Source organism: Panthera leo, chromosome B1, assembly GCF_018350215.1.
Source record: "Panthera leo isolate Ple1 chromosome B1, P.leo_Ple1_pat1.1, whole genome shotgun sequence".
In the NCBI taxonomy this organism is placed as follows: domain Eukaryota; kingdom Metazoa; phylum Chordata; class Mammalia; order Carnivora; family Felidae; genus Panthera; species Panthera leo.
This window is the reverse complement of record NC_056682.1, coordinates 25,815,346-25,886,540: the sequence shown is the minus strand read 5'-3', so window position 1 is coordinate 25,886,540 and position 71,195 is coordinate 25,815,346. Positions and strand designations below refer to the sequence as shown.

Genomic DNA, 71,195 nt, shown 5'->3' with positions numbered 1-71,195 from the left:
TCCAAATTCACACCAATAAATATCCTGATCCTGCAAGAGCATGAAATGAAACACAACAGAACAGATACCCTTTCCCACATCCCGCTTCCGTGTCATGCTTCACTCTCCAAGTGGTCACCCGCCATCCTTGCAACCTCAGCCACAATATGAGTCATCAGGAAGACCTCATTAACTCTCTGGGAAGTGGAGTCCCCTGCTCTGTGACCTAATAAAGTATTGCCCTTCAGAACACCTGTCACAATTTGCCATCAAGAACGCATGGTCCCTAGGGGCGCCTCGGTGGCTCAGTCAGTTAAGCATCCAACTCTTGATTTCTGCTCAGGTCATGAGCTTGCAGTTTCATGAGTCCGAGCCCCACGTCTGGCTCTGCATTGACAGTGTAGAGCCTGCCTGGGATTCTTTCTCTCTTCCTCTGTCTCTGCCCCTCCCCTGCTCATACTGTCTCTGTCTTTCTCAAAATAAATAAATAAAACTTAAAAAAAAAAAAAAAGAATGCATGGTCCCTATACCTGAAACTAATAAATACTGTATGTTAATTATACTTCAATAAAAAAAAAATTTAGGGGCGCCTGGGTGATTCAGTCGGTTAAGCATCTGACTTCGGCTCAGGTCATGATCTCACAGTTTATGGGTTCAAGCCCTGTGTTGGGCTCTGTGCTGACAGCTCAGAGCCTGGAGCCTATGCTTCAGATTCTGTGTCTCCTTCTCTCTCTGCCCCTCCCACGCTCGTGCTCTCTCTCTCTCTCTCTCTCTCTCTCGAAAGTAAATAAACAAAATTTTTTAAAGAAGGGTATATAATATTAAAAAAATGCATGGTTCTGTTTGGCTGTGTCATTGCCTCCCAGCCACTCCCACTATCCTGCCCAGTTCAGAAAGTCAGGAAGCATATCTGTTTAGCTCATCACTGTATCACTAGGCCTTGCTTAGAGCCTGGCACAGGGTGTGTCCTCAATAAAAATGTGCTGAATGAGTGAATGAATAGATTTAACTTTCTGATGAATGCTCTAACAACATCCATCCTTTATTGAGTGTAATGTATTCCAGGTACTATAGACTAATGGTTTGGGTCACCCCAAAGTTTATATATTGAAACCTCCCCCAAGGTAATGGTATTAGGAGGTGGGATCTTTGGAAGCTGATTAGGTCCTAAGAGTGGAACACTCCTGAATGGGATGAGTGTCTTTATAAAATAGACCCCAGAGAGCTCCTTCACCCCTTCCACCATATGAAGACACAGCAAAAAGACAGTCTTCTGTGAACCAGGAAGTGGGCTCTCACCAGACACTGAGTCTGCTGGTGCCTTGATCATAGACCTCCCAGCCTCCAGAACTGTGAGAAATAAATGTCTGTTGTTTATGGCACTCTGTTATAATAGCCCAAATGTAGTAAGACCGAAGACACCAGGTTCTGAAGTAGGCATTTTACATAACTTAGCTTGCTTAATTTTTAAAGCAACCGCTTGAGGAAGGTATCACTAACTGTATTTTACAGACAAGGAAATTGAGGCCAGTGAAAGCGCTAAGTAGGAACATCCAATCCTGCTTCCAGAATCATGGTGGCAATGATGACTTTCCAAAGGTGGCAATGATGATACTCCATTTAATTCCTTTCAAGTCTGGCTAAAACCAAATTTAAATGGCTGACCTTCTTGGGCAAGTTAGTATCTCAATAGGGAGAGTTAGATATCAGATAGATAGATCTATGGATCATATCTATCTGTCTGTCTAATCACACAATTGGTTTTTATCAAGGAAGGCTTTATTAATTATAGGAAATATCAGTAGATATGAAACATAACCATCTGGTATAGAGCTGGGCTAAGCTGGTTGACTCTGGAAGGTATGGGGATTTTGTCCCTTTGCTCCTTCACCCCCACCACACTCAGAACAGCCCCTTGGAAATCAGGAACTGTCCCCTTCTGGCTTTCTTAAGATACTGATGCCAATCTGTCAAGTACAGGTGTTGCTTTATTGCAGCCCAAAAGATGTGGATGTCTTCATTATCTCCCCTGTCATACAATAACATTGTAATGCCTGTTCTTTAATTGAATTACAAACAAAGCAACACTATGCCCTGATTTGAAAAGTCACATTTATTTTCATTCTGGACACTAGCTCTGTGGGATCATGCAAGTGAATGCTGCTGTCATCCCCACTCGGACTCAGTCAGCTGAGTTGGAAGAGATTTTGTGTTTGTGGTTTTCTTTCTTTCTTTCTTTCTTTCTTGTCTTTCTCTCTCTCTCTCTCTCTCTCTTTTTTTTTTTTTAAGAAAAGAGATTAGTGAATGCATGTCTGTTTGAAAGCAAATTCCTTTTTGAGGAAAACACCAGCACAGTGCCCTGGTGATGAGCCCTTTCTCCTCATCTTGTGAGCCTTGACCTACTGATGAGAATATTAGATAATAAAAGGTTTCTTTAGAGAAGAATCAGGGATAAAACTCTACAATTCCCTCATCTCACAAATGCACATTTTTTCTTTTTCCTTTTATGCTCTTGTGTTACATCTTTTTGGAAGCTGTTTTCTCATTCAAACAACCCCTACTGGGCAAGCAAGTCTAGAAGAGCTGCAGGTGTCCCCTGGCCACTGCTTAAAAAGCCTACTTGTTAATCAGCCCCATCACGTGTCTTTTGACCCCTTTCCTGCCCTGCTCTCTCCATGGCTCTCTCTGCCAGCCACCACTGCCACTTCTAAAAGGGGAAAAAACTGAACAGTCAAAAGAGCTATTATCCTAAAGCCTCCTTAACAAGGCCTGGGGCTTTCCAGTAAATTAGTTGGAGGTTTTCTCCCCTCCCCCTTTCTAGACACGGGATGGTCGGTGGTCCCCTTCCCCCATTCATTGGTCACTGCAAAGCTTGGTGACTCTGCTACCTTCTGTGACCACAGGACATTCTACCAAGCATCCTTCTGGGAGCCTCTCAGCCACCATTTCTAGATGTCAGAAACCAGTTAGGGCTGTAAATCCACAAGCAGGTTACCCTGACTCCACAAAGTACAGCAAGGGTGATATTGTGGGCAATGCTGTCTGGGAGTTTAAACAGGGCATCCGAAAAATAAATAAGCCACTCCCTGCCCCCCACCCCCAGTCTTCTATACTTGATTATTGACTGTTCTGACTATGCAAGTCTTCCCCACGTGAAAATGCTAATTCTACGACATTATGACTTGGGGAGAAGTAATTTGCTAATAAGAGCCAGTGTTTGTAGGACGCCCTGGGGTTGGATAGTTAAGTTATAGATAATCCACATCAATTACATATCACGGGCCTGAAATTGAAGGAAGGGGGCACGTATCTACAGGTCCTAGATGAGAAGGTTTATTTGCTCCCCCTTGTCATCCGGTCCCACCCCACCCAGCACAGAAATCACGCACCATCTGTCCTGTCACTCAATTCATGCTCTCAGAAACATGAAAGGAGGAAGTGGGTAAAAGTATTTTTGGTCTCACAACACGGTAGAATATGGAGAGAAATAAGATGTCCTCAGAGTTACATCTTATACAGTTGTGCTGTATCCAAATGGGATTTTACTCCTAGAAAGGGCCAATGCTGGTTATTAGTAAAATGCTTTAAGAGTCCAAAAAATTGGCTTTCAATCCTCTTAGGGTATGTTTCCTATGAGAACCATAAAAAAAAGGGGGGAAGAGAAAAGACCACTTTACTTTAAGGGGAATAGGCAAAGGAAACATTTTGTTTTTCAACATGCTTATAAAACTTTACAGCAGGTGGCAAATGACGCGTCCTTTTTAGATAAATAGAAGCCTTTTTTTTTTCCTTCCATTGAACATTCCTCAGGCAAACTTGATTCAGAGCACTGGCTTACCTTTGCAAGTGACAGCCCCTAAGATACGATCCGTGTAATGACATTCACATGGCTGGGTTTGGAGAATGATTACTGGGTCCCAGAGGTAATGTCACAAAAACAACGCAGAGGTCAGGACATTCACAAGCCTACTGACCTAGTAAAAGGCAAACCCGAAGCTGCCTTGGGCGAGGCAAGGGGAGAAGGATGTCCAACGGTGAGATGGTTGAACAGGAAAGCATGTGATGTTTTCTCATCCATGATTTATCAGGCAGCAATAGGCCTGGAGTTTCTGTGACTTCATAGAATTATGAATCGATCTCTTTCCTACAGGAGTTTAAAAACTGATGGTCTTCTGAATGACTAAGGCTCAGTGACTTAAAGATAACATGAGATGTTTCAGACCTGTTTCATCTTTCAGAAACAGGCAGTTTGCTTACAGAGACATAGGCGTTTCTCTCAATCTCTCTCTCAATTGTATAAAATATACACAACATAAAAGGTGCCATTTTAACTTTTTTAAAATGTGCAGTTCCCTGGCACTAAGCACATTCACATTATGAATCCATCACACCATCCATTTCCAGAACTTTTTCATCTTCCCAAAGGGAAACTGCACCCTCTAAACAATACTTCCCCACTCGCACCACTCCCCTCCTCGGCAACCACCATTCTGCTTGCTGTCTCTATGGATTTGACTACTCTAGGGACCTCAGCTAAAGTGGAATCCAGCAATTTTCCTTTTGTGACTGGCTTATTCCACTTGGCATAAAGTCCTGAAGGTTCATCCGTGGTGTAGCAGGTGTTAGACTTGCCATCACTTTTAAGGCTCAATGATACTCCGTTCTTTCTCTTTTCATGAACAGCTTCATTGAGGTATAGTTTACATACCATAAAGTTCAACCATTTTAAGCATGTAATTCAACAATTTTTACTCAGTGTTTCAAGTTGTGCAATCATGATTTACAGTTTAGTTTCAGAACACTTCCGTCATTGGAGTAAGATCCCCCCATACCCATTGACAGTGATCCCTCGCTCCCATACCCCATTCCCACCCCCCACCCCAGGCAGCCGCTAGTCTACTTTCTGTCTCTATCAAGTTATTTCTTCTGGATATTTCATATAAATGGAATCACACAGTAAGTAATCTTTTGTCTGGCTTCTTTCAGTTAGCATAACCTTTCTGAGCTCCATCCGTGTTGCCACATGTATCAGCATTTAATCTTTTTATTACTGAATAGTATTTCAGCATATGGACAGACTGCATATTTATTCATTCACCAGTTGATGGACATCTGGGTTGTTTCTACTCTTTAGCTGTTATGCAGTGTGAACATTTGTGCACCAGTTTTCGTGTGTACCTAGTTCTACTTCGAGGTAGATATCTAAGAGTGGAATTCCTGGGCCACGTGACAAATTTATGGTTAACTTTGTAGGAAACCGTTAACCTGTTTTCCATAGTAGCTGTATCATTAGGAGGTTTTAACTAAGCAGGTCTTTCAAATGGGCTTGTTTTTTTCTTTGTGACCCTTCCTAATGTAGAATATTCTGCTTCTTTCTAACCCTGGCTCCAGCTCAGTCAGAAAGAGAAGCAGTGGGAGTTATGAATTAATTCCTCAAATAGTTCTCATTTTCACATCCTTAACTCACAATCCACATTAAAACCAAACAACCTAGGGGCGCCTGGGTGGCTCAGTTGGTTAAGCGTCCGACTTCGGCTCAGGTCATGATCTCACAGTCTGTGGGTTCGAGCCCCACGTCGGGCTCTGTGCTGACAGCTCAGATCCTGGAGCCTGTTTCGGATTCTGTGTCTCCCTCTTTCTCTGACCCTTCCTGTTCATGTTCTCTCTCTCTCTGTCTCAAAAATAAATAAAAGTTAAAAAAAAATTTTTTTAAACCAAACAACCTTGAAAGCTCAGAACAGTATTTTGAAATGTCTTAGGAGACCTTGGGCAAGTCATGTTAGTCATTTAGGACCTCTGTGTCTCCATTTATCCTTGAAGGATTAGACATGGATTATCTCTCCTGTCCATTAATGACATCTCTGGAAGTGTATGTGGACCCAGAACACCCCCCTGATGGGCTTTGAGGTACATCTTCATTCACACTCCCTGGGTGCAGAGGTAACGAGTTTCTTAACCATGCAAACGCCAGCTCGGGTAAGGAACCAGGACTTTCTCCTAACCATAGAACCTGAAACCGGAGAAAGAGGGAGCCATCAATGAAAGAATGACCATTCTCTTCACAGGGCAGGTTGAACGAAAGGACACTGACCTTAATACAGAGAACTGTCTGGCATTACATATGTAGGGGGCATTAATTACCATGTCTCCTGTGTGTCATGCTCTCTGGAGCTGATTTTTGAAAAATCTTTCTCTTCCGTCTGGAAGCAGTAGTGTCTATCGTTCGTTCAGGGGAACGTTTTCATTTTGGTAACCGTATTATTTTCCTCAGGCTGTTGTAACAAAGTACCAAAAACCTGGAGGCTTAAAACAACGCAAGTTTATTGCCTAGAGGCTAGAAGTCTGAGATCAAGGTGGAGGCAAGAGCCAGTCTCTCTCTGACGGCTCTGGGGAAAAACCTTCCCTTGTCTCTTTTAGCTTCTGTTGTATGCTGCCAGTTCTTGGCCTCCCTCAGCTTCCAGATTCATCAACGTGGTCACATGGTCTCTTCTCCCATTGTGTTTTCACACTATATTCCTTTTTTGGGAGCCTGTCTCTTTCCTCCTTTTTGTAAGGACATCGGTTACTTTGGGTTGGGAACCACCCTAATGACCTCACTTTGACTTGGTTACCTCTTTACGGACCCTACTTCCAAATAAGGTCACATTCTGAGAAACTGGGGTTAGGACTTCAATACATCTTTTTTGGGGGTGTGGGGGAACACAGTTCAATCTGTAAGTGACATTTTGAAAAACTGAGGCTTGCAATAAGGTATCCGTCAATGGATGCACATCTAACTGTATTTATGTTAAAAAAGGCAAACAATAAAGTGTTTTCCTACTTCAACACCTGACATCTGAGCTCTGTGGCACTTGGGCACAAAGGAAGATCATAACAGTCTTGCACCCTTGGCTCCCAGTCCCATGTGGTTTGAGATTCTGACATCCTGCAGTTATTTAAATAATAGCTTTCAATTTGGGGGGGGGGGGGGAATCTATTCAGTGCTTGGAATATGATACTGTAAATTATTTAGAATGTTTTATCCTGTGAAGAGTTGCCTAGGACATTAGTCGGGGGAGAATGGGCTGTTGGAAAAGGTTTTTTGAAAAAGCTGGGACACAAGGATGTGATGCCATAATCACAGGACAGGGGTTAACTGGTAAGATTACTTGGATTTCCACACTTCAGAGAAGAAAGAGGTTAAGCTGGGATGGCAACCCAAAGAGCTAATTGTAAGTCAGGGAGAACCAAGGGGTGGAATGGGGTTGTGTATGCTTGCTAAACCAACCTTTGACTGGCTTGCTGAGAACATCATTTTCCAGCAGGATGGAGAGAACTCAGATGAGCTCCTCACAGCAAATTTCCAGAAGACCTTTTCCTTGCCTCCTTACCTTCCCAGTCTCCTCCGTGGCGGTTTTGGGACCCCAGATGCCACCGAGGCAGGCCCAGCACGTGCCCATGGTTCCCAGGGATTCCACCCTACCTCATCTGCGGCCACCTTCTTCCCCCCAGTCCAATGCCCTTTTCCCTACTCACAGCCCTCTCAAGCCCACCTTTCCCATCTCATTTTCCTCACACCCGATTTTCTCCTTCCATGGGGCCCACTGGAAACTCCTGCTGTTGTGAACAGAGTGACTAAGAGTTTAAGCTGGTCTCAGACACTCTCCAGCTCACACAATTTCCCGCAACCTGAATTCCTTTCATGTCATCTCCCTGGCTGTTCTCTCCAGGAGACATCTCTTCACACTGCCCTGGGTTTAAGAAAGTCTCTAAGAGAGGGTCCTTACTCCTTTTCTCCACAGCCTCTTCTAGATTACTGTGTTTGCCCACCCTTCACCTTTTCTTTTCTTTTTCTTTTTTTTTTTTCTTTTTAACATTTATTCATTTTTTGAGAGACAGAGAGAGACAGAGCACGAGCAGGGGGAGGGGCAGAGAGAGAGGGAGACACAGATTCCGAAGCAGGCGCCAGGCTCTGAGCTGTCAGCACAGAGCCCGACGCGGGGCTTGAACTCACCAACTGAGAGATCGTGACCTGAGCCAAAGTCAGACGCTTAACCGACCGAGCCAGCCAGGCGCCCCAGCCCTTCACCTTTTCAGATCATCTCTTCATATTCCCCAACCTCCTTCAATTCTCCTATGGCTCCAAACACCACAGCTGGCAGGATACCTTCTTTCCCTGGATGGCTGCCACACGTGCCAGGGTCAAGAGACCGCAAACTCAATGTCCTGACTTCCCTAGCTGTCCTAGCGCTACCATTGGTCTACCAGTCTCTGGAGGCTACAGTTCTGCTGCTTATCTTTGATTCCTTCCTCTCCCTTATAGCAACTCCTACCTGGGAGTTTCTGTGAGGTTTACACAAGAGAAGGCATGTAAACCATTTAGCACCCAGCGCCTGACATAGAATGAGTACTCCACAGTGTAGGCTATTATTATCAGTTAATATCTTATTATTCACAGTGAATCAATAAGTAACCAGCTCCTGTATCTCCTTCTTCATGTCTTTCAGAACTGTCCACCCCACATCCCTGCTTTCCATTCTCACTGCTGCCTCCCTTATCCAGGCCCCTTACCTCCCATCTGGACCAGAGATGGAAACTCCAAGCCAGTCTCCTCGTCTCCAGCCTCTAGTCCCACTTCCTAATTTATCTGGGATAGAAGATCCAGGTAGAGCTAATGAAAAGCTAACTTGGATGATATCATCCGGTTCCTCAGAAAAGTCAATGCTCTCCTCCCGGCTGGCTTGCAGGCCAAGCCTTCCTGCCGGCCCCACCCTGCGTTTCCAGCCTTGTCTCCCATAACCGTAACCGTGCTCCAGCCAGACTGGATAGGAGATCTCTGCAAAGTCTCCCGCCTCTCCCATGACCATCCCTTTGTGGATACCATTCTCTCAGTCTGGGAAGTCCCCACTGGCCACACATGGAAATCCTGCTCATCCTCCTAAGCCCCCTTCTTCCCTGAAGCCACTTTTTTTGTTTCTGTCTTTTCCTTCTTTGAGCCCCCACTGCCCCTGCATTATCTCCCTCTCATAGACCTTGTATTTTCCTCATAGGACCTCATCCGGTGCTAAGTAGAGGGCGCTCAATAAATGTTTGTTGAACACCTTTCTGAACACCTTTGTCCCGTTAAGGGGAGAGACACCTCTCTGTTGTGTGGGGCCTATTCTCTGGCAGGGGAGAGATCAGGCACAGGATTACTTCGGTCCAATCTTCACACTGTCTCACCCCTTAAATTCCCCAGCTAGCATCTTCTCAGTATAATTTGATGGTGTGCACTTCCTCATTCTGCCTTTTTCCTTCTCTAATTCCAAGCGACTTTCGCTTACCTACCCCAAAGCACTACCTGTCCCCGCCTTTGTCATTTCCCCAAATTTAACTGCTCTCTTGTACAGAACGGTGCTCCTGGACTAAAACCTTGAAGGGAATTGCTCTTCTTCAAGGTCTGATGTGTCTCAGGGCACACAAGCAAGCCCTGCAGTTAAAAATGTCATGAAATGGACTGATAAGTAGCCAGAAGCAGAATGCTGTGTATACACAAATGGCCCTGCATTGCAGGATGCAGTTTGGAAGTTCGAGCAAGAATTGTTTATTAAAATGCATGAGCTTACCGCAGCTTTACCGAGGAGATAACATACTTAACAGTCACTGGTAGAGCACTGCATCAGAGAATAGGAATTTTATGTGGATCTAAGTGAGTCTTTTGAAGTATTTTTTGATTCTTTTCATTAGGCAGGATGAAGCCATCTTTAAGGCCGTGTCGCTGGCATTAAAAGATGCACATTATATGTCAGCAACTACAGCGTAATGCATTCATTTTGTGTGAGCACAGCGAAAACACTTTGGAACACAGTTTATTTTGCAGAAAGACTGAATTAACCCTTCAACTGCTGTCCCATGCCACAGAACCGCCAATCCCGTCTCACGTCGTTGCGTTTGCTTATCATTATGTTCTTCCGCCTGTTTATGTACTAAGGATAAATTAAGTAAACAGAAGAAAATAAAGTGGGAAAGCAAGTGGCTTCTATGTGCACTCAAGCCTGTGAGGTGGGTGTCCCCACCCAGGCCTTACAGAGGAAGAAGGGAAATATCTAGCCTGAATCATGGGATCCAGAAGCTTCTCAAACCCCAGGGGTGTGCCATCTCCCTCTGTAACTGAATTGCTTGGACGGCCTTGTGCTATTTTTGTATTTCTCCAGTGTAGACCACTTTGTACCTGTCTGCTTATCAACACCCCGCCCACGTCTTGGTCAAGAGAGGCCTGGACCCTTCCGTTTTGTTGACTGCTGCTGGAGGCTAACCAGAGTTTTCCTTCCCTGTCTGTTCCAGTGGTTTCCCCTCACTTTGGGAAGAAAGAAAAATAGGGCTGGACTACCTGTACTTGGGGACAAGGAGGTAGCATGGCAGCATGGATTCGTCCATCAGCGGGGCCAGACAGCCTTTGCTTCGGCTCCCAGCATTACCACTTTTCAGCAAATGGGCCCCAGGCAAGTTATGTGGTACTTCGTGGGTCGGTTTTCTTCTCTATGAAATAGCAGTGATGTCCCCGTCCTGGGGTGGCATGGCGCAGGGTAGGTACTTAACCAGTGTTGGTTCCGTCCCACTACACCTTCCCCCAAATGCTATTCACACTCAGGAGAAATCCAGACATTTGAGCACGAGGAAGCGTTCCCTATATCCCTCTACCTTTCTCCTTTCCTCACCCCCGAGCCAAGCCTCACAAACGTGTCTTCTCCCTCTCTCCTTTCTGCCAACCTCCTCACCCTCTCAGGGCTAGATCTCAAGAAAGCCCAGGAATCTCCAGGGGAACCAGTCTTCCTCCTCTCAGCCGGTGGAGGCTCACAGGCTCATCCCTGTGGGCTGAGGGCAGAGGACCCAACTGGAGTTACAATACATTATTACCTCTCTGGAGAGCAGGAGGGGCAGAGAGAGGAGCCCACAGGTGTTTTTCCCGGGTCTTCTCCCTATTCCATTTCACCACATTGCCCCCACCCAGGCATTCTCAAGGTGGTGACCCGGGCGCTAACGTCTTGAGGAACCACCCAGGTCAAGGTGCAGAGCCTGTCAGAGGCAGGTGGGGGAAGGGACTGACTAGGTGTGGGCTGTGTGGTACTCTTTGTTAAAAGATATTTATTTAGCCCGAGGACTATCTCGAACTCGGTCTATCTCAGTGAGTGAGTCACTTACTGGAAACTGTAAACACAGGTGTAATATTGGCCTGCGTAAGACCTGGATGTCCGAGGGAGGTGGGAGACCAGCTCTGTCCAGTCCAACCATTCATTCTATATCCAGAACACCGAAGTTCCTAGAGGTTAAGCCATTGGCCTGAGTGAGGCTCAGTCCAGGGACTGAGGGGATCTGGAATCCGAGGTCGGGATTCCCAGCCCGGCTCCCTCGCGCCCCACCCTCCTCCCGCCCGCTACAGCGATGGACAGTCCCGGTGCCCACGCAGCTTTCAGGACCGGTGTGGGATCCCGACCTCATTATTCCCCTCCTGACCCCTGGCTTTCTCGTCTCCCCCACGCCGGCTCTCGTGCCTTCCCCGCCCCCCGACTCTGGCAGAGCCGGCTGGATGAAGGGATGCCGGACACCTATGATACCTCTACAGACATTGTAGTAAGAGCCAGGCTGCCGGCACCGAGAGTCGCCGTGGCAGAGGCGCGCACCGCGGTCTCCGGGGAGGGGGCAAGCCGGGGCCCCGCTCGCGGGTCGGACGGCGCCCAGTCCCGGGCCAGGGGCGGGGCCTCGCGGCCGGGAGCGGGCGGGCGGGTGGGCGCGGGTGGGAGGGGCGGGGCGGGGAGAGTTTGGACGACTCGGGGCTGAGAGCCTCAGCCCGCCGGCGGGGAGCCGGAGGCGCGCGGGCCCGGGTAGGGGGTGGGGGCGCGGGGAGGCGGCGGGGACTGCGGAGGTGCGGCGGGAGCCTGGGCGGGCGGCGTAACCGGAGGCGGAGGGGGCGGAGCCGCGCTCGCAGCTGCCACCCGGCCTCCGGGCCCAGGCAGAGGACACCCGCCCGCGGCCGGGCACGCACTGCGCGCGCTCACTCTCCAAACAATGCTCCGAGGCGCCCGGCCGGGCGGCTGGCTTCTCGGCGACCGACGGCGAGACCGGGGGAGCGCGGCCCCGAGGTGAGCCCGCGACGCTTTCTCCAAATCCGGCCCCTTTTTGTCTGGCAAACGTGGCCGTAGAGGGGAGCTCCGGGGGAGCGCTGCGGTCGCCGAGAGGGCGATCCCCTGTCGGCGTCCCCCGGGGTGACAGGCGGCCGCTCGGGGAGGGTGGAGCGTCCGGACCGCGTGCGCCCGGGCTTGTGCTCCAGGTGCAGGCACGGAGCCCGGAGCACACGGGAGCCGGAGGGCTGTTTTCGATTCATTCGAGCATCGCGCTTTTTAAAACGGGGAAACTTTCCTTCGAGTTCGGGGAGGGGACACCGACTGTTGTGCTGGTCTTGCTGGTCTTGCTGTTCTGTCTGGGGCAGGGGACCCGAGCGCTTTGCGAGTTGCTAGTGGGGACACTTCATTTCCGTGGCAGCCGTATTGTCAAAGGAGCAGAGGGAGAGGCCGTTCAGGGATCCCGGGGGTGATGGTTTGGGGCCGCAGGGTAGCGGCCGCTGGCGCTGCCCCGGGTTAGATGCCAGCCTCCGAGTCTCCGGAGGGAAGGAGATGATGCCTCTCTCCCGAGCCTTCTGAAAGAGGGCGTACCGTGGGCACGTTCTTAACCTTTGCGTGTGCTGCTCGTGTTCCCAGCCGGACACACACACACACACACACACACACGCACACGCAAGCACACCAGGAGAAAATAGAACCTCTCCACCTCTCCGCTTTCAGGTCCTGTAAATGGGAATGGAGGCAGGGCCCGCTGTGTTTATTTTTCTCAGGTAAAGCTCAGCCAGCAAGGACATGGCTTTGCAGAACTGGATAAGAAAGCCCAAAGGTCTCGGGGCCAGGAATTTTGCAATGCCATCAGTGCAGAGTCAGGTTCCACGGACCTTACTGATCACTGGCCTGATCCGTGGTAGCAACCTTTTCCCGTTTTGAGAGGGACATTTGACAGGAAGCCCTGGGGAATTGTGCGGTGACTTTGCCATCGCGTTGTCCTGTGGAATACGGCCATCCTCCGTACTGGTTTCGACTGTGGTAGGTCTAACCCATGAAAATCACATTCCTACTGCTGAGATGAGATTGCGTACATAGCATTGGAGACGGAAAAAATAAAATGAAAAGTTGGGCGAATATCACGACTTACCCTCTGAGGGGTGGGGGAAGGAGGTGTGTTAAGATTGTCACTTTGTTCTTTCTGCCTGGGCAACCCTTGCCAGTGGAATATTGAAAACCAGACACTTTCCGTACCTACTTTTCTTTTCCAGTGTTGCATTAATTTAACGGTATGTATACATTTATCAGGTGAGTGTTTTTTGGAATTCTGTCACTTCGGGGTGAGGCATGAACAGCCTTTGATGCAAGCGTGAAGGGGTATTTGGAGCCAAAAGGTTTAATTTTACAGATCTGGCCGTCATTCTTCAGATTCTTTTGGAAATGGGATGGGAGTGTGTCTGACAACTTCAGTCTTGCAAATTGCAGCCACAAATCTAGTGCAGAAGTTTGCAGAGGCAAAGATGTTTTATCACGACTTGGATCAGAAAGAATGCTGGGATCTTTTTCTAATCTTGCCCTGCTACCTCCCACTGAACTGGGGGAATTTGCATAATTCTGGGGGCCGCCTCCCTTCGGAGGTAAGGAACGTGGGCAGGAAGGTACCATTCCCAGGCTGTGGAGAGTTGGCACTGGGAGGCGAAGCGACGTTCCTGGTTTGTGAGCGCCACCTGAGTTTTTCACCATCTTTCACAGAAAACAAATAGGGGATAATTCCAGGCATGGAGCTCCCCAGACAGAACTGGGAAAGCATCTTTTCTGGCTTGACAGGATGGTAAATTCTGTTTGCTGTGACTGAGAAACCAGTTTTAACAGGATGCAGTGAGTCAGTGATAGTGGAAGGCTAGCACTTCATTCTGTTTTCTTCTTCAAAGACTGCCCCTAAAAACCTTTGCATCTCTGAGCAGTCGTGTCGGTGAGAGTTGTGCCCACATCAGAGAATTTCAGAGCTGGGCCTGGGAGCGAAGAGAGGGTGCATAGGCTGTGGCCAGGGTTCTGAGGGAAGCTTCCCACTCATCAGTAATCCAGAGCCTACCCGAAGTCCCAGGGCGGTGGTGGGCCATCGGTGACAAGGAGTGGGGACCTCTGGCACCAAGCAGACATGACAAGTTTGTGCTCCCAGTTGCCTGTTGGGGAGGAAATGAAATGTGACCTCCCCGGACTGCCTCTTTGTGAATCTGTGGTAGCCCCGAGGAAGTGGTTGGACACCCACCTCCACAGTTAGCTCAGCCTTATAAGGAGCTGCAGGAACGCAGAAGGGACCACAGAGAACTGGTCTTTAAGCTTTCTTCCCTACTGTCATCAGGGTGTGGGTGTGGGGGGGGGGCGGGGCTCGGGAGCCTCTGACTGCAGTAAACGGGAGACTGTTTTTCTCTTGGCCAGGAAGCCTGTCGGCTCCCTAAGAAAGGACCAGCTCCTCACCTTGGGGCAGGGATCTGGAGACTTGCTCTCCGAACACCACTGTGCTTCCTCCCCTTTTTCCTCCTTGCAAGATTTAGCAGCTGAGCCTAAAGCTCTCGGTGGCTCAAAATTATGGGAGGGAGAAAAATCCTTGCTATCCTCCTCTGCTTGTTGAAGCTTAGTGACCTCTTCTGGGGAACTTGGTGAGGAATGAACCTGCTACTGGGGTGTATTTAGGGGAGGAGAAGAACCTAACCACAATCATCTTAAAGAGAGGGATGCATAGGACCCACCAACAGTTGCTGAAAGACAAATACTTGTGTATTTCAGAGTGTTCATTTAGCTTAGTGAGGCAGTGGCTTTGCGGGGAACTTTGGAGGGAAAGGAGGTGAATTTAGTGCCAGTGCTTGCTGAATAAACACCCCTGTCTGTGAGTGCGTGTGGGACAACAGAAAGAGAGCACTTTCCAAAAGGATTCAGGAGTGGGCTCCTGGCTCAGTCTACCTGGTTAGTCCTGTTGGTAGTTTAAGTTTGTTTGTTTGTTTATTTATTTATTTATTTATTTATTTATTTATTTTTGAGAGAGAGAGAGAGCATGCGAGAGAGCGCACAAGCAGGGAAGAGGCAGAGGGAGAGGGAGACAGAATCTGAAGCCGGCTCTAGGCTCTGAGCCATCAGCCCAGAGCCTGACGCAGGGCTCAGACTCACAAAGCATGAGATCATGACCTGAGGCGAAATCAAGAGTCGGATGCTTAATCAACTGAGCCACCCAGGTGCCCCTAAAGCTTTTTTTATTAAAAAGAATTTTTTTGTTGTTTTTAATGTTTATTTATTTTTGAGTAAGAGAGACAGAGGGTGAGCAGGGGAGGGGCAGAGAGAGAGGGAGACACAGAATCCGAAGCAGGCTCCAGGCTCTGAACTGTCAGCACAGAGCCCGACGCAGGGCTTGAACCCACAAACCACGGGATCATGACCTGAGCCGAAGTCAGACACCTAACTGACTGAGCCACTCAGGCACCCCTGTCCTGGTAGTTTAGAAGGTATCAGCCTCAAAGCAAGTTCTCACTGGAGGACAGTGGAGAGCAAACCCTAGGGCAAAACTCCCTATTGGATGAGAATCTGTTCACCTTCGATTTATGAGGATTATTTTCTCATGAACACCCTCCTTATGAGGAGCTCAGTTCATTTAAGTGAGCAGAGAAGAGCAATGAGCAGCAAACAGATAATGGCCAGCAACTCTGTCTGATGAAGGACATGATGAGGTGAGGGGTTGCCCACACAGTTGGCCTCGCTTTCTGAAACCACCAAACCCCCTATGTCTATGGATGAGTCTTAGTTTATGCCATTGCCATTGTTTTTTCCATCTGTGAGTTTTTTTTTACTTATTTACTTAAGTAATCTCTACACCCAATGTGGGGCTTGAACTCACAACCCTGAGATCAGGAGTCGAATGCTCTTCCGGCTGAGCCAGCCAGGCTCCCCTCTATCCGTAAATGGGGATAACAGCTACCTGCGGGGTGTTATTCAAGCTAATTGGTTAATATCTGCAAACTTCTGAGCTCATCTTGAATGGGCGAATTTGCTAGGTGCTAGGGGCAAACTCTCTGTGCTCAGTTTGACTGTCAGAGACACCTCTCTCAACAAGCTGACTGCCTTACCTCCAGGGCTATCATAGGCAAAAATAACTGTGATAATCTCTTCCCTCTGTTCTGTTCTATCAGCCACCCTTAGACCACAGGGCTGTGGTGGTCAGGCATTTCTTTTTCTGTTTTCCCTCCTTGACCTGCAGCCCCTGCTCTGTTGACCTCACTGAGCACTGGGTTGAATAACTTATATTTAGTAAGGAGAGGAGGGCAGATTCCCCAGATGCCAGACCTCCTGACACAGTTCCCCCGAGGGGCAGGCCGGCACCACACCTCTCCCCTTTCTCCTGCATTTAGTCTCCACCTGCCCAGAAGTACCATTAGAGCACTGGTCTCCGGGCGCAGGCCTGCCTGCCTGCTCAGTCCTTGGTTACAGATTGTGGCCTGTCCTCCGGAAGCCACTGTTTTTACTTGCAGAATTACTTTGTAGTTCTTGTCCCAAGCTCTAGACACCCCAGCAGCAGGGAATGCATGGAAGACAGGGCAGTTCCTCATCTAAAACCCTATGTGATTTCTTCCTGCCACAGTCCCCAAACCTCAGCGCTCGGGACTTCAGGGGACTGAAATGTCCACTATGCTCTGTACTCCTGTATCAGAGTTGCATTTAGTTTTTACAGCTTCCGATAAGGCCGCACCACCGCAGAGTGACTACGAGCCTTAGGACAAATAGGTGAGGGTCTCAGAAGAAATGGAATGCTAATTTTGACCTTTTCCTCTCCCTTTTTCCTCTTCCCTCCCCTTCCTACTCCCCATTCAAATAATTAGACTCTAGGGTAATGCAGCCATCCTCTGGCCGCGTGGATCTCTGATCAGGCAGATCCCTGCCATTCCCGGGAGCCGCTCCGTGCCCCGCGTCTGCCTCCCATAAGACCACGCCAGAGAGCTGGGCACAAGATGAGCCAGCACACTGTCTGCTCAAGATGCACCAGACCGTCCGACTGAGCCCCGCGAGCCCAAAAATGTCTGCGTGCAGTGACTTTGTGGAGCACATCTGGAAGCCCGGGTCCTGCAAGAACTGCTTCTGCCTGAGGAGTGACCACCAGCTGGCACCCGGCCATCCCCAGCCGCGAGCAGGCAGCCTGCCCCCTCCACCTCGCCTGCCCCCCAGGGCGGAGACCTGCCGCCAGGAAGATGACGCTGTGAACAGCTCCCCCTACTCCAAGCCCACCATCGCCGTGAAGCCCACCATGATGAGCTCAGACGCCTCTGACGTGTGGACAGAGGCGAACCTGAGCGCCGAAGTCTCGCAGGTGAGGCTGACGAACCCGTGTGGTATTTTTACAGGGGCCACTCTTGTTGTAACGCTTGGTGACTGGCTGGCAGCCAGGGAGGGCTGTTGGAGCAAGACTTCTGCAGGACAGGATGGCTTCCCGTCAGCTCACCCCATGACTGCCCCGTCCTGGCTGCTGCCCACCTTTCCAGCTGTCCCTTTAGGCCAAGAACCATCAATCCAGTCCCTCAAGTTTAAATGCAGACTGGGTTAATTATTTATCTGGGGACACACCAAAATGAAGCTTTTTTTTTTTTTTAAGTTAAAAAATGTTTTAATTGATAATTAAAAATATATACGCAAGTAGCGGTAATTGTATAACAAACGCCCTGCATCCCACTGTCCTTCACCATGAGTGTCAACAGACCAACTCATGACCCGGTCTGGTCTTGCTTCCTCTTCACCCCCACCTCCACCCTGCCTTCCCTGTGATTTTGAAGCAAATCCCAGATATCACATCATTTCCGTACATGTCTTAAAAGATAAAGCCTTCTTAAAAAATAGAACTGCAATACCAAGATCGCCCTTAAAATATTAGCAGTAGTTCTTTCATATCCAGTTCCCAGCCGGCCTTCACATTTCCAGCTTTGAACGTTGGATTTTAGCAACTTTGACCTGGGATAACTAAAGACGGTCACATGCTTAGAGATTAGACTGTTCTGCTCATCCCACAGGTCACCCTTACAAAGGTGTAGTTATTTAGAGGCCGTGCAGAGCCCGCTGCCTCTAGACGTGTCTAAGATGCTGTCAGTCAGTCTAGGACATTCTCAAACTGCTTGGGACTTGTTTGACCTTTCTGTCTAGTCTAGTTTTCCTAAACCATCATGGTGGGTGGATCAGGAAAGGTGCGCGAGCCTATGTAAAATCAGAGATCAGTTTTATATCGGAGGTGGCTTAACTGAAGAGAGGCACTTCCTGTGGTTGCACGTAGCTCCATGTCCCTGCTCTATTTGTCGTAAGCCAGTCACACCCACTCGCCAGGCTACGTTCACTACCTTCAGCCTTCACAGACGTAAGCCAAGGACTCTTTCAGTTCAGAATCATCTTGGAAAGGAAGCAAATGCAAGCCCTACTTTGAGGCTGCTTCTAAAAGTTTGGGGGCAGGGGGAGACTTTTTTTTTTTAAGTTTATTTTTATTTATTTTTTTGAGAAACAGGTAGAAAGCAAGCAGGGGAGGGGCAGAGAGAGAAGGAGACAGGATCCCAAGCAGGCTCCACACTGTCAGCACAGAGTCCGATGTGGGGCTTGAACTCACGAACGTGAGATCATGACCTGAGCCTTAACCGACCGAGCCACCCAGGCACCCCAGGGCAGGGGGAGACTTTAGAAGGGAAGGACGAGGGGACCGTGACTTCAGGGATGGGAACGAGCAGTCCACATCTCTGTCTCCTAGTTCAACTAGTCCGGCCACTTACGTAGGCTTGGGCCGAGGTCACTGGCAGAGCCCAGAGAGCAGCGAGGGGGCTGGGACCCAGCTCAGAAACCACCCCTCACTCTCTTGCCCCACCGCCCAGCCAAGGTATTTTAAAAAGCCTTAAGACTTCGGTTTCTTCGGGAATGTACTGTGGCATGGTTATCAAAAAACTAACAAACACGGAGCGAAAATTAAACTCAAAACTCTCTTTTCAAAGCTCTTAGGAGAACTTACCTCATCAGGCAGTTTTGAGGGAGAAGGCAGAATTTTCCTTTTCAGGGTTTTTCCTTCCCCTACCTCACAGACTTAAGCCAAAAGAATGACAGCCCCCGGGGAGGGAAGCACGGCTGGGTGTCTGGCAAGGCCAGTGGCTTCGTGGCTGTGACAAGGAGGAGAGGCTGTGGGGCGATCAGAGGGGGAGGCGTGCTGGAGAGCTTCCTCGCTGCAGCACGGAAGACCGTTCACCATGTCATGGCACTTCCCTCTCACTTTTTCTCTCTTCCTTTTCTCTCTGACAAGGTCTAATGTAAGTCTTTTAACCTTGGGGCTGTGTAGGTCATCTGGAGACGAGCCCCCGGCAAGCTCCCCCTCCCGAAGCAGGACGACGTGCCGATAGTTTACCTGGGCAGCTTCCGTGGCGTCCAGAAGCCTGCCGGGCCCTCCGTCTCCGCAGATGGCCACTCTCGCTGCCCCCCTGCATATGCCATGGTTGGTCCGCACAGCCTCGAGGCCCGGGGGGAGCGGAGCACTGCCTTCCACCCAGTGAGTTTCCCCAATGAGAAGGGGGGGCGAGAAGATAAACCCATGTTTCCCTACCAGGAGCTGACCTCCACTCAGGAGAGCTTCCGCCAGAAAGTGGCTGCCTTTGCCGGGATGACATCTGGCTGTCACAAGGGCGCCGGGCCCTGCCCCTCTCCACAGCCGCTGCGGGAGTCCCTGGCCTCGGAGGATGACAGCGATCAAAGGTGCTCGCCTTCAGGGGACAGCGAGGGGGGAGAATACTGCTCCATCCTGGATTGTTGCCCCGGGAGCCCCACGGCCACGGCCACCTCACAGGCTGCGAGTTCTCGGTGTAGGCCTGGCGGAGGGGACCGCCCAGCAGTGTGCTGGGGGCAGGCAGTGTGTGCGGGGTCCACTGAGGAACAGAAGCGGGTTGTGAGCTTCCCGAGGGAGTGCTGCAGCCAGGGCCCCGCGGAGAACCCTCCCCGCCTGGGTCCCAAGAAGCTGTCCCTGCCCTCAGAGGCGGCCGGTTCTTCAGACGGCCTCTCCTGTGGGAGTCCCAGCAGCGGGGCCAGCAGCCCCTTCGCCCCCCATCTTGAGAGTGATTACTGCTCCCTCATGAAGGAACCTGTGCCAGGGAAGCAGCAGGACGCTGGCTCGAACAGGTGCCTCGGACTGACTGGGGAGCCCCAGCCTCCAGCCCACCCCAGGGAGGCTGTACAGCCTGAACCCATCTATGCTGAGAGCACCAAGAGGAAGAAGGCGGTTCCAGCGCCTTCTAAGCCACAGGCCACAGCGGAACACGCAGCAGCAGCTGCTCGGGGCCAGGGCCAGGTACGGACAGCTAATGCCTGGGCTCCGAAAGCGCCATCTGGCTGGGGCCGGGACAGGGAAGGCCCAGATAAGGTTCCCCAGGTGGCAGCCACCATCACGGTCATGGCAGCCCATCCAGAAGAGGACCGCCGGACGATCTACCTGAGCAGCCCCGACTCTGCAGTGGGGGTGCAGTGGCCACGCGGGCCCCTGAGCCAGGACTCAGAGGCAGGTGAAGAGGAGACTTCAGCTGGCCAGGGGCTGAGCTCCAGAGAAAGCCACCGCTCCGACGCGAGTGAGAACACACCCAAGGGGAAGCCTGCCATTCCCCCCAAGCTGTCCAAGAGTAGCCCCGGTGGGTCCCCAGTGTCGCCATCTGCCTCCCCACTCTCTGACCTCAGCGAGGGGAGCGCTGGGGGTGGTCTTGGACCCCAGGCTTTATCCGGGGGCCCCACTGACTCTGCGTCCTCCTGCCGGGCCAATGGCGTCGCCACCAATGACTCTGTCTGGTGCCACCCACCTGCCGCCACTGCCTCAGCCTTGGACCAGCGGCGGCCCCGGTACCAGACTGGGGCCTGGAGTCGTCAGTGCCGGATAGAGGAAGAGGAGGAGGTGGAGCAGGAGTTGTTGAGTCAAAGCTGGGGACGAGAGATGGAAAACGGTGCCACAGACCCCTCAAACTCCTCTGCCTGGCACCGTCTCCGCCCCACAGACGGCTCCTCTGGGCAGAGCAGCAAAGTCGGGACCGGGATGAGCAAATCGGCCTCTTTTGCCTTTGAGTTCCCCAAGGACAGAAGTGGGATTGAAGTGTTCTCACCTCCTCCACCGCCTCCAAAATCGAGGTGAGTATGATTGTCTGTGTGTAAGTCGGGCTTGTTCCAGAGGACTGGGGGAGGGCTCTTCTAGAAACCTGTGCTGTTGCCCCCGTACCAAAAGCCCTCGGGCCCAAGCTCTGGGTCTGGCACTCTGGGCACCAAGTATCTGCCCAAAGGCCTTGTGCCTTTATGTAAATTTCTAAGTTGATGTTTGTGCTCAGCAAAAAGACCTACGGGCTGTACCCTGCCTGGGACTGGCTATTTGAAATAAACCTTTGCAAGAAGCACCGCTAAGCTGTCCCTCTTTTCTGATGCTTGTAGTTTTATAAGCTGGTACTCTTTTCCTCCCCATCTCTCTGGAGTGTCTTTAGCAGACTTTTCTAGGGAAAACCCTGAGATTCTCCGTTTATTTAAACATGCAGAAGAATGCCAAAGGAGGCTATGCTGCAGAATTTGGAGAGGCAAAGAGATGGGGAGGCCCATGGGCAATGCCAAATGTGTGCTCCAGAAACAGGCCTTGGGGCCAAGAGCCAAATAGTAGGAGGCTCTGCGCGCGGTTGGTAACCTTTAGATGTGGGCTTTTATGGGGGGAAAAAAGTAGTTTCATTTTAACGTGCTGAAACTCACAGCTTTGTCCACCGCTTTGCTGCTATCTCCTGCCAGTTTAAAGTACCTTTCAAAGGCCTAAGGTAAATAAATGCCTTTTTAAAGGTATTGAGTTGTGCATGGAATTTAAATTCTGGAAGAAAAAAAAAATGTCCTTCTTCGAGCAAAACTGATTCCTATCAGGGAAAGGAGAAGCCTGCTGTTTTTTAAAAAATGACAGCTTTTCCAAACAGACTTTCTCTAGCGGTGTCATTTCCAGTGATTCTGTTTCAGCTTACGTGCCTCCGGGTTGATGTCAGAAGCGGGGAAACTGACCACAGAGAGATGCAGCTGTGAATACTTGACTTTGAACATCAAGGCGTCTCAGGCTATGATGCTCTCTAACATGGGCTTTTTCAATGACCACTACTTTGTTCTGGTATTGCGCTGGCCACCCGCCAGTGGTATAGACATCCTCAGGTGATTGCAGACTCTCTTTGGCTATAGTTTTAACTTCCCGAGTGAATAAGGGATCCAGCAGCTAAGAATAGCTCCCGTTTATATGGTACTTACTATGGACCAGGCCTGGATGTAAGGGAATTAGACATATTAACTCATTTGATCCTCAGAACAGCCCTAGGAGATAGGAATTACCATCCCCAATTTACAGATGACAAAACAGAGATAGAAGGAGCTGAAGTCACCTGCCAAGATTACACAGCTGTACCTGCTCCTAAATACATAGGGCGCTTTAGCAGGTGTAGGAAGTGAACAAGACATCTGTCTGCCTCCGGCCTGGGTTGGTTAGTGAGAAGCATGGGCTTTGAACTTGATCAGAAAATCAAGTTTATAATGCATCTGTCTTATCTATGGGCTGAGTGATCTTGAGCAAGCCACTTGCCATGACTGAGCCTCCCTAAAATTGGATAGTAATAACAATACTTTTATAACACCCTGTTGCTGAAAGACTCGAATGAGATGAACAGAATCCAGTAGAGGGTATAGTTATGTAGGCAAAAGCCACCTGGAGCTCTTGACTGTGGCAGGGACACCCACACCCTATAGGAAACTTCTGGCTCAATCCCAGGCACCCACCTGAACACCCCCTCATTCCTCAGAGAAGAAAGTAAACCTTTCTCATGTAAGAATTAAGGGCTTGGAGGCATCCAGTCACCATAGCAACATAACTCAGGGTTTGCATTAGCATCTGGGTTGAGATCTGAGGTTTTTGGCCCAGTTTATAGGATAAAACCATTGGATTATACATAGCTCAAACCAGGTGGGAATCTCAGAGGTCCTGGGTTCCAGCTCTTAAAAACAAAAAACAAACAAAAAAAGTTGTTAGTTTAAGGGCTTTTAGGAAAAAAAAAGTCTGGGAAATAAATTTGGCTTAAGGGAGCCCAGAAAAGAGAAAAGAGCATCTGGTACTATTTAAAATAAAACAAACTCGTATATATTTTCATTTGGGGAAGATTTTTTAATCATTACTGACATGTCTTGAGTCATCACGTCTCCCTCATGAGGAGATAAGAGGACAGGCTTGGGACCATAAGCTGATTTTTAATTCTGGAACTCAGTACTTCCAAATCCTTCTGAGGAGGGTGCCAGAAACCCCCAGTCTTCAAATCTAGCAGGTCAGGGTGATGGCAAATTGGACCATTAATGAGAATACAGCCCACAGTTGATGCAGGACCAATACCAGTAGCACAGTGGTAACTATGTTAGGCTGATGTCAATTTGCAAGATGGAAGATGTTAGAAGGTCTTTGAATGACCTTCAAGGTTAACTTAATTTCTTTCCATGGGCCATTTGCTAATAGGTCCTATTTCTAAGAATCAGCCTCACTTTCAAGTAAAGAGAACGAATCTCATGAGGTGTATTAAGTACACTCGACCCTCTAGAGAAAGGGGTTGTTTCATGCAGGACAGTGTTACTTTTCACTTATGTTTACTTAGTTCCTTCTGCTTTCTTGGACTATTCTGGAAGAACACAATCATTTTCTGGTTTGCCTGTGGTCCTATTTTACAAAATTGTGGCTTGGGGGGGTGGGGGGGGGGGAAGATGTTGAGAATGACCTGACTTTCCTGTGGTCTTATTTTGGATGTTTGGCCGTAGCTTATCTGTCTGTCTGAGATATTGTCCTCCGTAAACTCCCATTAGGGTTCTGGAGAAAACTCTTGCTGTAATGTCATGTAGGACTTATTTCCCACAGGTTTGTCTCCTAACCAGAAGTACCTGTCAATCTTCACCTTTGAACTCTGCCCTAAACTGGAGCACTAAATCATTCCAGAGAGTCAGTGAGGTCTGTCAGTCTAAGTAGGTGAGCCCAGATGTGCAGGTGGTTGCCTTGGCAACAGCAGGTACCCACGGACCCAGACTGTACCTCAACTACTGGGAGGAAAACTAGGTGCACTTCAACACCTCTAAAGGGCTCCCACCATAGGACATGGGCATTGAGAACCTTTGTCCTACATGACATTACAGCTATTCTCATTAAACTTCTTAGTTTAAATGTCATGTTCAAGACTTAAGGCAGTTTAATGAGAATAGCAGTGCCTGGGGGAAATAATTAAGATGCAGAAGAATCAAATTTATTTCTGCCTTTTATTTCTTCGCAGTTGCAAACCTGGTTTTAAATGACATATGGCTTTTGAGTGACAAGGTCAGTTGAGGGAGGATCATCTGATTAGGGCAGACGGGAATTTCACGGAGAAACCCCAAATTAGGATGAGAGACCTGAACTGAGAGGAGGAGTTGGAGCCCAGCAAGGGAATAAGAACTCAGACAAGGTTTATATGGTTTTAGTGTCCAAAGGTCTGGCCCTAGGTGAGACTAATTGAAAGTAAAACATTTCTCCGAAAAAGTGAGAGAAGTTTACTTTTGAAGTTATCACTCATGCTGATTGTAATTTTAACCCGCTACTTGACTGCATTCTCCCCCTCCTCTGGGGAGGGGGGGTGGGTTCCGGAGAGCAGAGACGGAGTCTGTCCTCGGGACTTTGTTCACGCTTGACTCCCCCCTCTCCCTCCCACATTCTTCTCAGCAGACAGGTGATGACGGGGTCATGGATGGAGCACTTTTCTGTCCACAGAAGTGGCCACTTGGCTAACCAGAGGGAGCAAAATGACTTCATTGTGTGGTCTCTTGGTAACATGGACTCTCAGTATATGAGTACCATGGCCGGGATTGGTATTTATCTCCAGACTCCGTCTACAATCTGCGTAAAGCTCCAGATGCTTTATTCCTGCAATACTTTCTGCTATAGTGGATTACGGTGGGATGGCAACTATTTACTAGGAAATCCCATAGTCCTGATGGCTTTTCTGTGTGGCATTTTGAAAATCACAGTTTGTATTAGAAAACACTGTATGTGCCTTGAGAATCTTCTCTGTGTTTAGCCTTTTTGACAAAGCTGAGATAAGTCGGCTGGAGGTCAACGTGGACCAGGAAAGAATGAATACTGGGGATACTTCAGGGAGAGAAACTGCCTGCACATATACTCACCAATTTTGGCAAACAGAACAAAACACATCCACAATGCAAGGTTAAGGTTAGATTCTGCTCCCGACCAGGGGCAAATTAATAGTCGGCTTCTTCCCGTGAGTTTGTGGACAGAACCTAAAATCACTGGATATCTAATGACGCTGTCGGGACCAGGGACCATTAACATTGATTCCTAGATTTCTCTTCTGTAATTTAAAAAAATTACTGAGTTGAGCAGTAGTCTATATCAAATATTTTGGAGGTTTTCTCCAGTTTTAAGCATACATTCATGGCTAAGGCTAGGGATTCGTGGTTCTTTAATTCATCAGATATCTGCTAACCGCCTACTTCCTATTATGTTCTAAGGTGCTAAAAGTCAGTCACTGGGGTTCTGCTCTTTAAGGCCCCTAAGGGTTGAGTTGGTATACATCGAATCAGTAGGTGTGTAACATGACCACCAAGGGTTCTCCCTCTTCTTTGGTTTCCTTTGATGAGACTGGTCATCCTAGCAACTGGATTCTCAGCACATTCTCATTCTGTTGAGTAACACAGAGGTAAGCTCAGCTTGGCGTCCAAGAGGAATGAAAGAATAGTCCTTTCTTTAAGTGTCTTTTGACTCGATCCAAGACCAAGCTTAGTACAGGTATACAGACAACCACTTATTTTTGAAAAGTCAGGGTTGGGGAAGATGCTCCTTGAAGGTCATGAGCATGCTTAGCCATCAGTAATAACACAATATCCTGTGTGGTGCCTGGCACATAATAGATGCTCAAGAAATACTGGTTAAATTGGAGGCAGAGACCGTGCCCTGTTTATTTCAGTTTCTCCAAAAGCACTGTGCTTGAGAAAGAAACAAGTAGCTTTAAACACTTGTATCAGTATCTTTCTGAAACCCAGGTTTCTGGATTGCCCCAGTACTCTGTTCATGCCTCTGTTTTGGTAATTAACACAGTATTGTCTTGCACTGCATTACATTGGATCCATATTTGTATCTCCTCAAGAAATTGTAAACTCCTAGGAGTGCAAGCACCATGTTTCATACATTTTTCTTTGACTTTCCCATAGGCTACCTTGTAGCACAGTGCCTGGGACATAGTAGGTATTCAATAAAGGATTATCGAATTGGGGGAAAAAAGCCAGAGCGAACTACAGATCTTAGCCTGATTTTTCACTGGACAGCCCACTAGAATTCTGTGCCTAGCCTTGCTCAGTAGAACATTGTAATCTTGAGTAAAAGAAGCTGAAGTTAATAATTATTAATGCTTCAAGGTGGGCAAACACCATATAGGCACAATGCATCCTTTCATGGATTAATTTCCCTCTAATGATTATACATTTCAGTTTTGCAACTGGACTCATACTCTGCTGCCCTTTTTTTTTTTTTTTTTTTTTTTAAAGCTGAGCAGGTGTGTGGAACCAGCCCTCTCCTCTTTCCACAAAAATGTTCCTTTCAGGTAGTAATCACCTAAGGACTTTTTTCCCCAGCAGTGAGTCTCAAGAAATTCTAAGTGTGGCTTCACTTCTCTTGGGAATATATTTTTTATGCTTTCTGAGGTGGGTTGGAAAACACAAGTGTGGGGCACATGATCGAGCCCCCTTTGTCCATCAAGTGATCAGAGGGACTTTTTTGTAAATTTGCCTGCCTACTTTTTGGGTGTAGAACTCACCAGTTGGTGAGAAATGATCACGATTTGTGGTGTGAGTAATTTGTTGTTATTTTGAGATCGTTGGTCTGCTCACGAAAGGACTTCCTTTTATCAGGGTTGGTAAACCAACTGCAAAGAATACTCAGTGGCCCTTTCTGCAGCTGATAACTTTCAGAGTTTAAGATCAGGCTTCATCCTCTGTACTAGAATTGCTCATTCTTGCTTTATATTGACTTTGGGACACATCCCTAAAGATGCTGGCTGTTAAGGTGCTCCTGCTGTTTCCATACAACTTTGTAAAGCTGCCTGCTTTGTGTAGCTGTTGTCTAATGCCTTGGATGGCTTATTCTCTGTGCTTCTCGAACAGGCTGACTCACAGACACAGCTGTTCTCCATGGGGGCAGGGGGCAGAAGGGGAACTTCCAGATTCTAGAGTGCTTTGAAAACTCCTTCCCTTTTTACTCATCTTACTCTCCAGTATCCATCACTGTCAGATGATCCGCTGACTTCCTTGTTTGCTGTTTTTCAGCCACTTCATGCCCATTTATGCATCTGCTATAAAAACTTATCTGAAGTCTACAACCTAGGAGGTTAATTGGCATTGTTACCATGTATGTTCCTGGGTTGCAGAAAGCCCTTCAGAATGGGTCTTGCTCTTCAGGGAGCTCCAAATGGCAGTCAAAATGAATACAGCTACCTTGGATAAATGCAAGAACAGTTGGGATAAATTGACATATCAGTAAGTAAAAGGACCTTGAAGATCTGGAAAAAAGGGAGGAAGTCTTTGGAATTTTAAAACGAGTCACAGTGGGGATGCACTTAAAGATAATTCTTATTAATATGTGCAGATCAAAAGGAAGGTTTTACGAAGGAATGTTTTTGAACCATGAGGGCCATTAGGTTGCATCCTCCACACCAGTTCCAATCAATTGGAGTAGCAGCCTGGGAGCTCCACGTGGAAAACAGGGTGACCTGTGGGAAGGCTCCCCTTGATCAGTTAGTACTGTCTGCAGGTGATGCCAGTGGGGGTGTAGATGCCTGTGCTGGATATTTATCAATCCAAGTTTGGAATCTAAGATTTAGAATCTAAAATCTATAATGTAAAATCATTGGTGGTCAATAACTACTCCCTACACTAATTTAAGAGTTCCATACCTGGGAGAGGATCTGTGTTCTGTACAACCCAAGCTGTCCTAAGCAGACGTTGGCAGACGGTGGTTGTCTCTTTGATTACAGCCTCAAAGTTCACACTGTTAGTGTCAAAATGTTTTGTAGTCTCTGGATGAGCGGTTATGAATATTCCATGAATGTTAACCTTTTTGGAGATCTGTATTTGAGTAAATAAGAGTTAGCGTTATGTCTTTTACCCATTAAATAATGTGTGTTCACTTAGCCTTACCCTCTTTTGTTTGTAGCAATGGTTTTCTTTTCTATGCCCTCAACAGGTGAGTGAGGGAGTAGGGGCAGGAAGTATGTCAAATCTTTTAGAGGGATAGTTTGAAAATGAAAATTTAGTGCTATAATATAAATTTAAATTTGGGAGATAAACAACAAAACCATCATTTTCATACACATAGAACATACAATTTTCTGAGTCTTCTTGGCTGGTGATGAGTTAGATTATCTGTTTCATAGAGATGTTCAATGTGGAGACAGAGCATGTCTCTTGAGGAGGAAGTACAAGAAAACAAGAGAACTGGGATAAGAATATTCACTGATCTGTTACGTTTACTTGGTGACCTCCCATCAAATCTCTCAAAATGTCTTTTGTATATTCACGTCCTCTCCAAAACCTGAAACAGAAATCGCCTCTACCGGTGAATCCTAAATCCAGCTCCTTGACCCTACTTCTTTTCTACTTTCAGTTCTGGTCCAAATTTCTTATAAAAGCAGAGAAACGTAATGAAAGAGACTCCTCACTGTTCAGAGTCTGAAGTTTTCTTGGTCTTGACAGTCATTTAGTCACTAAATATTGAGGACTTGGTATAGGTGGACCTAGTATGAATTATTGAGTCAAATTAAGTATACATTCCGCCCCTGCAATCTTCATTCCTCAGTGTTAGGCCTCAGAGAAACGCATAGGTCAATAAGGGAACGTATATGATGAAGGTCATTACAACATCCTTCACAGTGGCAGGTGGTTGGTACAAGCCCACATATTCCTTTCTAGGAAAACAGAAGAGTAAAATGTCATGATTGTGAAATGAAATACTTAACAGCAGTCAGAAGCTGTGGGCTGGATGTATAATCAGAAACATGGATGAACCTTGAACTAGTATCGAGTGAAATAACAGAGAGGCAGAACAAGATCTGTAACACAATGTAATGAATATAAATTGAAAACATGTAAAGTAACCCCATATCTTTTAAAAACATAAGTCCAAGGGTATATATCCAAGGAAACCCAGTGAGTACCTGCGAGTGGGAAATTGGGAAAGTGGAGAATTAGTGTAGAGATGGGGATGAAGGGAAAAACTAAAATAACACAGATCAATGTGAAGGTGTTTCATTAATCGAAGCATACGATGATCTCACCTCTCTACACTTGAAGTAAACAGGAACATAAGAAAGACTGAGTCATGAGAGAGAGAGAGAGAGAGAACTTATTTGCCAGAGATAAGGATGGCAACAAAGAATATAAAGAAAAATGAATGTTTGGAAGAGCTTGTCATAGCTGCTTTGGAGAATGGGAGGTCAAGTGCAAGGATTCCCAGGAAGCCCCCAGAGCTAGCTGAAGGCAGGGAACGTGAATCAATTGTGGCCCCAGGCTGCACGGTTAAGCGCTTTCCTGGAGAAGCACTGGCCAACCGACCGGTGCAGGAGTGAAGATGGCAGATGATTGTCGTTACCTAGTGTGATGTCCTGATTTGTAATAAGAAATAAATCTTTGGTCTCCGTTCCTGTTTCTAGTACAGAGCTCCTAAAACTCGCCCGACTCCTCGAGTTTCCTAGGAGCCATAAAGGTGTGTTTTATTATGTTAATGAGGTGACTTTTGGACCCACCTAAGGATGGGGGCTGGTTGCCAGGAAATCTGCCAGGTGATTACAGGGTTAGAACTTTCAGTCCCGCCCCCTAGCCCCTGGGGAGGCGTGAGGGGCTGGAGGTTGACTCCGTCTTCTGTGGCCAGTGATTTGATCCACCGTACCAATGTAACGAGGCTTCCATTAGACCCCGAAAGGATGGCGTTTGGAGAGTTACAAGGTTGGTGAACCTGTGGAAATGTGGGCAGAGCGGTGCACCGGCAGAGGTCACGGAGGCTCCGTGCCCGTTCTCAATACCTTGTCCTATGCGTCTCTTCTGTCTGGCTGCTCCTGGGTTACCTTCTGTTAGTGAAATGTTCCTCTGAGTTCTGTGAGCTGCTCTAGCAAATGAATCGGACCCACGGAAGAGATTGTTGGAACCTCCGATCTACAGCCTGTTGGTCAGGAGCACAGGTGGCGTCATGAACCTGTGATTTTCCTGGGCGGTGTAGCGGGGCTGAGCCCTTAACCTGCAGAATCTGATGCTGTCTCCGGGTTAGCTCGTGTCAGAATTGAGTTGAATGGTAGGACACCCACCTGGTGAGAATCAGTGGGGTAGGGAAACCCTACCACCATGGTGGAATTGGGTGACCACAATCCTTACTTAGGTTGGGGAGGTGCCAGCCAGGACGGAGGCCAGGGTGATGGAGCTGTTGAGAAGCAGCTAACGGGGCTGAAGAAGTGACCTGGGAGTGGGAAAGGAACCTCATCCTTTTTGGGCAACAGACTGGGCCGGAGTGGGGCGTGGAGAAGCAGATCATGTAGGGGCTTTGTTGCAAATAGTCTGACTCTCCCAAGCCAGCAGGGTAGGACCAAAGTCTAATTTAAATACACACAGAGGTCTTAAGCCAATAGTTGGGCTCAGAAACTGGGTCGACCAAGTGGATCTGGAGCATTTGCTGAGTCAAGAGAAAGAGGAAAAGAGAATTCTGAAAGCGTGGTTGCCAAAACCAGTCATCTACAAACAGGAAGATTCTGGTCAGGCACAGATCATATTGGTGGCTGGATTCCAACAGGAATAGGTCAGGAGTAGAACAGTAATTCCCAAGTGGGTGAGTAAGAATTCACTACTACTATGGTTTACTCAACCACCAGAGTCCGCCAGTGGGGGCGGAGAGGGGCTGTGAACAGGGAAGGAATCCTGGGAGGTTCTGTTTTGCAGGTGGGAGGCAGGCTAATGTAACAAAAGAGGTTCTTGCATTGCTAAATTTGTGTATAATGGAGCTCAGCAACCTGGTCAGATGTGGGCTTTGTCAGCCCCTGAGCCTGGGGCTACACTACAAATTACCAAGGTCGTGAATACGAACATTCAAACTGAGGTCTGGTTGATAGAAAGAGAAGTTCTTCCTACTTATTTTAGAATAATGCATGCCTTCGGAGCCTCATCCTGATGGAACCACAACGAAAGTAGAGGTAACGAGAGTGACATCCGCCACCCATCGCTGTTTTCCTCATCTCTCCAGTTAGAACCCCCCAGTTTACTGGAGACGGCGGAGTCTCCCTGTGTGTCTGTCTCCCCATCCCATCCATTCATCTTTCTGTATAAGTAACACCCTCTGTGTATCTGGTGCTGTTTTTACCACTTAGTAAGTATTAACTCATTGACACTTCCTAACAGCCCCATGAGATAAGTATTATTGTTACCCCCTTTAGGATGGATGGGATAGATGAGAGGCTGAAGCACAGAGAGATCAGGTGCCCTTTCCAAGGCACCCAGCCCGGAAGCAGTGGAGCCGGGATCCAAACCCGGCAGCAGAGCCCGTGTGTTCACGGTCTTAACCACCACATCGGAGGCCTTCCTAGGTGACTCTGAAACCCATCGGGAAAGTTATGCAAATGCCTGCGTGGCTGCTCTTCCCAATGGCTCCTGAGGGTCCTCCCACGCTGCGCTGGCCTGTAGGTGGGGCGGGTAGCGGGCGGTGCCCCTCTGTGGATTGCAGCTGCTTGGTGGTCCACTCATTACTCATCTTTTCATCTCTTCCTTTCTGCCCCTGTGTGAACGGATGGAAGACCGTCCTCCTTGACTTTCCAGGCCGGGACGTGAGGCCTCTGTTCTTAGATGATCATATTGGAGATGAAAGTGTAGCGCACTGGTGACGGGGTCTCTCCTAGTCTGCCCCTTAGCGGCTCCTCGTCTGCCCTTAGCCTCAGCTTCCCACGCCAGGTACCTCCAAACCTCTGCCTTCTTCACTCCCTCACCTGGCAGCCCAGAGCTTCTCTAGGAAAGTACACAAAAATTACCCCGCAGACGGGGGCTGCAGATTAAGGACATTTTTTTTTCCTGAGACCTGAAAGGTCATCTTTTAAAAATATTTGTATCTCTCAGTGCCAAAGTATGTCTGCGTATAGTCAGGACAAATGCCTGCAAATTTCCGTTTGACCAATTTAAGCATTTTTATCCTTCCCTAAAACCAACTACTGACCTAAATGTGTGTGTTCCTGTGTGTGTGTGTATACGTCCCTATCTTTAAAAATAAATATGGCTTTATTCCTATTTTTAAATGGTTTTCCACTGAACCAAAGGGTGTTTCAGCTTGTGGACTGTGGAAGTCACCAGTGCATTAACTGTAGATGCAAATGAACAGGCCTGCACCATGGGGAACATTGAGGTCACCTGACTGAAAATGAAACTGATTTCCTATCTTTATACACGCTAATAAATCTGTGGGGAAACGTGCCCCCAGAGGAGACTGGACTTATTAGCCCTTGCAGGTGGCTCATAGATACTTGGAAAATAACCCCCTTCACAGCTTCATCAAAGAGAACCAACGATAAAAACAATACAAACTTTCTGGCATAGTTATCTGCCTTTCTCATCCCATCTCTTGGAGAAAAAAATTTTTTTAACCACAAGATTTGTGAAAATTCAGGATATTTGGGGACTGTTGTATTTTGTAAATATGAGAAAGTTTCAGCTGTCGAATCCAGCTTTATGGAGGGGTGCTCGCACAGTGTTCCTGCCTTTTGCAAGTTTTGCTGGACAAGAGTCATTCTTTTGTAAAAGGAAACTTTTTTCCTCCCAGATGCTACCGAGTTACTGAAACAGAGGCAGATAAACTTAATCAAGAACTATTTAATAATTCCTCTGGGTTCCAGTATATTCTGACTATGATACAACTCCTCAAACAGTTTATAATTTGGGTGTGGTAACAAGCCCATTTCACATGAAACAATTAGAATAATCTAACCAGGATTATAACCTAATGCCCAGTGATGTGAATCAGATTCAGTTGGGTGTGAGGTCCAGCAGAAGCAGAAGAGCCAGAAAAGACTGCGGTGGTTTGGGAGGGATTTGTAGGTAAGTGATACTGATGCTGGGTCTTGAGGAATGTAAAGCTTTGAAAGGGAGAGTCGGTGGTTTCCCCAGAGCCAGGGTGGGGAGGGGACAGTTAATGTAGAGTGCTTTGGGGACAATGGGAGACTAGCCCAATCAGAGCAAAGGATTTAGGAGGGAAAGTAGTAGTATATTAATCAAAATGGTAATTTTTTTTTTCAAACAAGGAGTCCAGTCAGATGTTCTAATATATAAACAGTGTGTGTGTATGTATGTGTGTGTGGGGGGGGAGGAATATTTGAAATTGAGATTGGCAAAGAATATCTGGGGTGTGTGTTTCAGTTACCACAGAGGACCCGAGATCTAATGGGGTGTCCCGGGTTACGAATACTTACAAGAGCTCTGTGTAGGGCTCATCAGGGTCAGCCATCATTATGGGAGCAGTATTTTAGAAAGATTTTGAGTCAGGATGCTCAACCCCAAGGCTGCAGATCTATTCTGAAGGTTTGGATTGAACCCCCTACATACTGTCTTAGAGGAGCTTGGTAAATATTTATCTCCCGGTTGTAGGTTTGTTGAAGCAGGGATGGCATCACCTCTACTCACTGTTGTATCTCTAACACCTAACACAGTGCTCACCATGAGTAGGCAGTCAAAATTTATTTCTGGAAAACCTTGGGAATGGTATTCAGGATAGACAGGACAGGGGGCACACTGCGGATGATACAGGCATAAGAGAAGTAAAATAAGGTGCTCTTATTTACTGAGCAAACCCAGTGTTTCAGCTTGAATCATTCAATGATTTTGACCTTAGGATGTGGCTAAATAGTAGAGAATAAGTGGGGTGAAGCTTGCCGTGTTTCAGAGTGCATTTGAATTGCCTCAAACTTGGAGCCCAACAAGACAATTGGAGATTGAAAGCCTCAGGTCAGAGGCAGCGCCGTCCCCACTTTCCTGTGCTTTAGCAGGAAGTGCATTTTATAGAAAAGTCAGAGAGGAACTGAGGGGAAAGGAGAGCTCTGAGCGGCGAATTCACAGCAGGCTGACGAGGCGATCTGCCACCCGCTGCCGAAGCTGGCCCTCCTCCTCAGGGCTGCTCCATGGGACCCCGCAGTCACTGGCCCAGCCTGTCCCCGGGCTCTGGGAGGCCATGCCGATGAGGACGGCAGCACAGGCCAGAGTCTAGGATGGTAAGAGGTTCTCATTCTTTTATCTGGGCATGACTTGACTTATTTGCATCTAAAACTCGTCTGTTTTCACTTCTTCTTGGCAATTTAAAAAAAATGTGTATCGAATCTTCTACCCTGTTCGTGCTTTCAGAGCTAGCTCACGGGTCTTCCCCGAGTCATCACCAGACTTGGCAGTGAATGTGACCCATCCGAGGACTTGGTGCTTGTGGACCAGGGTCTGGAGACCCGGTCTAAAACTGCACGCTGGTGTTACTTGGGTTTTCCCAGCTTCTGCCCCAGAGGCAGAGAACTCTTCCCCCAAATGCAGGTGAACTGAACACAAGTGAGGGCAGTGACAGCGAGCCTTTGCCGCAGTCACACTTTGAACTGTGCTGTCCTATGAGGAGCCTAGCGGCCATGCAGAGTTGGGGACGCAGTCTCTACTACGTTGTAAAGGGCCCGGCATCCGTTAAGGATTTCGGACGTCCTAAAAGCTCGGGGGTATTTTTAGATGAGACTGGTTCCTATGAATGAGGAAGTCTGGCAGATGGCTCTTCCGCCCGGATGATTTTTTTTTCCAGCTTTCTACCAATACGGTACGGAGAAAACCCTGGCAGGGCTGGATTCTCTGAGGACAATGGGGGGAAAAGCCATTCTAAAAACACCGGGCAGCAGCTGCAGGGCTCATTCTCTAAGGACACTGTGCCACCGGCCGTGTATTTCATCCGACTCTCCTGTGACTGTGTCTAATCAACGGGAGGCAGGAAAGGAAGTCTGAGCAAGAACAAATCGTTTATCACACTGCGCGAGCAAAGACATCTGTGCGGACCGCGCTCGCCCTGCAGCTGATAAGAATGTTATTTACCACCCAGAGAGGAAAGACTGGAGTGTGTGGTTTCGGCCCGTTGAAGCCACTTCCTTAAATCACATGACATCAGATTTCATCTTATAGGTGGTTTGCACCCGTTTTCTGAAAGACAAACTATCATTAACGAGGGGAAAGTGCCTTTAAAAACAATCAGTAGAGTCTTGTGCGTTGTTGACTGTGGTCATTTGGCCTTATGTCTGATAGAGCAATCCAGTAGGGCTCAGAATAGTCACCTTCAGAATATTAAGCCTTTTCCAGGGATCCTTGAGAAATCTGTTGCATACATAGGACACACAGAAACAACTTGATTGCCAGTCTCCGCTTTGATGGCAAGCCTCCCTTTCATTTTGAAATCTGATGTAGTTTTGCTTATTCCCTCACTGAAGTGGCAATTCTTTTAAGAAGGCAGGTGACACAGGCTTCCAGGATGTTTTGATGCAATTCACAGAAATGAGTCATCAGTCCCAAGATTTCGCTAGTAAGAGAAAGGGTTACCCCTTTCCTTCCCCATTTACACCAGAGCATTTCAAATGCCTGCTGAGTTTTTGTGACCTGGAGGGAGCCTGTACTTCTTAAGCCTTTTTAGTAGAGAAACAGTAGTAATATTCCCAGAAGCCATTCCCAGAAACCTGAAAATCCCACTTGTGCTTAGATATTTAGATTTACCGAGGTCTACTTTTGGAAGCTCCCCACTTCTCTACACACACACACATACACACACACACGCATGCACGCACGCACACACGCACATGCAACACACACACGTGCACACTGCAGAAGGTTTACCCTGCAACCAAAGAATAATCTTATTTCATCTGCCTTCACTTGGTGAGTTCAAGACTGTGACTTCCCCCTCACTGTGACTAGATTTGGAAGTACTAATTTCTGAAGTCTCAGAAGAATGGTTCAGTCTGAGAAGTAACTTTTTCCACCTGTAAGGCTATTCTGGGGTACAACTAACCTTCACTGAATCTGCCTGTCCCGCTGTGGGGCCTGCTGGGTCATCCTTCCTGTTCCTTGCCTTTTCAGACAGTCAGCAGCAGGTGAACAAGAAAGCTGACCTGGGCTCATGCAGGTCCTAGGGACTTCCTTTCCTCCTAGAAATGCTCATTTTCAATTTATCGAATATTTCAAGCACACAATGAAGTTCAAACAATAACCTTCCTATGTGTCCTCCAAAGATTTTTCAAGCATTATTAACATTTTGCCATTTTAGAAAAATAAAACATCACAGGCACAGCGGAAGATCACTTTGTATTCAGTTTTTGTTTCAGTCTCCCGTTGTTACCCAGAGTGTTCACTTTCTTGAACTTGAGGAGTATTACTCTACATTTTACTCTCTATATATGATTTAAAAAAATTATAGCATCATTACGTACTTTTAAAATGTATTTAAATGGCATCACGTTGTACCCGAGGCCTTTTGCAAGCTACTTTTTTTTGTTGTTTTTTGCAGAAATTTCTTTCATTGAAGCATAATTGACATACAATATTACATTAGTTTTAGGTTTATAAACATACGATTCAACAATTACGTACATTATGAAACGCTCACCACGTGTAGTTACCGTCTGTCACCATACAAAGTTATTACAATATGATCAACCATATTCCCTATGCTGTACTTTTCATCCCTGTGACGTATTTATTTTATAACTGGAAGTTTGAACCTCTTGATCCCCTTCACCTCTTTCAACCGTCCACCCCCCACCCCCTCACCACTTCCTTCCCTTCTGGCAATCACTTTTTTTGTTCTCTGCATTTATGAGTCTATTTCTTTTGTTTGTTTGTTTACTTTGCTTTTTAGATCCCACATATAAGTGGACTCATATGGTATTTGTCTTTGTCTAGTTTCACTTAGCATAATACCCCCCTAGGTACATCCATGTTGTTACAGAAGGCAAGTTATCATTCTTTTTTATGACAGAGTAATATTCTATGGTGTGTATATACACCTGTTCCTTATTCCTTTATCTGCTCATCTATCAGTGGACACTTGGATTGCTTCCATATGTTGGCTATTGTAAATGTGCTGCAGTAAACATAGGGGTGCTTGTATCTTTTCAAATTAGTATTCTTTTTTTAGGTAAATACCCAGAAATTGCTGGGTCATATGGTTTTCCTATTTTTAATTTTTTGAGGAACCTCCATACTGGTTTCCACAGTGGCTACACCAGTTAGCATTCCTACCAACAGTGCAAGATGGTTCCTTTCTCTACACAGCCTTGCCGACAGTTATTTCTTGTCTTTTTGATGCTAGCCATTCTGACTGGTGTCAGATGACCATCTCATTGTGGTTTTGCTTTGCAGCAAGCTACTTTTAACATTAACATTTAAGGATCACTTCAATATCAGTACCTCAAAATCAAGTTCATTTATTTTTGAATGCTTTCTCATCTTTCATTTTAAGACTATACCACAATGTATCCATTCCTTTATTGATGGACACTGGACTGTTTTATGATTCTGTTCTTGCTGTTAGTAACATCGAGGATAACCTTGTCCGTGTGTGAGTTTCTCTAGATCAGCAATGTACAGTACAGTAGCCAACAGCTTAAAAAGCAGCTAGTCTAAATTGCACTGTGCTGTAAGTGTAAAATACACACCAGATTTTGAAGACTTAGACTGAAAAAAAAAGAAGTAAAATATCTCATTAATGATTTTTATCCCCATTACATATTAAGATGACAATATTTTTTATATATCTTCTTAAATAAATATATCGTTAAAATAATTTCACCTATAATTTGGCTACTGAAAAGTTTAAAATTATATATATGACTTGTGTTGTAATTTTATTGGACAAGACTGGTCTAGATCAGGAGTTAGGCATCTACCATCCACAGTGTGGTCATCTGTGTCTGTGAATAAAGTTTTATTGGAAAGCATGCCCATTTACTTACACGAAGTCTATGACTGCCTTCCTGCTTCAACAGCAGAGTTGAGTAGTTGTAACAGAGATCGTATGATCCATAAGCCTAAAATATCTACCATCTGGCCCTTTAAGGAAATGTTTGTTGACTCCTTTTCTGGAGCAACGGTTTTTAGCCTTTATCATGCTCCAACAAGCACACACCTGAAAGAAAAGTTTCACAAAACATTCCAAAAATCCTTACTATAACATGTTCATATTTTCTGGTCATATAGCATATTTCGTTAAAATAAACTGCTGGTAAGGTGCCGTGACTCACTAAATTGACTTAGCCATTCATTCACTACTAGTGATTTAAATAACATTGTTCAAAGATATATATCCAAAGTGTGTATGTGTGTGTGTGTGTATGTGTGTACACACCAATCTACAGTCCCACACCGTGCGAGAAAGTTCTCATTTTCCCACATCCTTGACAAAACCTGATATGGCCAGACTGATCTGATAGATGTGAAATGGAATCTCATTTTATGTATTTATAATCTGATTACAGTTGATCGTCTTTTCATATGTCAATTGATCTTTCATATTTTTTCTTTTGTGAATTACCTGTTCATACCCATTGCCCTTTTTTTAATAACATCATTTGTCTGTTGATTTTTTTTTAACATTCTGAATACCAATACTTTATTAGTTATATAGATTGCAAATGTGTGTACATTTGGGTACAAATGGGTACCAGTCCCAGGTTTGGCTTTTTTCCTTTTATGGTGTCTTTATTTTATCAGAGAGGATTTTTACGTTTTAATGTTTATTTTTATTTAATTATTTCTCTTGAGAGAGGGGGAGAGGGGCCGAGAGAGGGAGAGAGAATCGCAAGCAGCCTCCATGCTCAGCACAAAGCCCTATCTGGGGCTTGATCCCACAACTATGAGATTGTGACCTGAGCCAAAATCAAGATTTGGATGCTTACCCTACTGAGCCACCCAGGCTCCCCAGGAGCTGTACGGTTTTTTTTTAATCTTTTAAAAAAAAATTTTTTTTTAATGTTTATTTATTTTTGAGAGAGACAGAGAGAGAGCGTGAGAGGCAGAGGGGCAGAGAGAGAAGGAGACACAGAATCTGAAGCAGGCTCCAGGCTCCGAGCTGTCACCACAGAGCCTGACGCGGGGCTTGAACTCACAAGTGCAAGATCTTGACCTGAGCCGAAGTCAGCGGCTTAACCAACTGAGCCACCCAGGAGCCCCAGGAGCTTTACATTTTAAAGAATCAAGTTGATCTATCTTTTCCTTTATGGTTTCTACTTTTTAAAAATTTTCATTTAACAGATCCTTCCTATCCCAAGGTCATAAACTTTTTCTTCTAACAGATTTTAAATCTTGGGTTTTGGCCTGTTACAAATAGCTAGTGTATAAGTACCATGAACTGACATGTTTGTTCTTCAATCACTGATACAACACTACATTTGCACACAGCAAGTTCCTGTACATGGATCTGCTTCTTGGATCTCTGTCCTCAAAACATGATTGCAAGTTTATCAGAAACACATATGTACTGACCCACTTAGAGTGCAACCAGGTCTAGATGGTTTTACAGGCAAGTTTCAGTAATCTTTCAAGGAGCACACAATCCCTATCTTCTATAAACTACGCAAGGTGATTGAGAAAAAGAAACGGTTACCCAATTCATTTTATGATTCTAAGCTAACCTTTATACTTTTGTACTAGTTAAGAACAGTATAGGAAAGAAAAATTATGAGCTAACCTCACATTTGAATGTAAGTGTAAAAATCCTAAGTGAAATATTTGTAAAAAGAATCCAGCAATGTGTACTAAAATAAGTTTATACAAAGTGTGCAAGCGTGGGTTCATTTAAGAAGAGCTGTTAATGTAAATCATCACATTAACAGAATAAAGGAGGGAAACAGTATGCCTTTTTTATACATGTAGAAAAAGCATTTGCTAAAATCTGATAACTGTAAATGATTTAGAATATAAAACTTTAGATAACTTGGAAGAGAAATACACTTCCTTAACCTCATAAAGAGCATCTTCCAGAACCTACAGCAAACGCACTTTGTTGAAGTGTCCCTTGCACTGTTCTGGTATTGAGTTCCCTCTTTGATCTGGCACCCAGCATTTTTCTTCCTCTCGGTGCTTTGCTATAAATAACTGTGTGTGTGTGTGTGTGTGTGTGTGTGTGTGTACTCACACATTTATGTATTTTTTAGTTTTATCTCTTTATATACATTTCATTCAGTGTTTTTCTAAGTTTGTAGAATGGGGAGCTTTGCCAGCTCAGCAGCTCTGGTGCTGGAATTTCTCCCTTGGCAATTCTCTGGGCCTGAGAACCGAGGGACTCCAGAGGCCATTTTGGAGGGGAGCAGGGTAGTTGTGTTGCCGCCTACTTGGCTTCACTCTTAGACCGAGGAGTTGTCATTACTCACAACTTTGTATCTAGGCATCATCTGCAAAAGTCATTATTGAGATTTGATGAGAATAGAAATAATTTACAAAACTTTTCTATGATTTTATTTTGCCAGAGGGTAAAATAAAGATAATCTACTGGCACAGCACTTCCTAAAGATCTGATATTTCCCAGATCCCTACAGTGACATTAAAATGTAAGCAATATTATTAGTTGCAACCTTTGCCATCACTGTCACAACTACACTTGACAGGGGCGCCTGGGTGGCTCAGATGGTTAAGCGTCTGACTTCGGCCCAGGTCATGAGCTCGTGGTTTGTGGGTTTGAGCCCCGCGTCAGGCTCTGTGCTGACAGCTCGGAGCCTGGGGCCTGCTTCCGATTCTGGGTCTCCCTCTCTCTCTTCTCCTCCCCAGCTCATGCTCTGTTTCTCTGTCTCTCTGTATCTCAAAAATAAACACTAAAAAAACCCACAAAAGCAAAACAACTACACTTGACAGCTTTAAAAAGGTTTTTACTGTGGCTCTAAGAATTGGAGGTGTGGAGAAGGACATGTTCCTGGCGAGTATTTTCATGGTGGCTAACAGACTTTCTCTAAACTTTCTGGTAATAAGCAAGGGATCCCAGTGACTGTGAAGACTAATTCAGGGCCTGGCGATGTTGAGCACAAAGAACAATCGATAAATTCTTGACTGTAAGGTCATGTGCATGAAATAAGGCGGTTCTGATGCCAAATCAATACTGCATTGTATATTTCCTGCAGCAGATATCGAGATATAGATCTGCCCGAGTGGGAACAGGAATGTCATCAGGAAATACCAGTTCAGACAAATCTGGGTTACCACCTACAGGGAAAGAGCCGGATTGATTGTGGCCTGCCTCACTTTGTGACGAAAATGTCAGGTCAGAGTGAATATTCATGTAGTCCTTGGAAAAGGGGGAAGGAGAAATCAATAAGGTACACCGCTCTATCTGATAATGGCAGTGTTTTCTCCGAGGCAAGTAATTTTTTTCTTGGACTTGGTGTTCCTGTCCCTGATTTGTTGGTCACGGTGTCTTTAGAGATGCAACAAAAGATTTCGTAGAAAGCCTAAGGGCAGATTCTGCACTTCAGGAAGAGAGGTTATGTTAACATGTTTCTGAGGATCGCACTAGAGGTCTGGTTACATTGATATAAAGTTTTCCTTGATTCCAAGGAACAAACTAGACCCTTTGAAGCTATGTCAGGAGAGCACCAGGCAGAAAGAAATCCCACGTCGTTAATCCCAATTTGCAATTCGCTTATCCTGTGATTTTGCACAAACTATCCAATCTCAGTATATCTCCAGACATTGATTTGTGTGATCATGTTCGGTTTTTTTCTCTGTAGAGATGTTATACACCGTACAGTAGGTGACATAAATGTTTTGGTAGATGGGGTCAAGAATACGATGGCAGTTCCTCCCAAATCATGATTTTGGCATTTGTCTCAATTTCATAGACTCACTCCTCCTAACTACACTGGAGAAATCTCCTACCATTCATGTGCATAAAGTTCCAAAAGGGTCCGTGTTCTCCCTTCCCAGAATCATTTTTTCAAAGCTTGCTGGTATTATCAGGCTTCAGGAGCATAGTAGGCTCATGATCCATCGGCCTGGTTTTTGAATGGAAACCAAACTAATTGCTTTTACTGTGTGTTCTTGCCTCTTCCAGGCATCTTTTAAAGATGAACAAGAGTAGCTCTGATTTGGAAAAAGTGAGCCAGGGCTCCGCAGAGAGCCTCAGCCCTCCCTGCAGAGGCGTCCACGTCGGCTTCACCACGGGTTCCACTGACAGCCTGGCCTCGGACTCCAGGACCTGCAGCGATGGAGGTAACAGACTCGACCTTGCTGGGGAGGCTTAGATTCTCCCAAGTCTGGAAGGCTAGCCCTCAGCTTGCTGCCAGGATTTGGAATGGCTGAACTAGACCCACTGTCTCGGTCCTGTTTTCCCCACGAGGTGGACTCCACCAAGGAGCAGTGGGCATTAATTCTCTCTTGAATACAGGACAAGGTGCCTCGTCCCGTGCTGCCCTTTCTACTTACATACATTGCGTCCCTGTGGAACGAGGGGGAGGAAGCTCAAGGTGAAAGCATATTGAAAGACTCCTGATTCCTTGGGTGATAAGCCATTTATATATAGGTCTGCTCTCCATTTCTGTCCTCGGGATTGCTTCTCAGGGGATTAGGTACATGCCAACCACAAGTTTTCACCCTCTGTGCTTCTCTTTCTCTCTGTCCTTTCTCCCCCTCCTGCAGCTTGTTTGCCCTTTTACGTGCATGATTGCACACACACATGCACACGCTTACTTGGACACAGCAGGTGCTTGCATAAATGTTTGTTGTATTAAAGCACGGAGGCTTCATTAGTCTACTGTCCATCCCACTCCCTGGATAAAGCTCTCAGGCGTAGTAATGTGGGTATGTCCCGATTGGGCATATTCCTCAGAAGGAAGTCTTGTGTTTCTGTAGTTGGGACAGGTAATAGTAAAACCTCTCATTATTTTGACATTGTGTATGTGTGTGTGTGTGTGTGTGTGTGTGTGTGTGTGTGTGTGTGTCTCCTCTGCTGCATTTCTCTTAAACTCCCTTTAGCGTGTGATGTTTCGACATGTGCTAACACGACGGCCTTTCTCGCTCCTGTGGACACATTTCTTCCCAGTAGGCAATTTTGGAGTCGAGGTTTCCGTCATGAATTCACGATCACTAACAATTTTCCGTCTGAGAGATGAGTACTGCTAACACTGAAGCATGTGTCATAAGTCAGCCTGTGGTGTGTTCTTATGGGAAACTTCTGAAAGCTCAGACTTAAAAACAGGAAATATCTTAATCTCGATTAGGTGGGACATAGCAAAAGAGGCTTTCCTTTTTCTGCAGATTTTCCTGGGATTTCATCTTTTCCCTTTTCCCATCCCATTGTGCAAAAATGCTACGAGCTGGATTATTCCACAGAGGGCTGGGCGGGGCACGTGAACCATTGGACCCTGTGCCCTGACATGCTTTCTGGGGGACGATGGGTGATTCTGAGGGAGCAGTGTATGTTGGAGCCCCCCGCTGGCCACCAGCCAGCTCGCCTAGATGTGAACTCTCCCGAACTACCTGGGTACGTGGCTTCTCAGAACCAGCAAATCATGACTCTTGCTCTCAGGACTCTGAAGGTCTAGCTAGGGAGACAAGACTAAAACACATGACACATGGGTGGCTTGTCTAAGCTAGGAGATTGGGCTTTCCAGAACATGAATGCTATCAAGGCTTCCAGAAGAGAAAGGAGTCAGTGAGGGTTGAGGAAGCGTTCAGGGAAGTTGCTTGGAGAAGATGGCACTTGAGCTCATGTCTCAAGTGCGATTAGAACTGATGAGGGAGAGGGAGCAAAGAGCTTTGTAGGTTAAGGAAGAAGTGGGAAATACGGAGCCATTGGGGATTAGGAATACAGTGGCGACACCTAACTCAGGCATTTTCTAATCCAAATGAATGTATTTTCATGGTTCTTCTTTTATCATGAACCAGTTCTGCAATGGAAATGCACTTCAAAACTTGGATTCCTAGATCAACGAAAAGTATATACCTTGTTACCAGACTCTGGGTCCTTAGAGTGAACCATTTCTATTTGCTGCTCCTGTGGATGGCTCTGTACCCCAGACCATGCTTTGCAGCTGGCAAGAGACCAACACCTTCTCTCTCTATTCTTTCTCTCTCTCTCTTCTTTCTGTGTCTCTCTGTCTCTCTGGTCATGAAATGTAAGAAGCTCTCAGTCTGCTTCTCCTCGTTAACCAAGGCAGCTTGCTGTAGATCTGTTCCTGGACAGTCATCTTTCAGTCCCATGAATTCTTACTCACTTTTACCTTATAAAACTAATATTGAAATATTTACCCATCACGCCTTTTGTGACTAATATTGCAGCTGAAAGAGGGGAGCTGAATAAGAGAGGTAGAGTTCATTCAAGCTGAAGTTCCTGGAGACCAGAATGTAGTGTCTACTTCTCTAATATTATATATGAAGTCAAAAGATATCTTTAGACTATTTGGTTTGTCAGGAAGAATTCGCTAATGAAAAAGATGCATTCCGCAGGCTATTTATATCTGCAGTAAAGTGAGTTGAGGACAAAGTCATTCCAGAGCGTATCCTAACAGTTTATATAAATTTCTCAGAAGCTTATCAGAGTTAGTGGTTAAAGTTAGTTTTCGACTATTTGGGTTTTGTGGCAAATAATAATAATAGATTTTATAAGAAGAGCAAACATAGCTGGAATCTATAACTTTGTTGCATTTTGGAAACCAGTTTGTCTAAATTGTATATTTTTATATCAAGATTCATTTTACCTCTTTATGCTTCTGAGGCATCTCATACTCCTCAAAGCACATCTGTTATCCCATTTGTCCATATGGGCAATTCAGTTGAACAGTGAGTCAACTCAGTGGCAGGAAAAATCCATCTAAGCAGTTGTTTGGTTTATGCTCAGTTTGGGAGGGACAAACTGCATGTGTCAGGACAGATCCATGGATGTTGCCAAGAGGTCATCTGTAGTGAATAGATGGGAGGCAAAATGCTCAGCTAGACAGTCATCACAAATGGTCATCAGAAAGTGAAAGAAAGAAAGAAAGAAAGAAAGAAAGAAAGAAAGAAAGAAAGAAAAAAAGATGAAGGAAGAGAGAGAAAGAAAGTCATTGGAAGACTCTTGGGCTTTAAATGATTCCTGTTAATTTTTTTTAATGTTTATTTAGTTTTGAGAGAGACAGACAGAGCACAAATGGGGGGGGGGGGCGAGGGGCAGAGAGAGAGGGAGACACAGAATCTGAAGCAGGCTCCAGGCTCCGAGCTGTCAGCACAGAGCTCAACGCAGGGCTCGAACCCCTGAACCGTGAGATCATGACCTGAGCTGAAGTCGGACGCTTAACCGACTGAGCCACCCAGGTGCCCCCAAATGCTTCCTTTTAACTAGACAAACCCAATGGCACATTAAGATTATTTAACTTTTTGATTTAGGATAACATTAAAATTCGGTTGCACAGTTTAACAGGCATCATGGAGGCCAGGTCCCCACAGTACGGGAGATTAGAGAGTGCACTCTTGGATTGAAACTGTTGGCACAAGCAATAGATAAGAGGTCTACAGCGAATATAGGTGTAAATTCACATGAAGATATGTGCCAGGTCAGTGTTGGTATTTTTATAACTGGCAAACCAGAGATACAGCCAAGTTAACGAAATACAGGAAAGCCTTGGATTGTGGGTAACTTGTCTGTGAGTGTTCTGCAAGACGAGCAAACATTTCGAAAAATTTTTAACTTGATAGACAAATGATGTCTTGCAATACAAGTAGTACGGGATGCCGAACGTCACATGATCACAAGGGAGCCAGTGGTTCTTGAGATCCGCTTTGATATACGAGTGCTTTGGATTGTAAGCACGTTTTCCGAACAAATTACGCTTGCAAACCAAGGTTTTACTATAATCTTGACAGTAGTCAGCTTGTTTTTCTTAGTAATGATGCCAAGAGGATTTTTTAAATATACCCATTAATTGCATCCTTGATTTGGTAGATATTTGTCAAATCCAAGGCTTGTGCTGCTGGGCACAGCTTTAGATGTTGAACATACCTCAGTCACCAAACCTGCCCAGTTCTTTCTGTCACATTCCAGTGGGGAGAGATGGACAATGAGGAAGATAAAGGGCTACAGTAGCTGGCGTGTCAGATGGCAGGAAGTGCTGTGGGGAAAAATCAAGCCGGGGAGGTGGGCGGGGAGGGGAGGGCGGATCTGTCAGGAGGAGAGGCAGTAAGTCCACAAAGATCAGACATCAGTCAGAAGGAGTGACAGCCTGACCTTCACTGAGCATTTGCTCTCCTACTCAGGCTGGTACCTGAGTCTCTGTAAGAAAAAAAAAGCAGCCCTGAAAAGGCATCTAAAACTCCCCAGCTGAAAATAGTGTCTTCTGGCTATTATTGTTTCTGGCTGCCAGAACACTGGATCCTAAACTGGTGGGTTTGGTCTAATATATTACATTTGGTGTTTTGCCCTCACACGGTTAGGCCCTCCTCATCCCCCACGCCCCTGGAGACAGACTGAGTCCCGGGTTCTGTTCAGGGAGATTTATTAGTAAAGGACGAAGAAGCTATCCCAAAGGAAAAGATCCTCCGTTTTTAAGATTGTCTGTGGCCTGAGCCCATACAATATCACGAAAGTGAAGCTTTGTTTTAGTTTAAACTATTTCTTGTAAACGGAATTAAAAAAAAATTTTTTTTAGTGCTTATTTATTTATTTTGAGAGAAAGCTAGAGAGTCAGTAGAGGAGGGGCTGAGAGAGAGGGAGCGAGAGGGAGAGAGAGAACCCCAAGCAGGCTCTGCGATGTCAGCTCAGAGCCAGACATGGGGCTTGATCCCGTGAATCATGAGATCATGACCTGAGCCAAAATTAAGAGTCAGACTCTTAACCGACTGAGCCACCCAGGTGCCCCACACTGAATTTTAAAATATATATTATTATGTCACTAAAGTCAGTATGTGTTTATGATAAAAATTCACACGCCAGGGAAAGATATGACAGGCAAAGTCAAAGTCATCAGACACCTCCTGTCCCAGCTCCCACCTTTGACATGCTTTGAGCATATTTTTCTATGTCCTCTCAGAAATTTTTATCCGTATTTTTAAAATATCATAAACTTCAATTTGACACATTGTTATACTTAATGTATCTTGAAGTCTTTCCAATCAGAACCTCTAAATTTACCTCTTTTTTTTTTTTAAATGCTGTATATTTTGTCCTTGTGTGAATTCATCAAACCCCTCTCTTAACAATGCATATTTAGGTGATTTTCATTACCAGTCTCCAATAAGATCCCGTGACATACTTTGAGATAATTTGGTGAACATATCTGAAAGATAAATTCTTAGAAGAAGAAGGGGCATCTGGGTGGCTCAGTTGGTGAAGGGTCAGACTCTTGATTTCAGCTCAGGTCCTGATCTCAGGGTCATGGGATCGATCGAGTCCCACACTGGATTCGGTGCTGAGTGTGGAGTCTCCTTGGGATTCTCTCTCTCCCCGTCTTTATGCCCCTCCCCCACTTGCACATGCATGCACACGCGCACTCTCACACACAAAATAAATAAATAAGCTTTAAAAAAAAAAAAAGAAGTGGAACTGATAAGTCAAAACCTATATGCATTTTAAATAGATGTTCCCAAATTATCCCGTAAAATGTCAATTTACGCTTCCATCAACAGCATGTGAAAGTGGTTTGAACTAACTTCTAATTTTACTGTTAATTTGGAAAAACAACCCCAAATGATTGTGTTCTCACAGGAGACCGGAAGGCAGGGTTCTGGAGCCACGCTTGGGCTGTTGGCACAGAACGTTTTCCATGGGCCCATTTTCCAAGCTGAGAGACAGTGCTTCTCCTGTTTTACATGTAAATCGCATTCACATCTTGATTATTGTTTCTCAGGATGATCAAGTGTTCCGGAGAGGCTCCTCACCAATGCCACGTTTTCCTTCCAGTTGTGGAATGTTGAGAATCTGTTTCCATTTTCAGGCCACGTTTACCTTCTTGAGAGAGCCAGGGTTCCTTCTGAAGGAATACTTCGCTGCCTTTTTTTTTTTTTTTTAACAATTAATGTTGAGCCTGTCTGATTGTGTGATCAAACAAGAGTTTGCACAGTTTTTCTTTGGAGGAAAAAGCTACATGTGAGGCTAGAACATCCCCTCCGCCACCCACCTCATGTCTCCTGGGGTGAGAAGAGGGGGTTTGGCAGAAACCTGAAAGGGTGCCACTTCCTGGGCACCAGTGGCAAGGTGTCCACATAGATGGCTTTCTTTGAACAAGGCCACGGGCTGTAGGAGAGGTTTTTTCCATCTGCTTTGTTTCCTATGCCTTGCAGTTAGGTGCTCAGGAAATATTGACTGACTGAATGGATAACTCTGTATAGCCATTTCCAGCCAATAATCTATATCCTCATTTAAAAAAAAAAAAAAGATCCATAGAACACTCCATGTTTTTCAAACAAAAGAAAATTCCATTTGCTGTACCTTACCCGCGGTGGGAGAAGAGCCAGACCCAAAAGCTAAGAATTTGGAGCTCGGTGGGGTATTCCCCTCGCCGTGACTCTGCCCTCTGCGCCACATTTGCTCTGGCCGGCTGCTGTCAGAAGGCAGAGCTGTGCACTAAGGAAGCCAAACAGCCTCATTCACACAGCTCAAAACTGGACTGACCACTTCCTCCATAAGCTTACCTCTCATTTTGGCCCTGGAGAACAGTGAAAGTGCCTATTAAAAGCCAGCAAAAAGAGAGGACTCTATAATAAAGAAAACGTCACAGTGCTACATTTGAACTTCTGGCCTGCGTTTCTGCCTGGACTGTTTATCCTGACCATTGAAATCCTGATTTCTTCTCTGCTTTCTAAATATAATGGCAGCAAACTAGTATACTTTCTCCTCGGTCTTTTTAAGATCCCACCCAGTGTACCATATGCGATGTGTAGTTTCCCCACCAGAAACGCTTTCTCTTCTCTGAAACACACACTGAAGAGAGACAGAGGTGTTCTGCTCTATGATGGGCTCCGGGCTTTATATGCAGAATTGGCAATTGGAAGAAAAACTTAGGAACTGGGGTTTGGAGCTCTCTGGCCCTATTAGCACAAAAAGTCATTTAAAAACCTACCAATGATGTAACTACGATGGAGGCAAACTTCCCAGAAAAGTATTTTCCATTCTCACCCTTTTTGACACTCTTAATTGTAAGCCAGAATTTGGAAACAGGGTGATCTAACACCAGCATAAAACCAGGATATATTTGAATTCTTCTCACTGCTGTTGAATCTAAGTCCTGAGAATATGGGCTGTTGGCCAGAGTTTTTCAGCATTTTCTTTAGGCACATTTTTCTGAACCAGTGGTTTGCCTGTGGATTTTGCAACTATTTTAGGTGTCAAGACATATTTTTTCCCTCTTCTTTCTCGCTCTTCTTCTAAATGCAGAGTGTAGTGGTCAAATACAGTTGACCCTGGGAAAAACAGAGGGGTTGGGTCACCAGCCCCCTCCGCACAGTCAACAATCCACGGCTTTAGTAGCTTCTATTAGAAACGTAACTGATGGGGCGCCTGGGTGGCTCGGTCAGTTAAGCGTCCGACTTCGGCTCAGGTGGTGATCTCGCGGTCTGTGAGTTTGAGCCCCGCGTTGGGCTCTGTGCTGACAGCTCAGAACCTGGAGCCTGTTTCAGATTCTGTGTCTCCCTCTCTCTGACCCTCCCTCATTCGTGCTCTGTCTCTCTCTGTCTCAAAAATAAATAAAGGTTAAAAAAAAAAGTTAAAGAAACGTAACTGCTAATAGTTGACCAGAAGCCTGATAACATAAGCTGATTTTGTACTCTGTATTATATACTGCGTTCTTACCACAAGGTGAGCTAGAGAAAAGAAAATCATAAGGAAGAGAAAATACACTTACAGTACTGTATTTACCAGAAAAAAAAAACAAAACACAAAAACCACCTATAAGCGGACCTACACATTCTGAGCCCATGTTCAAGGGTCAACTGTAGTGAGAATCTAGCTACTGTGTTACCTCCAGCCATGTTTCGGAGGAAGTGCTCCATGTAAGAGTAAAGAAAATGGTAGAATCAGAGTGGGGCTTTAGGGGTGCCCTCTGGTCCCATAGAAAGGAGGTACCTCTTGTCCCATGGTGGAGAAATCAATTTCATTGACAAGGGCCACATGTTGACCCCTTTCAGAGTAGCCCTAAGAATATGACGGGCTGAGCTGTTATGTGATCCTGAGGTGCCCAGAGGCTATCAGAGTGAAGTATGGTCTCCTCACCAGCTGTGGTTCCGAATTAAAAGAAACATTTTAAGAAACTAAGTTAAAAAGGACGCCTCAGGTCGGAAGGAGGTGTGCCCGTTACAGAACTAGGCATTTTTTTTTTTTTTACCTCAGAATCACAATATGTGTACATAAGGCCCAATTATATGCGTAAAGTGCACATTTGAGGTGAGCCTCACTTCCCTGGGTGAGGTTTGGGTAACTGTAGCCCTTCCTGCTGGGGACGGGTCGGGTGGGGGAGCCCTCTCAGGCCCTGCTGTCCTCTAATTAGGACGGGCTTTGTGCAGTGATTGTTGGGTGACCAAACACACAGCAGCTAAGAAATAAAGGAGAAGGAACCACACTCCACCTAATACCCAGAACTCCTTGCCAGATTTACCTATAGATCTGATCAAAGCCACTGACTAATGCAGTTCCCACAGGAAAGCAAGAGAACATCCATTGGATAAAGGAGAAAATCACTTCCTTCCAACTGCCTGAACACACACACAAGTTATTTTTGGTGTGAGAGCAGAACCTCCTGATTCCCTCTGGTGATCTAGGGAATAAGAAGTGTTACAGATTTTTTTTTTTTTTTTTTTTAATTCCTGCTACCCTTATAGGTTGGAAAGTTAACCAGGGGCAGCTGAGGGAGCTAGAGCGAGAGAAGCAGGAGAGCTATCTGCCTAGAGGTATTTTTATTTGAGGGGCAGCTTTGAGACAAAATGCCTGCTGGAAGAAGTTGAAAATGGAGAGAGTAGCTGAAATTGTAGACTATTCATGCTGGAAGGGACCTTCACTGTGGTGCGATCTGGTCAATTTTTAAATGAGGAAACTCAGCCCGGTGAGGGCAACAGCTAGTTAGGGGTTCATCCCGCTGTCTACCCCCAGGTCACAGGTAGAGGCAGAAAAGGACATGTTGCAGGCGTCATGGAGAGCCATACAGGGAAGGCAAACCAATAAGAATGGGGAAGTAAGTGCAAGGCTTAAAGAGGCGACTAGCCAAAAAACTGATTTGTCAGAAACTACCCGGGGACTGGGGACTGGAAGGAGTCCTCACTGTAGGCAGGCTGTCCCTGTCACTGGAGGCACTGATTAAAGCACTGACCAGAATGGTGCCTGGGTGGCTCAGTCAGCTGAGTGTCCAACTCTTGTTTCGGCTCAGCTCATGATCTCACGTTTTATGAGTTCAAGCCCTGCATCGGGCTCTGTGCTGACAGGAGCCTTCTCTCTCTCTCTGCCCCTCCCCTGCGTGTTCTCTCTCTCTCTCTCTCTCATTCTCTCTCATGCAATAAATAAATAAAGTTAGAAATAGAAGGAGCATTGACCAGAGACTCTGATCACACTCCCCTGCCTCCCCTCGTCTTCCATCTTCTGCCTGTTGATAACAAATGGAGAATCAGATTGATGGTCACAGACTTCTGCCGTCCAAAATGCAGAAAGGTCGGGAAATGGACCTGTTTCCACTCAGTCACCCTCTTGCTCATCCCCTGGGTACTTGGTGGCTGAGGCTTAGTGTCCTTTGAGAGCCCCGTATACAAGGGGTCTTATTCCTCCGTTTTGCAGTCCAGCAGCTGGTCACCGGTGCTCCCCTTTCTCTCAGCCTCTGCTAAAGGGAGGATGGAGACGAAGTGACTGTGCAGCCCTAGCCTTCATCCGCCTCCACTGCTGACTGCACCCTTGGGAGCAGAAAAGCCTCTTGGGGAGAGTGGGGAGGAACCCATAGACCCCAGGGATCCAGAACCTGCTGCGATCAGGGTCTCCCGTCCTCCGGCTGGCTGGCTCTCGCCGGTCCCCTTTCAGACCGTGAGGGGAAAATACACGGGTGTGTAAAGTTGCCTGGCCTGACTGTGCCGCTGCTGCTTGGTTTATAATCAGTCTGGCCTGGAAGGGTATAAATCCCTCATTCAGCCTTGCTGGCAGGTGCCCCGCCCGTCATTAGCAATGCAGGGGTGAGGTGGGAGGGAAAACTTAACTGCGCTCTTGGAAAACCACTGGGAAGCAAGAGAGCTTGCCTCCTGCAGATGTGGGAGCGTGAGCAGCATTGTGCTTTCTCCCGGGTCCCGTGAGAGTGATAGCGGAGCCAGGGGAGGAAGGTGTCGGTGTGGGGGACACCGCCTTGCCGTGTACTAGACGGGAGGCCCCTGCGGTCACTCACGGACACTGCTCTGGTCAGTGAGGCTGGGCCTGGATGTCAGTGGGCAAGGTGAGCCTGATGACGTGGTCTGTCACCTTGCGAGAGGGAGCCTCCTCCCTAGGGGATACCCCAAAGTACGGAGACCCCGTGTTGATCTGTGGGGCTTGGTGCCCGTGTTTGTTCCTTGGGGGTCCATTCTAGAAGTCCGCACTTTGGTTGGAGAAAGCAGAGGGCAACTCCGTGTGGGCAAAGAAAATCGTTAACTATTCAGGAGCCGCGCCAGAAAGATCGTGTGCATCAACACAAAACTAACACTTTGCTTCCCTTTGGGGCCTTTTGCTCTTTGCCTGGGACCTATGTGTTTGTTGTAGCTCTTGCGTTCCAGTCATGCTGCTGAGGTGGGGAGAGGCACAGAGGGACACTGCATGCCCTGCTCTTAGGATGACATGGCTCGATGAACTCAGTGAGCGGCAGGTGTCATTAGTGCCTAGGTCCTTGAACGTCAGACCCGTAGTTTTCTCACATTTTAACCCTTGGGATACTAGGATGCATTTTAGGACCTGTGAAGACAGTTAACGCTCCTGTTATTTCCCTAGAAGCTTTTATCAAAATAGTGGGGACATCCTCCAGTCAGTTCTCAGAATGAAAGAAATGAGTTCTGTTTCAGTTTGCTGTTTTCTGTCCCCAGTTGCCATGCCTTCTTCCCTGAATATTTTTACCCAAACTCTTGTTTCATTGGTTTGAAACCTCCATTTCATACGTTGATACAAAGAGTGAAGTCCAGTCATTGCCCTGTCTAGACTGGCCCTCAGCTCACTGTCTATGACATTTCTGAATGTCCCCATGTTCTGTGCAGTTTGGGGTGGGGGGCTGAGGCCATCCCCGTCCCTCACCCCCGTCAGGTTCAGCATTCACGTGCCCCACTCTGGGAACTGGCGTCTAGGAAAGACTTGCTTTCCCTTAAGATCTGTTTCTTCATTTATAAAATCACATACCAGCCCCCCAAGGCAACCAGGGTGTTTTTATTGTTTTTATTGTGGGTCAATTGTACGCTCTATAAACCTGACTTTTAAAAAATCCATTCAAAATACGTGTTCAAGTTTGTTGTTGCAGGCATTGTTTGCAAAATATTGGAAACAAGCTAAGTGTCCATCAGGAGGGGACTGGTTAAATAAATCCTGATACTTGCACATGATGGTATATGATGGGATTGCTATTAAAAAGAATTAGATAGATCTGCACATCTGATGTAAAATATCTCCTTTGTGTAAACGTGTGCATGTGCATTTGTCTGGGTTGTTTGGCAAATCTTCAGAAGGATCCCTGGAAATTGCCAGCGTGGCTTCCTCTGATGAGGGGGACTGGGTGCTAAGGTAGGAGGCTGACTTCAAAGGCACCGGATACCTTTTTTGCATTTTGAATTGTGTTCATTGTGCATATGTTATCTCTTAGAAATAAATAACAAGTAAAATCAATTTCTGTGACCGCAGGGCCCTGGAACTGAGTGGCATAGGCCTCTTAGCCTGATTGTTGCTGTTTCTCAATTTCAGGCCCTTCCTCTGAGCCAGCGCACTCCCCCACCAGCAGCGGGAAGAAACTCTTTGCTCCTGTTCCATTTCCTTCGGGCTCCACTGAGGATGTGTCCCCCAGCGGCCCCCTGCAGCCCCCGCCTCTCCCCCAGAAGAAGTTAGTGAGCCGAGCGGCCTCTTCGCCTGATGGCTTCTTCTGGACCCAAGGCTCCCCCAAGCCAAGAACAGCAAGTCCCAAGCTGAACCTCAGCCACTCGGAAACCAACGTCTGTGCCCACGAAGAGTCCCACTTCAGCTACTCCTCGAGCCCCGGGAGCCGCCACCATCATATCTTCTCCTCTTCTGAGCCCCTGGAGAAAACTTTCAAAGGCAACGGCCACTGGGTGCCGGCACCAGGGCTGGCGGGCGGCCAGAGCGGCTTCGGGAGCCCCAGCCTCCAGTGCAAAGGGGTCCCCTCGGCCTCCCAGCTGAGCGTGTCCAGCCAGGCCTCCACCGGCAGCACCCAGCTGCAGCTCCACAGCCTCCTGGGCAGCATCAGCAGCAAGGAGGGCACCTATGCCAAGTTGGGGGGCCTCTATGCCCAGTCCCTGGTGCGCCTCGCAGCCAAGTGTGAGGACCTCTTCATGGGCGGCCAGAAAAAGGAGCTGCACTTCAACGAGAATAACTGGTCACTCTTCAAACTGACCTGTAACAGGCCCTGTTGTGACTCGGGGGACGCCATCTATTATTGCGCCACCTGCTCCGAGGACCCTGGCAGCACCTACGCGGTGAAAGTAGGTACCGCCCCGCCCCCTTGCTGTGAAAGTAGGTACCGCCCCGCCCAGTAGGTACTGCCCCGCCCCCTGCTGTGAAAGTAGGTATCGCCCCGCCTCCTACTGTGAACGTAGGTATTGCCCCGCCTCCTACTGTGAACGTAGGTATTGCCCCGCCCCCTGCTGTGAAAGTAGGAACCGCCCCGCCCCCTGCTGTGAAGGTAGGTATTGCCCCGTCTCCTGCTGTGAACGCAGGTGTCGCCCCACCCCCTGCTCCTATTCTGCAGTGCAACCAGCTGGTCCTGGTTGTGGCAGGACAGCCTTTGGAGCAAGTCCTTTCACCTGTCCCGGCTTCAGGCGCAGGCTTGATGCCTGCGTTTACTGTGAGCACCCGTGCTCACCGATTTCACCCTCAGCCTGGCCCGGGACATAAGGTTCCTTATGGAGCTTATGATCCAGTCAGAGGGACGGACAATGAAGATACTGTTCTTCAAATGCTAGATAGCTGGAGAGGGAGGTGGACCTAGGCGTGATCTTGAACACAGAGTAACCGCATCGATGAAGCATTCAGTATGCAACAAGACTCTCGGGTGCATTAACTACATGACCTCACATCCTCACAGGGCAGATAGGTTTTACAGATGGGGAATCTGAGGCGCAAAACGATTTAGCTGCCCACAGCTGGCGGTGGCGGGTGGCTGCGATGGATCAGAACGCTGCTTTGGCTTGCCTGCTACACCTCTACTACCATCCTGTCCCTTAAGGGAAATGGAGTTCAGAGAAGTGAAGTGACTAGTTCAAGTAACACGGCTCTTTAATTTTTGCCACCAGCTCAGGGCCGTTGCTACCATCCCCCACCGCTCTCTCAAGGTGCAGCTCCCTGCAAGCTGGTCGAGCCGTCTGCACCCACATTCTGTTCCTTCCACGTGGCCTTTTTTCTCATCTTTTGGTGTCCCCTGAATACCTGGCGGTCCTGTAGCTCTTCTATAAATGCAAACTTTTACGGGTAGTGAGGAGGGGAACAATGAGGTTTTTTTTTGTTTGTTTGTTTGTTTGTTGTTGTTGTTGTTGTTGTTTTTGCCATCACCTGTCCCAAGATCTTTTATTTCCAGTCAGAAAAAAATGCAAATACTGATCTAACATGAAATGGCCTGGGGAGGCAGGGTGGTTTCCTGCTTACCAGTGGAGTTTTTAAAAATATTATGATAATTAGGGATGCCTGGGTGACTCAGTCGGTTAAGCATCGAACTTCAGCTCAGGTCATGATCTCATGGTTTGTGAGTTCGGGCCCCGCATCGGGCTCTGCGCTGACGGCTCAGAGCCTGGAACCTGCTTCGGGTTCTGTGTCTCCCTCTCTCTCTCTCTGCCCCTCCCCCACTCACACTCTGTCTCTCAAAAATAAATAAAAATTTTTTAAAAAGTTTTTAATATTATGACTATTAACCAAGGAAAATTGCAATGAATTTTGTACTTTGAGATTTTTCTTTTAAGAACTTGGTGATAGCACCATAAAAAATAGATTAGTATGGGGTGCCTGGGTGGCTCTGTCGGTTAAGCGTCCGACTTCGGCTCAGGTCACGATCTCGCGGTCTGTGAGTTCGAGCCCCGCGTCGGGCTCTGTGCTGACAGCTCAGAGCCTGGAGCCTGTTTCCGATTCTGTGTCTCCCTCTCTCTCTGACCCTCCCCCGTTCATGCTCTCTCTCTCTGTCTCAAAAAATTAATAAAACGTTAAAAAAAAAGTTTAAAAAAAAATAGATTAGTAACCCCTGATTTATAGGTTCAGGGGGCCATATATAATTATTTGCTGCCTTACGATGAAAAAACTGGGGGTGAAGAGGCCAGTACGGCTATAAGAATACAATCAATTATCCAGAATCAAGGTCCCAAAAGACTAGGGGGGGGATTGTGGCTAAGATGGCAAGCACCAGATGGAAGAAAACACAAACATGCTGAACACAAACATGCTGAACTGAGAGTCTGTCGATTTCTTGAACTTCACTGTCTCTTTCTATCAAAACCCATCTTAGTAAGTGATCCTGCTCTGCCACTCCCCAAGCACAGTGAAAAACAAAAAAGAAACAATCCCAGTGTTCCCCATCCTGTTCCGATGGTGCTGTATCCATCCAGTAGAGGGAAAGTGAGTACACTCTCCAGTGAGCTGAACTTGAGAAGCCAGGCTTCTGGTCGTCTTTGTTGGCCCAGATCCAGGGTGTGGACCCAACCAATGAAAGGAATGGAAATGTGAGCTCCTTGAAGCCTGAGGGCTTGGAGGTGTCTTACAGGAGGTTCTTTGCTTTTGCTAGCCCCAGGGAACCTGAGGAGGTAATCAGTGAGCCAGCCTTCCCTTGCCCTCCCTGAGGTCAAGGGCATCAGCCACTGTCACCTGGCTCCTGGGGCTGGAACTGGGTTCATTCAGTGCCTCTCCATTTTGAGGAAGGAAGGACCTGGTGGAAGCAGCTTGCTCCCTCCTGCCTTGGGGTGGAAAGTGATGTCATCCTGCTCTGGGAACTAAGGAGCTAGGTGGCCACTGATCAGAACCTCGGGGTAAAGGGTTCTGGTTTTCACATATATTTTTTAGTTTATTTATTTATTTTGAGAGAGAGAGAGTAACAGAGCACACATGAGAGAGAGCAGGGGAGGGGCAGAGGGAGAGAGAGTTCTCTGCTGTCAGTGCAAAGCCCAATGCGGGGATCGAACTCTCAAACCGTGAGACCATGACCTGAGCCCAAACCAAGAGTGGATACCTAACTGACTGAGCCACCCAGGCGCCCATGGTTTTTATATTTTTAAGTGATTGTCATGTGCCGCTTGGATCTAGGACCTCCTGGAACAATGAAGAATTAGCCACATTCTCTGAAGAACAATGCAGAAAATCTGGCTTTCCTGGAGGAGGTTAAAAACAAGCATTGTTCCTCATTTCATTAGAAATGTAAGCTATAAGGAAGTGGGGACACAAGGCCCCAGCCCTCTAAGGAAGAGAGTCCCGGGTGTCCTATTTGACTCTGCCGGAGACATGGCAGCCCAAGGACCATCTCTGTAACATGAAAAGGAAATCTGGAGAAGAGCATCCAGTGTTCAGAATCTGGGGAACAACAATACCGATTCGCAAGTGTGCCTGGCCCGGGTAATTGTGGGGCAGGGGCTCTCGGAACATCGTTTCCCACGTGCAGCTGTTGTACTTCATTAGCGCTGCAGTCTAGACGGAATACAGTCATCTGTAATCTGAGGGACAGAGCGGTCTCCCCGCCCACGCCACCACTCCGGCGCTGAGCTCATGTCATCTGTGCCTGGTAAGCGCGAGCCTTGCTCGCGAGTCCCCATTAACAAAAGCAGGCTCGCACCTGCTCGCACTAAATGCCAGGCCCTCCGTTTATGGGCTCAGCGCCCTGCAGCAGCCAGGAGATTAAAGCCAGCTCTTGTAGCCCTGCTCCGTGACTATGTGGTGGGGGGGAAAAATCATCAGCTGTGTGTGAGTTTTAGAATCTGCTTTATTCCTCGGTCAACTAGGACTCCAGTTCGGTAATTAGGGACTTGTGTTAAGCCAGCTGGGCCTTCTTTATTTAAAGAACGTGACTTAGCCCAGATTTTTAACCACGAACGAGGCTGTGGCTCCAAAGTTGAAAGTGAGACTTGGCCCAGCAAAACGTTTGAAATTTGAGCTGAACCAAAGGTTTGTGTGGTCTTGCACCAGATCCCAAGCTCAGACTCCCTGAAAATGAAATGGAGGGGGTGAGGGTGGAGAAGCCTCCCTGTCCTCCCCCCTTCCTCTACCCGCACCCACCATCCCGCACTGTGAAACGACCTCAGGGGGCACCCCCACCTTTGCGCTGTACTGACTCTCAGATCGGGGGCAGGGGGGTCCTGACAGAGGACTAGCTCGCTGAATTTAAAATGCATCCAGCCCTGTCCCCATTTATTCTGCTCCTTCATTTACATCTCTGTGCAAACTGTCAGCGGTATTTGCTGGGCCTAGGCCTTTGACACCCTTGAGAAAAGGAATCCTTGGAAACCCTTCCCAGGCCCTGGACAGCTGCAGCCCCCAGGTTTGTACAGTAACTGGCAAGCCAGCTCTGGATTGCCTCACCACATGGCTACAGCCAGACCAGCAGAGCAGTCACCATAGCAACCTTCTCCGGCTCACTGTGGGCCAGTCACTGTGTTGAGAGCCACACCTGTGTTGTGTCCCTGGCTGCTCACAGTGGCCCTGGGAGAAAGGACCTATCGCTGCCCGGACTGCAGAGGAGAAATTAGACTGAGATAAATAAGGTGGATCCTCGCTATTTGTGGATTCCGTATTTTTGAATTCACTTGTTAAAATTCGTTTGTAACCCCAAATCATAATTTGTGGCCCTTTTGTGGTCCCTGGAAATGCACAGAGTAGGGGGAAACTTGGGTCACCAGACATGCGAATTCCCAGCCAAGGTAGAACAAGGCAAGGCTCTGGCTTCTTGTTTCGGTTCTCCCCTGTCAACAGGTGTCCTTTTTGTGGTCTCTTCGTTGTCTCGTTCTTCACATTTTTGTGCCTTGTGTTGATGATTTCACGGTTGGAAATGACCAAGCTGAGCGCTGAAGTCCTGCCTAGTGGTCGTGAGCACAAGAAGGCTGTCATGTGCCTTTGGGGGAGTGTTGGGTGAGCTTCGTTTAGGCGTGAGTTCCAGTGCCGTCTGCGGGAGTTCTGTGTTCATGAATCCACAGTATCTGCTAATAAGGCGTCTTTAAACAGAAACACACACAAAGCAAGGTTAGGTGTTGGCCGGTTGGTAAAAAATGTTACCAACAGACGCTTGCAAGAACTTCGCCCTATATTTCCCCTAGGAGCAGTGGTTCAGTATTCGCTCATTCCGTGTTTGTGGCTACTTAACAGAACGACTGCAAAATAACAAGAATCGATTGTAACTTGCCAGGGTTTGCCGAGTTCGAGTTCGTATCTAAGCCAGGGTCTTTTTCACTTCCAAGCCCATACTTTTGACTCCTGGAGACTTCTCCCTTGTACAATCTTGGGCAAATAATTTAACCCCTCGAAGCCTCTGTTTCAACTCTTCTGTAGAAGCGTCTACCTCATCCTGTCTCATCGGGTTGTCTGAGATTTAATGAGACACTGTGTGAAAAATGCTTAGTAGGCAGTGTCTCACGTACAAGAGTTTGGTAGGTGTGTGTTGTGGTGGAGAAGCTCTCACGGGGAAGGGAGTGACCCCGACCTCAGCAATGCGTGGCCCACATAGCCACAGAGGGCACAGCAGACAGTGCCATAAACAGTGGCTGGCATCTATACACGAGACTACATTTTGAAGGCTACACATTCCCTTTCGTTTAATAGTGTTTCAGAAGACTGCCATGTAAAAACCAAATACAGTTGGGTGGGCTACAGTGGGGAGTCCACAACAATGCCCTTTAGATGCGTGTTCCAGAATCATTTTTGTTAGTGTATTAGGAAGCAATGTCTGGGGGAAAATGCACTTGCGTTTTACTTCTGTTTTACCTCTGTAATAGATTACTAATGTGTTGCCTCCCTTCACCTCCTAATTATCATTTTAAAAGTTTCCTCAGAGGCTGGACTCTCTTATTTCAGGTTTCAGGCTGAGAAGAAGGTTTGTATAGCTGCAATCTAAATAAATGCCTGTGAAAAGATGCTTGCAGCAGAACTCCTGAAAACGTCACCTGTTAGCAATGTGGCGCTTTGTAAACGCTGCTGTAATCAATCACTCGCGTGTGGCACCGCGGCAGCCTGAAGGGTTATTTTGGATTGCTCGTGGGATGATATGTTCTAGGCAGATGCGAGGTGCCTTTCTTTGCAGGATTACACAACGATCCTCACCTTCCTATAACGCATGGCTGAGGATGCACTGTATCCTTTTGAGAGGGGAGACCACAGACCATCTTCTGTCCCTTTCCTTGTAATTACGGGGAAAATGAGGCCTGACAGAGGGCCATTACAAGTCTGGCTTGAGAAGCTGCGTGGCAGCCAGAAGAGGATTACCACGGCTAAAGATCCTCGGTGGCTGGTGCTGTCTTAATACAAGATGTTGAAGAGGCCGGAGAGCGGTGGTCGTGGGGATTCCCCAGAGGAGCTCCAACTCACCTGCTTGTGTATTCCTACAATAATAGGGTGTTCAGAGGGTGCCGTGGGTTGGCATCCCTCACCCTGGAGAGCCCTCTGTTTTCTCTCTGACTCATCCTCGGAAAGAGGTGCGTGGCTTCCATGTAGCAGCTCCAATAAAACGTCTGGCTCGCCAAGCCATGCCAGCAACCAACATTGCACCTTTACCTGGATCTGGAAACTAGGGCAGTCTCAGGGAGTTTGGCCACAGCCTAGAAGGACCCGCTTCTGTCCCTGAGATTCCCCAAGAAGGGAGCAAAGCGCCCCAGTGGCCAAACACGTCCGTGGTCAGGTGGCCGCTGTAGGGCTCAAGGAATGCGAATTAAGGTTGACTGCCTGTGTAAACGCTTGTCTGGTTTCCTGAGAATTTCTCTAGCACACACTAGGGGCAGACAGATGTGTTCCTACTGATAGGGTGCCACGTTGTCCTGTGGGAACCCCACTCCTGCTGGATCACGTCGTCATGTTATGTTTAACTCTTAAAGAAATTGCCAAACTGTGTTCCAAAGTGATGGCACCATTTTATACGCCACCAGCAATGTAGGAGGGCTCCCATTTCTCTGCATCCTCATGGACACTTGTTACTGTCTGTCATTCTTGTTATAGACATTCGAGTGGGCATCAAGCGATACCTCACTGTGGCTTTGATTTGCATCTCCCCAGTGACTACTTTAAAAAAAAAAAAAATTTAGTTTTGAGAGAGAGAAAACACAAGCAGGGGAGGGGCAGAGAGTGGGGGGGTACAGAGGATCTGAGGCGGGCTCTGTGCTGACAGCAGCGAACCCGACTCGGGGCTCGAACTCACAAACTGATGGATCATGACCAGAGCCGAAGTCGGACACTCAACTGAATGAGCCACCCAGGCGCCCCTCCCCAGTGACTATTGTGCTGGTGGCCATTTACATATTTCTTTGGTAAAATTCCTATTAATATAGTTTGTCCACTTTTGATTGGGTAGTTTATCATTCTCTTATTGCATTAAGAGTTTTTTGTTAAATTTTACTTAAAAATTATTCATCAGATAGGTGTTTTGTAAATATTTTCTCCAGCCTATGACTTGTCTTTTCCTTTTCTTAATGGTATCTTAGGAATTTTGATAATTACCGACTTTTTTTTCCCCTTATGGACCATGCTTTTGGTGTGGCATCTGGGAAATCTTTGCCCAGCCCAAGTCTCAAACAGTCTGTCCTGGGTTTTCTTCTAAAACGTATATTTGGGGCTCTTACACCTAAATGTGATCCACGTTGAGGCAATTTGTGTGTCTGGTGTCAGGGTTTACTTCTTTTTGCAAGCGGCTATCCGAAATGTCCCAACACCGTTTGTTGAGGATGATGGATTCCACCGTTGACCTGACTTTGCCTTTCGCCCGCAGATCTGCAAGACCCCTGAGCCCAAAGCAGCCCCTTACTGCAGCCCTTCTGTGCCCGTGCACTTCAACATCCAGCAGGACTGCGGCCACTTTGTTGCCTCGGTGCCCTCCAGCATGCTCACCTCTCCTGACGCACCCAAGGACCCTCTGCCTGCACCCCCGTCACACCCGCCTGCCCAGGAGCAGGACTGCGTGGTGGTCATCACCCCCGAGGTGCCCCACCAGACGGCCTCTGACTTTGTGCGGGACTCCGCCTCCAGCCATCAGTCCGAGCCTGAGGTTTACGAGCGGCGCGTGTGCTTCCTGCTCCTGCAGCTTTGCAACGGGCTGGAGCATCTGAAGGAGCACGGCATCATCCACCGGGACCTGTGCCTGGAGAACCTGCTGCTGGTGCAGTGCTCCCCCCAGGCCTCCCCCGGCGCCTCCCCCGCCGCCCCATCCCCTTCCCCGGCTGGGGCTCCCGCAGCGTGCCCCTCTGCCTCTCTCACGGCCGCCGCCCCCGCCCCCGCCCCCGCCCCCGCCCCCGCCTGCCAGGGGGTGCCCAGCGAGAAGTACCTGCCGCGGCTCATCATCAGCAACTTCCTGAAGGCCAAGCAGAAGCCAGGCGGCACCACCAACCTGCAGCAGAAGAAGAGCCAGGCCCGGCTGGCCCCCGAGATCGTGTCTGCCTCGCAGTACCGCAAGTTCGATGAGTTCCAGACGGGCATCCTCATTTATGAGCTGCTCCACCAGCCCAACCCGTTCGAGGTGCGGGCGCGGCTGCGGGAACAGGACTACCGGCAGGAGGACCTGCCCCCGCTGCCCGCGCTGTCCCTCTACTCGCCCGGCCTGCAGCAGCTCGCGCACCTGCTGCTGGAGGCCGACCCCATCAAGCGCATCCGCATCGGCGAGGCCAAGCGGGTGCTGCAGTGCCTGCTGTGGGGGCCGCGGCGGGAGCTGGTGGAGCAGCCGGGCACCTCGGAGGAGGTGCTGTGCGGCACGCTGCACAACTGGATCGACATGAAGCGCGCCCTGATGATGATGAAGTTTGCCGAGCGGGCGGCGGACCGCAGGCGCGGGGTGGAGCTGGAGGACTGGCTGTGCTGCCAGTATCTTGCGGCGGCCGAGCCGGGGGCGCTCCTCCAGTCCCTGAAGCTCCTGCAGCTTCTGTGAGCGCCGACCCCAGCCCCGCCCTTCAGCCGCCCGCTCCCCTGCCCGCGCCTCCCACCCATCCCCCCCACCCCTTGCACCCTGCCTGGCCTTGGGAACATCTGTCTCCCCTGGGAAATGGTACAAACGACTGTCATACTTGGATGTAATATATACATAAAATATCTAAGTAAGAAAGACTGTGGCTGTCATTGCCCACTCCGTCCCCCCGCTCTCCGTCCTCCTCAAGTCCTCCAGGTTTCTTCCTGCAGTCAGTACACTCCTTGCCCCGCGCCCCGGCCTGGGGACAGTTCTGCGGATGCAGTGAAGTCTGGACTCCGACTTCACTACGTCACCATGGGATCACTTTACCCCTTTGTCAAATGGCTGTTAAAAAAAAAAAAAAAAAAAAAATCCAGCAGACCTTCACTCACTATTTTTTGGTTTTAAAGTTTATTTATTTTGAAAGAGAGAGTATGAGCGGGGGAGGGGCAGAGAGGAAGAGAGAGAGACAGAGACAGAGAGAGAGGATCTCAAGCAGGCTCCACTCTGTGAACACAGAGCAGATGTGGGGCTTGAACTCAGGAACTGTGAGACCATGACCTGAGGGGAAACCAAGAGTCGAGGCTTTGCTGACCTAGCCACCCAGGTGCCCCCAACAGACCTTCATTTATTTATTTATTTATTTATTTATTTATTTATTTATTTTTATTTTTTAACGTTTTATTTATTTTTGAGACAGAGACAGAGCATGAACGGGGGAGGGGCAGAGAGAGAGGGAGACACAGAATCGGAAGCAGGCTCCAGGCTCTGAGCCATCAGCCCAGAGCCCGACGCGGGGCTCGAACTCCTGGACCGCGAGATTGTGACCTGAGCTGAAGTCGGCCACTTAACCGACTGAGCCACCCAGGCGCCCCCAGACCTTCATTTAAAAAAAAAAAAATGGGGGTTGAGCTCTTTTATCCCCAAGTGTTCACATGTGTTAATATGTTTGGTGGTTAAATTGAATATAAGCCTCTGAGCAGTAGCTCCAAGACCACTTGAGGTGTCCTTGACCTGCTGGTGAGCTAGAGCAGCGGGCCACTAGGCCCCGGGGCCTGTGGGCATCACTTAACCTCCCCACGCAACAGTGTCTTAGAATCCAGACTCGACTCCGAGGCCAGCAGAGGTTCAGAATTCAACCCCACTGCTCCAAATCCATTTCCAGGTGGCTAAAGCTGGCTGCCATTTGTATCCGTCAGAGGCCTGGCTGAAATGGAATCCACCCCAGATGGTTCAGACGAAGAAACTGTAAGAGTCCCACTTAGGGGTGGAAAGGGTCAAGAGAAAACAGGAGGGACAATGAGGCAAAAGCAGGAGCTGAGGTGCGTGAACTAACCATCCACCTTCCATTTCCCACCTGCCATCCCCAGGCTGAGCCCACGGGGGGGGGGGGGGGGGGGCTTGGGTGATGCAGTTAACGGGTTCAGCCTCCTGGGGCAGGGAATGGGGAAGGGTGGAGGTGGCGGCCGGTGGCCTGCTGTCACCTGTCTCCACTGTGCTAGGGATCGGCAGGAGGAAACAGGGGTGTTCCTGCTCCCAGACCGGCAATCTCCCTGCTGTCCTAAGCTCCTCCCAGTTTCTGTTTGTAAAACTCATTCATTTAACATGTTTGCTGTCACCTGGTATCCAGTGCGGTCGATATTTGTCACCATACCTTTCAAGTGCACAGAATTAGGTAGCACCAGACCTTTCCTCCTCAAACTAGACACACCAAATGTTACTAATTACTCATGCAAAAGGAGACAGCCCCCAAGACCCTTGTATTTCTACCTAAAGCGTGATCTCCCAACTTGTGACCTAACTTCTATAACCTTGTTAATAGTTCTGGACATCGTAAAACAAATGCAGAGATCTTCATGGATGTTCTAGAAATCTGGGAATGTGCTTCGTGACCAGGACGGGGAAATCTCTCAGGTCCCCTTCTGCATATTAATTTCACTGCTTTTGGACTACAGGTGAACACATCCCTGTCTCCATGCGTCGGCTGTGAAGACAGTGCCTGAGCAGTGCGTTTGTCCTGTTAACTGTGACTTGAGCACCGAGGAAGGGACACAATAAACCAGCTTCCAACTTTGTGCAAGAAAAAGAGTCTTTGAACATGGAAATCATTGTCTTCCCTAGGACCTATCTGTTTTGGGGGGCAACAGCTTGTCAGTTGTTTATTCCTGGGAATTTTCCAGGCACACCCTCCGCCCTCCATTTGCTATCTTTTGCTTTCTTTCTCACTTAAGTAAATAAGCAATGGGGAGGGAGGAAGCAGACATTCTGCCAAGGGAATGCAGTGCCACTTGGAAACACGTCTCTGGAGGCACATTTTAACTCTGTGTATTAGTGACACCTTTTGTATATGCCACCCACTTTCAGGAAAAAAAAATTGAGATTGTAGAAAAGGTTTTAAAACCAAAATGAACCCCAAAGTAAAGGTGAGAAGAAATTACAGCAGTAAATTCCAATGGAGAGGAATGATAAACATGAAACTTCCTTCTCAGCGGTCCAGCAACCTAGAAAAAGTAGAAAACAGTGGGTTGCAGAAATCTTTGTGTGTAATCTTAGGGGATGGCTCAGTTCATCATGAGGAACAAGCCTTTTCCTAGTGCATGGTTCTGAAGGGAATTTGTCAAGGATTTCCTTGTTTAAAAATATTGGATAATGGCCCCAATAGTGGTGTTATTGATTTTTTTTTTTTTAAGACATTTTCCTAGACAGGCCAGTTTCTTACATTCACCATGGGTGAAATCCAATTGGTAACATTCAAACCTATTTTCATCAGGGTGGTTTTACAGGGTATTCGCTACCCATTCATCTCGATGGGTTGTTGGCCTTTTCCGTTAATGGTAAGTGACTACATACCATTCCATAAATGCCCATGACTACATATAGTAGGTTGGGCAAACAGCTTTAGCCTCTCTAAATTCAAGGGCTCAATATAACTAGTTGTTTGTTTGTTTGTTGCCTCAAAATACATCTGCAATGCACAGCTTTATCTCACAGAAAGCTCAAGCACTAAAAAGATGAAGTCCAGAAACAATAGTTTGGACTGAGGTTCAGAAACAAACCGGGGCTTTTGTAGGATGCCAGGCTCCTAACATTTGTTTATTCAATACTCCTGACATCCGTGGATTCATCTTTTTGCTTGGCTTTAGACCCAATTACTGGTATTTACATCTCCAGATCTTTTTTCTCTCCAGCTCTGAGTCAGGTCACCCCCGTATACTTTTTGCATTGGTAATCTTGGTTATTAATGGGACCTTTCCCTTTTTCATCCCAAGACGTGGAATCTTTTCTTCTCCTAAACTCTTTCCTGTAGGCGTTATGGAACCGTACATCTAAATTGTCATATCCTTGCCAGAAGCAAGATAACATACTTCAGGGGATTATTTATTTATCATAACACATGGCTCAGATCTCAAAAGACAGGGCCCTGGGGAGCTGTGGTTACCACTCTGTGTAACACTTCCTGGTTTTCAAGAGCTTGGGGCTGGAGAAAGCTCTTTTGTGATGTATACATGCACACAAACAATTATAAAGATTCTGAAGAGGGAAGACACATGTCACTTTAATGACTTCTCTGAAATCCATTCTTTAAATATATACAGCCAATAAATGAGGCAGGCCTTTCCCACTTTGCTGAATAGCTATAAATCTTTGAAGATCTAAGGATAAGCTTATTAATCTCATTAAAAGTAGGAGATTTGTAACATAAAATCTGCTTGGCATTTAATAGAGGGTGGTGTGAATGGAATGATTCATTAGAAACCAAAATGTAGCCCAACTGATGTCATTGCTAAAAATAGAAGACAAGTATAAAATGTCTGGGGCAAATTCCATGGGGTGAATATCTTAACAAAATACGCTTCTCTTTTCTGATGCTAATTAATGCAGAGTTAAGGGACGGCCAAGGAGACCTTCTCCAGACTTAAAGATGTCCTGGGAGGACTTATGCCCTGGGAGGTTAGTTAGAAGGTAGCCAGAGGGGTTGTAGGGCTCCAAGAAAGGAGTCTAAGTTAGCCCAGAAATGGTATCATTTATTTGGAAAGTATTGGGGCTGAACCAGAATTTCCATGATGAATTATAACCTTACTGAGCCCTGGATACTCAGTCTTCTCTGATCCACATCTTTCCTCCTTGACTACATCCATTCCTGGAGTGGGGGAAGCAAAGTCAAGTTTACCTTAGGAGTCTTCTGCATGCCAACAAGCTAGCTTAGTATTGAACTATACCAGCGAGAATTTGAACATATACTTTTATCCTGTGTTATAAATGCTGGGTTCGAATCTTTATAGATCTTTTACCAGAAGTGAGTACAGCTATTTCAAAAACAAACAACAACAGAAACAATAAAAACCATGGTCCTGAACACTGGATGTGCTCAGACCATGAAAAGTTTGTGTTCTGTATTAGGACTTCTTAAAGGTTATTCTTCAGACTTCTGACTTACTGCCTCATCGGGGATAATCGGGCATGGAGATAGATTGAGAGAACCAAGCATGGAGACCTAAGGAGGGCAGAGAAGAGAGGAAATGAGAAAGCAAGATTCAGAGACAAACTACCTGCTTTACTACCTGTCTGGAACCAGCCCCAATAACTTCCCACAACCCTAGAAGGGCATTCATGAATCTCAGTCTGCTCAGGCTGCTACAAAAAAAAAAAAAAAAAAAAAAAAAAAAAAAAAAAAAATGGCATAGACTGGGTGGCTTGTAAATAATGGAAATTTATTTCTCATAGTTCTGGAAGCTAGGAAGAACGAGGTCAAGGTGCCAATGGATTTGATTCTGATGAGGATCCACTTCCTAGTCATAGATGGCCATGTTCTTGTGTCCTCACATGGTGGAAAGGGCAAAGGAGCTTCTTGGGATCCCTTTATTACGGGCACTAGTCCAACTGTGTGAGGTTTCCACACTAATGACCTAAGCACCTCCCAAAGACCCCACCACCTAATCCATCACCTTGAGAATTAGACATCAATGTATGAATTTGGGGGGAACAAACATTCAGTCTATGGTATCCCTCTTCCCAGCCCTTTCCTGGAATCATACAGACATTTGTATGTCTATTCTATTCTTAAAGATCTCCAGGGATGTGGAACTTTTATAGAATTCTAGGTGGTATAGAGTTCAATTTCAGAGTTTGTAACAGATTCCTTAACAAGTCAGAAAGACTTTAATAATTGTGCCTTTTATATATGCCCTTTCTTTACTGACCATTCCCATAACCATGATGATGGAGACAATTTTCCATTTTCCTAAGGGAGTAACCGATTCCCTCTCCCCCTACCCCTCGATGTAACTGGCTTTATTTATTTTGAGTATGCAAAACTTGACATGGCACTGAAAGCTAAAACTACTCGACAAGATCTGTTCAGAGAAGTGTCCTTCCCCCAACCCTGTCCCCGTCTTTCCATTCTCTCCACCAATACACCGTAGTAACCAAGCTCACTAATTTCTTATCTTCTTTGTGGGTTTTTTGCCCAAATGAGCAGATACAAGACTCTTCTCTTTTACATGCGTGTTAGTATATCAGAACTGCCAGAGCACTTTGCTTTTCTCTCTTAGCAGTGTGTCAGCAAAAACTTTTCTAAAGCAAGGAGGCGACTGGACCTCTCCCTTGATCCAGAGAATTAACCCAGTCCATCACCCTCCACCGAGGTGGTGAAAGAGTCATTTGCACTGCTTGGGGAGCATTAATTCACCAAACTTTGAATGATCCCTCTCTGGTATTGCCCCTTGGTTCTTAGGACAACCCATATTATTTTCTCTGGGGACTATGGACTGCTTTTCCTCCTACACAGAAACCGTGAGACTCACCCCCAACCGCAGTCAGCGTCGACAGCAGATGCCCGAGTTAAATGGTGAGATTTGTTCTCAGGTGCTTCCTCCTCTCTGGAGTGACTCTGCTCGTCCTTGCCCTTGGAACCTAACACTTCTTTGATAAACTTCTCATTGATCCCTTGCAGCAAACCCCACCTAGAGACTATGACCAGGTCTTCGAGGAAAACCCTTCCCAGAAAGAGTGTCTAGGGAAGAAAGAGATGGTGCGACTCTCTGTGGCTCAGCTTTTCTGTGGCTCCAGTGTGGTGCTCACCTCTTTCCCTGAGTCCTGAGCGCTGCAATGGAAGCAACGAGGTTCCGCTCATTGAAGTCCTTTGTGGAACTGAGACTTAACTCTTACACAAAAGAGGCCTGATGATGTTGGTCTTAGCAGAGCCCAACATGAGCCATGCGCTGTTTCAAGTACCTGATTAACGATGGATAGAATGAAGGAACTTGCTGGGCATTTTGTCCCATGGACCGGTTTCTTGGGAAGGCAGGGGTTGGGGGAGGGGCGTTTTGGGGGGGCTGGGTAGGAGCTGTGCTCCTGGTGCAGAAGGCACCCAGGGGCGCAGGGCAGGGAGCGCCTTCTTGGCCAGTGCTCGCTGTACCCCTGCTGCTGGGCTTGGCAGCTTCCTCCGGCCATGAATCACACATTTGATAGCTGCCCTCCTCCTGCAGACAGCCCTGGCCTGTGTCAGCTGCCCGGCCCTGGCTCATCGCTGGACAGCCCCCTTCATTGCAATTCTGAAAGGCAACGGCCCACTGGAGAAAGCACCGGAACGAAGAAAACCAAGGGCATTGGGGATTGCCGTTCTGGTAGGATAACCATTTCTAAGCAGCGCCCAGCCCCACGAAGGCTCCTGAAAAGGATTTTCACGAGGGTGCACGCGGGTGTCTGGGAGCTGCTCTCCTGGAGCAGTCAGTTTGCCAGAGGGCTGGGATTATCACCTTCCAGGGGGCAGGCCCTGTAAAAAAGTCTGGAGTTTCTCCTTTGTGGCACCTCTAAAGTTACCTTGAAGGGAAAGAAAGGAGGTAGGAGAGAGACACTTAATATTCCTGGGGTGATGTTATTAAGAGCACACCACAGGCCCCGAGAATGACCACAGCTTGGCTTTGCTGTGTGTCTGTAAATGGACACCACGATGTTTAGCGGACAGAAACTGGCCACGTGATCCACGTCCTTTGTCTAGTTGGACTCCCATACCCCTGAGCTCTGAGCACCAAGAAAGGAATGCCTTAATGGGAAACTTACTTTCTTTCTTTCTTTCTTTCTTTCTTTCTTTCTTTCTTTCTTTCTTTCTTTTTTAGTTTCAGGAGTAGAATTTAGTGATTCATCACTTACCTACGACACCCGGGGCTCATCACAGCAAGTTCCCTCCTTGATGTCCATCAGCCATCTAGCCCATCCCCCTGCCTACCTCCCTTCCGGTAACCCTCAGTTTGTTCTCTATAGGTAAGAGTCTGTTTTCTGGCTTGCCTCTTTTTTCCCTGTGTTCACCTGTTTTGTTTCTTAAATTCTACGTATGAGTGAAATCAAATGGTATTTGTCTTTCTCTGACTGACTGATTTCGCTTAGCATAATACTGTGTAGCTCCATCCACGTCATTGCACATGGCAAGACTTCATTCTTTTTTATGGCTGAGTAACAGTCCAGTATATAAATATATAAACCACATCTTTGCTATCCATTCATCAGTTGATGGACACTTGGGCTCTTTCCATAATTTGCCTCTTGTTGATAAAGCTGCTATAAACATTGGGGTGCATGTGCCCCTTTGAATCAGCACTCTCCTGTATCCTTTGGGTAAATACCTAGTAGTGCATTTGCTGGATCATAGGGTAGTACTATTTTCAGGTTTTTGAGGAACGTCCATACCGTTTTCCAGAGTGTATGCACTGGTTTGTGTTCCCACCAGCAGCGCAAAAGAAATCCTTTTTCTCTGCATCATTGCCAACATCCGTTGTTGCTTGAGTTGTTCATGTTAGCCATTCTGACAGGGGTAAGGTGATATCTC

The 71,195-nt window shown here is 47.1% G+C and overlaps 1 protein-coding gene and 1 long non-coding RNA gene across 2 annotated transcripts in view; both read left to right on the top strand.

Moving 5' to 3' along the window:
• The window catches only part of LOC122217444, a 21,467-nt gene extending 12,405 nt beyond the window's left edge, over positions 1 to 9,062 (top strand). Inside the window, exon 3 of the long non-coding RNA XR_006201491.1 lies at positions 8,466 to 9,062. This is a non-coding gene — a long non-coding RNA (uncharacterized LOC122217444). The remainder of the gene's footprint in view (positions 1 to 8,465) is intronic.
• A 2,857-nt stretch (positions 9,063 to 11,919) lies between these two features.
• On the top strand, positions 11,920 to 63,707 carry PRAG1 (PEAK1 related, kinase-activating pseudokinase 1). Its single transcript, XM_042934412.1, has 6 exons — positions 11,920 to 12,077; positions 16,910 to 17,394; positions 19,384 to 21,203; positions 42,211 to 42,368; positions 54,004 to 54,755; positions 62,204 to 63,707. The coding sequence occupies exons 2-6, from the start codon at positions 17,065 to 17,067 to the stop codon at positions 63,350 to 63,352; spliced, it is 4,209 nt and encodes a 1,402-aa protein (XP_042790346.1). The 5' UTR covers positions 11,920 to 12,077; positions 16,910 to 17,064; the 3' UTR covers positions 63,353 to 63,707.
• The last annotated feature ends 7,488 nt before the right edge of the window (positions 63,708 to 71,195 follow it).

Excerpts from the sequence above, each read along its gene's own strand:
- PRAG1 (XM_042934412.1), top strand. The coding sequence starts at position 17,065 with ATGCACCAGACCGTCCGACTGAGCCCCGCGAGCCCAAAAATGTCTGCG. Across the intron at positions 21,204-42,210 it reads CCACCGCCTCCAAAATCGAG|GCATCTTTTAAAGATGAACA; the intron begins GTGAGTATGATT and ends TGCCTCTTCCAG. Across the intron at positions 42,369-54,003 it reads CAGGACCTGCAGCGATGGAG|GCCCTTCCTCTGAGCCAGCG; the intron begins GTAACAGACTCG and ends TCTCAATTTCAG.